Genomic DNA, 72,089 nt, shown 5'->3' with positions numbered 1-72,089 from the left:
CTGTAGCACTGACTGGTAGGCAGAAAGGATCTCTGAAGAATGAATAAGATTTAATGAGCCAATAGCACAAATGTAGTTATCTTAATCCATAATACGTTGTAACACCTGCACCATCACAAACACTTTTGTGTGGTTGGATGTCTTCTTATTAAATAAGCCATCTATCCAAACTGTGTGTGTTTGGGTTGCAATTCATTGCTCAAAATGGTCTCCGTGGGACTGTTCTTTGGGAGAGAATGCTCTCCTGCATCTTCTCCTGAAGCTTTGTTTCAAGGGGCCAGGCAAATGAGAAACTGATCTTGTTCTGCCAGATTACATCTCTATTGCTTTCAGTAAGCTCCTGAACCTTATTTTCAATTTCTTATCTGGGGGGAAGGATACACAAGAGCATCTGATGCTTAAGTTTGTCCTTTTTCCCTATGTCAATCACTACTTGCTCTGGAGTGCTAAGACTTCCTGGTGTAACCTCATAGGAAACTGACTGATTTCTAGCAAACAGTAATCTTCCACATTTACACATTTCCCAAGTTTGTAAGAATTCAAATGTCAGATAAATCTGAGGAGACACTGAATGTTTTTCCATTTGATAGTTGGTATTATATGAAAGGAACATGGGATTTCTGAATTAAAGGAAGAAAAGTCTGTTCTAGTTCAGGCAGGTTTTTTTCATCATTGTGAGTGTGAAGTAGAGAGAAGAAAGAGTTGGCTTTTACATTTGATATTGATGCAGTCACACCAGTGTTCCTTGCTTGCAGACTAAAGAGAACCGTAAAACTTTTAAAAATCAAAACCTTAATTTAAGTTTTAGCTAAATGAAAATTTTCATGTGTGCTTTTGAAGAATGAAAGGCAAGCTCTGAAGGCTTTTTCTCTCTGTAGCGCAACTATCAGTTCTTGCTGTCCAAAGTATTCTCTATCAGCACTTCAGTTAAGCCTCTGTGCTTCTCCCGGCACTAACATTTTTCATTAGATTTCCCAGCATTTGCCTGCACTGACTCACCTCTCTTGGTGATAACAACAGTTAAAGGGGCTAACTGGGACTAGCTGCTGGCATTTTAATCTTGCTCAGAGCAGGCAAGAGTGAAAATCCTGTCACTGCCTAGCCTTTTCTTATCCTCCCTGTGGTGAAGCTGTGCTGTTGGCTATAGTGCTATGGAAGTTTTGGGAAGCTACTCATGTTGTGAAAGTCTCTTGGCCCTATGACAAAGGAAGAGACCTTCATTTGACAGGTAAAAATGTTTACAAGAGAGCACAGGTGTATATATGAGGGAATAGGCAGACCCTGAAGTAGCCTGAACAGGGATAAAGGGGAGTTTCCTACTTATTCCAGCAAAGAATGTATATGCAAAGCCTGAACTTTGATATTTGTTTTGAGAGTTGAATAGATATTTAAATGAGATAATTTTGCCCTGTGGATTTACTGGAGCATAAGCTAACTGTTCGTCATCTTTCTTATTAAAAATAAACCCCAACAATTTCCATGGAGATAAAAAGAAAAAAAATCCACTTCAGAAGACTTGCATGACGATACTTTGCTGAGATTAGTGAAGACTAAAGCACACAATGTGATAAGAATAGAATTGCTGGAGTCTGCTCTCTTCTCAGTGGGTGCCCATTCTCTTCTTTCCCTCAATATGCATACCCCCCATAAATGTTAATGGCAGCTATTCACGGACAAGAAGAGTCCCAGAGACTCCAACATATGCAACTCTCATTCACTATAATAAGCAGAGAGGTTTGATTCTCTTGATGCCAGAGTAGGGTCTCTCTTAGAACTTGTGCAAATAAGCTGTGGGGAGGGACACCCAAATATATTTCTGCAGAGGAACTGAAGCTGCGAATTTACAGTTTCAGCAGCTCCATGGTAACATTTTTGCCTGTATACCCTTGTGCCATGGTAATTGTAAAGTAATCTGAGGTATTTCATCCTTCTGTGAAAGAAGAGAAAGTATAAAACACAATGCATTAATCATAAGTTTAAGAATGTGGAGAAAGGAGGTTGATGTACTGCAAATTTATACTTTATCTTGCCCTGCAAAAAACTCTTTGTGTGTCTGCAGACTGAGAAGAGACCCAAGCAGACTTAGGTAAGGAACTGAGATGGAAGGAGGGTTTGGTAAAGGGGATGATTATGTGATGGAGAGGCCCATTTTTCGAGGGTGTAAAGTTTCAGCAGCTCTTTGATACCAAAATGTGGTAACAGACTCTTTAGTGACTTGAAAATAAGTGTACTGGCAGCATGAAAGCATTAAGATAACTGATGTGGACGCTGTGATTGTAGGATCTTGAAGAACTGAGTTTTTCAATTTGTCTTGCAATGAGAGGTGAGCCAGAGGTTCACAGATGCTGTCTGGAAAGGATGCTGACAGATAGAAACCATGGTGATCATCGGACCCTGGGCAGTTGCCTGTAGCCCATCCCTTTGGCTGGCCCTGAATACTAACACACTTAAGCCGTTGTTGGAAATTAATGGGAATCAAATGCAGGGATCAGGTGAGGGGAGATCCCTCTGCCTGTGTGTGCAGAGTGCTCTGACACTGGATTTGGTGGAGAAGCTCGACACATTAAGCATAGCTCATGTTAGGAGAGAAGATGTCACAGTAGATATAGCAGCAATTTGAGCAGCAGGGCCCTGGGATATACTCCTAGCTCTGCCAGGGTTTTGCTCCATTACCTCAGGCAAGTTGCTGAAAACTGTCATTGATTTTGGGTCCTTGGGTTTTTGAATGCCCAGCTCAAATAATCTGGAGTCTGACTTTCAGAGGTGCTTTTCTACTGCAGTTTTTATTGACCATGACTTATACCTAGGGCTCGGCACATCTGGCACATAAGGCTTATCTGGCTCATCCAAGGTATTATGAGTCCTCTCTAAAAATTTTGTCATGATCTTACAAAGTCTAAGCTTGCAGTACGAAATTGATTGTGATTGTGTTGTCTACCAAACACAGGTGTCCCAACATGAAGCATAAATGACACTAAGTCTTTGCATTGAAGATGCTATATGTGTAAAGTATTAATTTTTTCTTTACAGTCTAAGTATAAATTTGTTGTTTACAGTCTTTAGGTAATTTTTTCTTTGAGAAAGACAATCTACTTAGGAACAGAATTTCATCTGGTAAGTGTCTTGATGGTGTCCTGTTACAGTCATAAATAACATTGCAAATAGCACTGGGAGGAGAAAAGGATAGGAAACCAAATATCATTAATAATAGCTGCAATATTCTCAGTGTTAACAAATTATCAGCTGTATAAATTTTTAATTAATAGGAGCGTGAACAGGGATTTGACTGTCAACGGGCATCAGTATTGATGTGTGCGAGTGAAGCACGGCAAGGCAAAGATCGAGGGAGGGAGGATAACTGAAACCATGCAGCAGTTTGGTAACTGAAACAGGTCAGCATTTTCTGAACAAAATTCTGAGCCCATTACAACTTCAGGTGTAGCCCTCTATAATGATAAGAAAAATGAATCTTGGTGAGTTCAAGTGAACCTTTTCATAGCAAAAGTGAAGTCATTTTGTTTGAGATTTTACTGCATTATTGCTGAACTATTAATTGCAACAGCAAATAGGTATGTAAGAAGTTGGATGGGAATATGGAGAAAGAATAGACTGCTATCAGTCACCTCAGGCCAGAGATCCAGCAAGTGGGTAGGTTACTGAAGTCTAAAGTTTTTCTTTCTGCTCCTTTCACTAATTTTTAGTAGTTTCTAACAAACTACTTGAAAAACCCCCCAAGCTGGTTGATTCAGTTGAAGCCTTGCAAAATAATTGAGAGTATTATATAGTTTATATGAAATCCAAATATTTTAACCTTACAAAAATTTCAATTTTCGTCTCCTGCCCAACTTGTCAGTTTCAAAGTTTTTCTATAACTTTTAAAGTGGCTCTGATTTTAAAGCTTAGATCTGTTCTCTGAATTATAGCGTGAAGCATTTTCCCCTCTTTTTTTTTTTTTTTCCATTCTTATGCTGGGAATGCACAGAAACAACTTTTGTCTTTGAGTATCCTAAGAAAAAAATTGCTGTGTGTTATGTTTTCTTTTTTCTTTATTTTCATAAAAAAGGATTGGATGTAGGAATAGGGAGGACAAAACATTTTATGTATCTCAAATCCCTGCTTCCCTCTTTTTTTTCAGATTGGAAACTTCAGAAGGCATTTTTGTTTTCTTTCTGGAGCGCATTCTTGCCTTTATTAGTAGTAGCTAGTAGTAGAAAGATTTATTTTCTAAGTGTATGGATGATATAAATGCACCAGTTATAGATTAAAAATATTAATACTAGAGTAACTTTCCAGTTTAGTAGATTATACCAGTTTTTCTGTTCTATCATTAATAATCTAAAGATTAAAGCTTTTTTTCACTTTTCATTTGAGGAGATCAAAATGCTTTAAAGACATTAGCTAATTCTCCTGCTAATCCTGGGAGATTGGACAGTGTTATGATAATCCTTTTACAGATGAATAAATTGAGATAAGAGGGATGCTAAGTGACTTTTCAAAGTCACAGATGTAATCAGTGGCAGAGTTGGATATATAACCTTGAGGTCCTGATTACTGTTTCTCTCTTACAGACTATATATTTACTTTTTTCTTTCCGCATTGCTAACAATACATAGTGAAAAACTATTACCATCAGTTATGTTTATAATAATAATGCTTTTATTTATTCAGTGCCTCCCTGCCAAGACAGTCAGGGTGCTGCTCCAAAGACAATTAAAATGCAATTACTGTAATATATAAACAACAATAATTAAAACATCATAAAATAAACAATATCAAAAGCAATCAAAACCACTAAGTAGCCAAAGATAGTGCAATTAATAATGGATCTGAGTGACTAATTTGTAAAAAATTGCATATTTAGTGATTCTTTTTGTTTTGTGAAAAGTTTTTTTTTATTGCAAGATTATAACTTTCCAGCTGCAGTTTTATATCCAGCCCTTGAATGGAAGGTTTGTTTGTTGGTTTAGTTTTGTTTGTTTGTTTTGTTTGTTTTGTTTGTTTGTTTTAATATACAGCTATTTGCAGTTTTATGATGATGCTAAATGATAACTGGTCAGCTAAATTACATGAATCACATGAATCACAACAACTGAATAACTATTACTGTTCACTGAATGGATTATCTGTACATAAATGTCTGGACTTCAAGCTGGTAGTAATGACAAAGCACAGAGGTACAGGTGCAATTTAGACCTCTTTGGAGTGGCCTATTCACCTTGACCTAGGAAATTCAAAATGCATTTAAATTGAAAAACTAGTTGCTTGTTTTTCATGTTGACCTCAGTACAGTTTATCTTACACTCTACCACTCTATTTGCAGCAGCTTTTAGTGCATGTGAGTTTGATGACATTACTCAATTTTAGGCTTGACCAACCCTTTCCCATGTCTGTCATTTAGAAGCAGTCACTGAACATTGCAATGATTTCTGTTTATTGTCTTTTAGTAAGAGGCCAAATTTTGCAGCATTGAAATGGCTTTGGAGATGGTAATTTAGAGAAATGAGCTTGCTAGAAATTTTTTGTTTAGACCATGCTAAAACAGTGTTAGGAGACTCAAAGACTCCAAGCTTTGAAATTCACCAGGGATATGTAGCCTTTGTGTCAGGCATTACATATACCATCTTTTTGGCAGAACATTAAAATCTGTCCTTGCTACAAAGGAATGATGGCTGGGGATAATTAGGAAGGCCTGGGCACGTGGGAGGAAGACAAAACTGCGTGGGTTGGGAGGTTAGGATGCAGATCTGGTGGGGCTGAGATAAAAAGGTGAGACAGAAGGGAGGACAGATCTGACTGAGAGAATGAAGGAAACAGGTGAGTTACAAGACCAAGACAAGGAGGGTGGAACTGGGAGGCCTCATGGAGAGCATGGTGATGAAGAATGGTAAATAGGCTGGGAACAGGGAGGCTGGATATGGCACAGGAAGAGCACAAGGCTCTGGGTCTAGGCATCAGAGGGGACATGAGGCTGTACATCCAGTGACATGAAGATTTGGTGGGCAAGCAGATTAAAGTGGGGGTGAGAACCCAGTTGAGTACATGATTGGCTTAGGAGCCAAGGGCAAGAGGCAAGATCAGGCTTCCATGAATTGGTTTAATGAGAAAAGAAACCAAGCTTATGAGTAGTAGTTGATGAGTCTGAGCTGCATTGGCACACTCCCTTTCTGAGCCAGATAGCTTATGAACCCATTTGAGCAGATATCTTGATCCCTGAATGTCACTGCTCTGCTCTGGAACCATCTGCCAGAACGGGGTATTGCATCCTGCTTCAGCATCTGCCTGCAAGGAGGACAGCAATCTACTAATGCAAGCAGCCGCTCCATTAGCTGAGTGGCAAAATCTGTGTGCTGGCAGTAAAGCTTTCAACTCTGCTGATGACCTGCATGTGTTTTAGAAAGATACAAAATAATGAAATTTTTGTCTATGTATGTTTTATTTTCTTTTATCTTATTTATTTTTAGATAAATTTGGGAATTTGAATACACAAAGTGATACTTTTTTTTTTTAACCAAACCCATGTTCTTCAAACATTAAGAAATATCAGGACTTAAACCTTTTATATGTGGGATAAGCATTAGTATCAGTCCTATGTTTACAAAATGAACATCGTAATACCATGTGAATTTAGGTGTCCTTTGTGCGATTCACCATAAAGTCATGCTCCTATTTCATCTCTTCCTAGTACCTTTTTTCACTTCTGTATCCCCTTGCATTCTGCACCAACTCTGTGTCAGATTTGTATCCTCTCTCCCTTCTCCCCCATCTTCTGATTGGACAGCTTTATTCCTCATGCTGCTTGGGTGCCAGCAGTAGGGGCACCAACAGCACAGGAAAGAAAATCCTGTGTGTTTTTATCACTCATGTCTGAATCAAAGCAGTCATTACAGAGGAAAACCATACCTATGACCCTTGGCTTGAACACACTCCCTTGTTCTCTGTTAGTAGTACAGGCAATGCTTCCTAAAGCACAGGAGCTGTGAAAATCTCCAGCATATCCTGTGAAGACTCTTTGGGGAATTCAGCTGCTAAAATCAAAGCAGCCTATCGTAGATATGCACAAACAGCAATTATTCAAAGGCTTTTAACTTGGCTACATTTGGACTAATTTTCACACAGGGCAAAAGATACAACTGTGATTCATTCCTTTCTCTTTCGAGACAAATTTCTGGTCTTTGCCTAATGCTCAGTTTCAGGAGAGAATTCCAAAGAAAGAATTGTCATGAAGAGGATAATGTATTTTCTTATTAGCTTTTTTTCTTGGAAATGACTGAAAAGCATTGCCTGAAATCTTCCAGGAAAAGATATAAATAACTGCACAGCAAAAATTTCTGCCGAACAAGTTAAAGTGGGTAAAGTTAGGAAGCAGCTTAGTAGAGGGGCTCATAAGAGGGTGTGCAACTAGGAAATATTAATGAGTATAATAAATAGTACCAGCTTGATCACCTGTTAGAGAAGTGCAGACATATCTCTATGGATCAGTGAAGCACAATGCACAGATCTGAACCAAGCTGGTAATTTCACCTAGTGCTATGTGAATGAATCACCTCTGGTCCTGGGTTCAGTGCTGTGTGCACATCAATGGTTTCAACTACAAGCAGTACCAGCCCAGTTGTAATATGATGTAATGAAAACTCAGAGATTTAAGTAAAGTCAGATGGGACACATGTGGCAGAGCTGAGAAACGAACACAGTTTTCCTGAGTTCATTAATTGTGGAAGCTAAATCGGCTTCTTCCAGAGCAGGGACTAGAACAGTGTACTTGACATCATAGCAGATGAGCTTTCTTCTTAGAGTCAATTCTTGCCCAGCTGATGTGAACTCTTAACCTTCTTGGTACATATATCTGCTCTTCTTCAGTGAGGCGTCACAAAAGGGTTCTAACTGGGTGGAGGCAATAAAAGGTACCTCATGGATCTTGAACTGCCTTCACATACCTCTCAGCCCACCCAGAAGCTCTTTCAGGCAGTCCACAGGGAAATGCTAGCAAAGACTTGATGCCAAATACTCTGGCTTACTTGCCTCCCAGGACACAGTACAAAGGCAAAGTCTGCAAGCTCATGCTGTAGGAACCCCAGGCTCTTCCTTTAGTGTTACCTTAATCTAATTTTCCTTTGTATTTAATAAAAATCTATGGGTCTTGGGGCTTTTATTTCCTTTCAAGAAGCAACAGAGAAAAGATCTCCTATTTGATCCTGCTGATGTTCACTTTCCGACACCTACCATCAGCACGGCTTGGACATGTCCCTTTTATTTGCCATTCTCTTTCAAGTGTCTAGGCGACTTTGATATATTTCTGTCTCTGTCTGTAATGGCAACAGGATAGAGTGTTATTCTCAACCTGGACTTGTCATGATGAGCCTTTTATTTCATTAAAGTCACATTCCTTTTCAGGAACTGTAGCCTGAATTGGAGTTATTTTGCTCGGAGTAAGGATGAGTGTACCAAGGACAGCAGTATAAGGTACAAATATCTATAAATGTAGCTTTGATTGGATTTTACCCAACCCCTTTAAAATTCATATATGATAATCGAAATAGTGAGTGGGTAGGGAGCATTGCTTCCTCTTCAGTTTATTGCCCTCCTGTAAAATCTCAAAATAAGGATTGTAACCAGCAGAATTCCAGCATTTATATTTCATGAGAGAAATGTCCTTGTGTAAATATTGGTTTCTTTAATGCATACAATTCCACCTCTCTTTAAAAAACTCTCAACTCAAAAAGCATCTGACAGCATTACATGTCTCTTTCTGGAGGCAGCAATGAAAATGTGCTGATAATTTGAGCCCTAGGAAGAAGTCTGTTCCCCTGTGAATTTCACCACAGTCACACTGCTCTGCCATTGTATTAGATCACTACTGCAGTACAAGAATAACAACTCTCTCTTCATTTTAATAGCACCTCTCTCAGATCACGTCTTACTGTCAAATAATCACCCATTCCCAAATGGCTGGAAATTAATGATGGCTCAACCCATCAGTGCTAGGCTTATGCCAGTTACACAGTCCAGATCCTGAGGAGCCTTTTAGCAGGGAGTGGTTTTGGATAAACTCCTACAGGCTGGCTTGGTTACTCTGAGCCACTCTTTCTCTCTCCTTCCCATGGTCACTGGCCACCCATGGTTGAAAGGATTCTTCCAGTTTACATCAGTCTTTGGAATTAGAGCTAGAGATTGCAAAATGTATGAAATAGCATTTATGTAGCATCAATCATGAGAGGCTAGATTTTTGTTTCTTGCCCTGGAAACCCCTCAATCCTTTCCTCTCTTTCTCCAGATCTTCTAAAATACATAGAAAAGTTTCCTATCCCAGGCAGTGCCTCTGAAAAAGCATTAGAAACAGCTACCCAGATATTGCTCCTTATAGTACTGAGGGATTTTGACAACCTGGAGAGTAACATGTGAATGTTTTAATTTTTTCTCCCTCTAGTAAGAAATATGGATGGTTGAGGACAGACACCAGGACCATCTGTTACTTAGGGAAAATTGAGGCCTGCGTAAATTTCTGTACCTCAGCTCAGTTCCGAATTTTTTGACAAAAATGATGATGAGGAAAGTCTCATGACTGTTTTCTGTATGGTCCCACTCATCACTTCCCACAAGTAAAGCTTTAGCATCCAGACTCCTGTTCCTCTCCTTCTGTTAGTTCAGTCTTGGGACATGAACTTAGTTAACATCAGACTGAAAAAGCACTCAGATTATTGAATAATTTACTGTTTTTATTATTATTTACACTGAATATTCAGTGAAGTATTCCCACTCTCCTCTCATGTTTTAGTTGCATCTTGGTAAAAACTTTTCTATAAATATGGTTTTAGGCTTGTACAAGTGGTAGCATGGTGAACACAGACTGCGGTAAAGAAGTGGTATTGTGGTACAGTACTTTTTATTTGATACACTGCACTACAAAACTACAAGTTCAGTCTGATCTTTACATGTTTCTGGAATTAAATCCTGAACCATAGTTTTTGCATTGTAATTATATTGCATGCAGTTTTTGGCATAGTTTGTGTGAGATGTGAATATATGGACTATATATTTAGTGTAATTTCATCACTTATTTATCTATTTATCCTATGATGCTAATGAATTGTATGATGGCTGAATGTCTTTTTTCCAGCTTGGGAAAGATATAACATATGGTCAGCTCACAAGACTTTGGAAATGACTCTTTGGCACCTGTCACAAAGCAATCTCAGATCTGTGTAAATGGTTCCTTCTACTCTGGAGATTAAGTACCAGATGCTGTCCTTTGCAAATAAAACCCAAGTAACAAGTTAGCTGAACACACTGACTGCTGTGAGTGCAAGGGAACCTGAACTCTACTATGCCTCTGACTATCAGAAATTCATTGTGTGGACTATACTCAGATGAAGAAAACACCTGAGAAAGTCTTTTCCGGACTGATTTTCTAAAGTGCGGTTTTGTCTATATTCAAACAATATCTGTACTTAAAGCATTCTTTGCAAAAATGTGTAACCCCTTTGGTTCAAAATAATGGAATTTCTCCCTTGTATTTTTCAATTTAAGAAAGGTGGTTTCAATTTAAGAAAGTTTTTAACATCTTAATCTGTGTTTTCTCCAAACCCTGTAGAGTATATGTCTGATACTTTTTTTTTTTCAAGTATAAGAAGATAAAGGCCAAAATTCTGAGAACTTTAACTATGCCTGGTAACAAGCCAAATTATTTGGCTTCCTACAGTAATATTCATACTTTAGACACCCAAGTCCATGCACTGTTGTTCTAGTGGGACCTGTACTAAGAAGTTATGCTTTGACTTGGGAACTGTTATTGTAGAAGGAACATTGTACAACTGGACTTCAGTCATATGCTGTGGAAATGTGTTGCATGCTGACCTGTGTTAGTAGGGAAACTCATGCTTTCTTGGCTGCCCTGTGAACTTGCACCTCGGGCCTTCTGTCATCCTGTCATTCTACCAAACAGAAATATTCTTTAGGTTCAGTACTTCAAGATTTCCATGGTAGGTCTATCATGTAAGTGAGTCAGTTTTGGATTCTTTAAATGATTTCTAATTTTAATCCTTTTTTTCTTTTCCCTACTTATACTCATTTGTTCTGTCTGTGCTTTTGAGAGCAGTTTAAAGTGAGGAAGGTCCTACCAGGTGGGAAGATACATCCAACCCCTGCTGCCTTGTGCATTGTCAGTCATTTTTTTCTGTCTTGAGCATCAGCAAAAGACTGCCCTAGTCCTGTGGAGAAAACTTAGTGAAGGGTTAATGTGTTTGCTCAGTCAGAGAAACAGGACTGGTGAAAACAATATTCTCTGGAAGATACTAGCTGAGAACTGTGTGGTTGAGGATGAAAACATTAGAAAAATTAGTGAAATTAATAACAATATAAATGTGGGAAAATTTTACAGGGAAAAAAAAAGAAGAGAGGTGTTGTGGAAAGGGTGATTGTGAGGAGGATCTTGGAAGGAAGGAGGAATGGGGCAAGTGCAGAGTTGAGTCTCAGGACTGTCTTTGTGTCCTGTTGCTTGACGTACTCACGAGCTGTGCTTTATAACCACAGTCAGCACATCTTTCCTTACAGTGCCTTATTTTCCCCTTTGGTAATGGAGGGACAGAGGCTATTCCTCTTTTTTTCTGCAGGGCAGTGAAGCAGTTCAGCTGGAGGATGTTATGTGTCATGTATAATCACTAATATATTATTACTAGACAAGGAGACAGGTCAAACAAAAAAAAAAAAAAGCTTGGCCTGCTCACTAGCATCCTTAAAAAGTGTCATTTGAGCTACACAGAACCTGGCAGCTGTGCCAGAAAATAACCTGCACACTGGTTCCCATGTGGATTGCGCTAGAGAGAATGGCCAAACACATCACACAGGAGGAAGGTGGGCCAAGTACTTTTAATGGGCCGAGATGTTCCTTGCCTCAGGCCATCCAAGACTGGAAGAGGTACTCCCACCACAGCCTCTGACTGCTGCAGCAGCAGAAGCTTTCAGGGTTCGTAAGAGCTCCATACCAGCCACTGAAGAATTTGCCCCAGGGTGTTTTTGAGCTGCTGCCCCACTGTCCCCTTAAGTTCTGGTTGTGGAGCAGTGAGTCCAGAGCAGTAATACTGAGGCAGGTTGTGCAATACAGCCTCCAGTAAGACCATGACTACCCAGTTGCCCAAGTATCTTACAGCAGGAGAAATGCAATTTCCAGGGACCAGGATTGTGAAAAGGTGATCGTGTAGGTTTTTCCTCTGTTCATTAGTATTATCATAAGTATTTTGTCTAACTACTGCTTTGCCAAGGTGGTAAGTTTGATGCCCTGACTTCCCTGAGGCTCATAACAGACTCTCAGCCTTTGCTCACCCAGCAGTATAATGTCACGTTTTCTACCTCAAACCAGAGGAAGGAGGGAAGGTTTCAAAGGCTGGATGTAAATTGTGCCAACAGTGCAGTATACATAACCTTTTACACTGTGGTTTTGTACAATTCTAGGTAATAGTTACTTGCACATGTCAGTGTGTCAACAAAGGGGAAGGAATGATCACAGACCAGCCTTTTAGTGGCAGCCAGTCAGTGATTACTAGCTGGGCTGCAGCACTGCAGGTGTGTGGGAAAGTGCCTTGGCAGGAAACACATGAAGTGCAGCATTGTATTCTTCTGTGCAAAAAGATGTGTAAATTGATACCAATGTGTCTGTGCACCTTGTCAGTCAAGCAGAGCAAACTGGAGCATGAGGGCATAAAATCTGTGCATTTTATGTTCCAGCAAAACCCAACACAAACTATAATTTTCTCCTTGTCATTGTGCCCTGCAGGCAGCAAATATACTTTGCTTAAGTATCTGGATTTATCTATCTGTCACATTATTTTCTTGTAGACACAGTTCATGCAGGGCATTCTTTTCCAAAGTTCCTACCTACTGGTAGGCAAAGCACGCTGAATAAACTGGAATTTGATAATTAGCTGACTGGATGATGCAGTGCCCAGCTATTTTGCTTCCTATCATCAAGAGATGGAACATCCTGATTCTATCATCAGAGTTATACTGTGCACATTGCAATACATGGGGCTCCATACAGCTTTGACTTGCTTGACCCATCTTCCCCAGCCCATTCCTAAGGCAGAAGTGTGATTCAGCTGCTCAGTAGCACTGCCAAGAGCAGTGTGCCAAACACTGGTCCAATACCAAAATTTTAGTTTTCCGTTTGTAGCTCAGATCAACCCTGTCTTCTTGAGATCTATCTGTTTCTAATAGGACTAATTGCATTGTGTTTAGACATATTTGAGTTTGCTTTGGAACCAGATCTTATAGACCAATAACGGGCCTTTCAAGGTAACAGAGAACTCAGGTTTGCTCAGCTCATGCAGCTAAATCAGTTGACTGTCTCAGCATTGCCAAGGAACTCCTTCACTCCTTCTTGCATTTCTTTCCTTTCCTCCTTCCCCTGGGGTCCTATGTCCTCCCTGTGCTGGGTTTTCTTCTGCCTCAATTCCCTAGTAACTTCCCTGGTAAGTTGAAAAGTATTCCTTCCTCTTTCTCTTCCTCTTCCTTCCCTACACGTTTTTTTAATTTTTTTTTTAATTGGCCTAAGTTTGTTTAGCGTGCTCTCTCAGCATGAGGAGCAGGATCATGCTGAATCAGCTGGGAGCAGAGGGTGAAGAGGAAGAGCCTGGATCTTCCCAGCTGTTATATCAACACAAGGATTGTGGCTGCAGTCCCCAAGCAGGCTGGCCAGGATCACCAGGGAGGTGCTCAGGCAAGAAACACACAGTGAAACCTCTACTGCAGTGACTCCAACTCCTCACTGTACCCCAACCCAGTTCAGTTCCCAGCTCAGGCTTTCATTAAAAACAAAACAACCTTGGAATAGATTTTGGCTGCAGTGCAGATAGCCTGCAGCATGGATTTAGATTTGCTAACTTCAGTTGTTTGGAAATTAGGGATCTAATCTGAACATCCCATTTAGGCATGCTCTGCAAGTCAGAGGACTGTGTGAGACAGCTCATTAGTAGACAAACATTGATGTCCAAAGTAAATAGGAAGAATCCCCCACTGGAGTTACTTATCTCTCTCTGTTGACTATAGAGTGATCCTAGGTTAGTTTCCTGAGCAGCCAAAATTAGACGGGATTAATCTTACCCTTAGAGATGCAAAATTTCATCAGTATCAAAGAATTCTGCATCTTACATTTGGCTGTAAAACTTGTCCTTAATACATGCATTGTTACTGCCTCCATGAGCTGGAAATGCATGAACATATTTATGGCCACTTCCATGCAGAGTTGTGTCCCCAGAATGTGATTACAGTAGCAAACAGAAGGCAAGAAAAAAATCCTCCTCCTGTTTACCTCGTGGAGCTATAAATTATTTTAAAATGCTATGGGATTGGGTTTTGTTGTTGTATTTGATACAATTTGACTAGGTTGTAAATGATACAGTTCTATACTGAAAAATACAAGTTGTTTAATTTACCCTAGGCTCCTAAATATATTCTTTGTTACTGGGACCTAAAATTATTATCTTTAAAACATTGTTAGTCCCAAACCCCCCATATTATTATTTTTCCTAACTCATTTTTTAAAAAAAATTTATTTATGTAGAAAGCAAAAATAGCTATGGTTCCCTCACTCATACAAGCTTATATTAAACTTCAGAAATGAGAGGCTATTATAGATCTTGATTGCTTTTCAGAACTAAAGAAGTGTATAAAATGTTGGTTATTTTTTCCCTCAGGACTCTAATTGATTATACAAATGTTAATGAAAACAGAAGAATAAGGAGAGTATATTTAAGTACTGAGACTTCCTATCCTTTTTCTTTCTGATTTTGAAACAGTCGTCAGAGAGTGAATGAATATTTCTTATCACTCTTGCATGCTTTTTTTTCCTAGTACCTGTAAGATTAACATTTCTCTGTATTGTAGTGACATACTAAAGTGTGAGACTTCCTAATGTATATCTCTGTGTGGCTGGAGTATAAAATTGACATGGGGATGAGGTGGGATGAAGAAAAGGAGAACGTGATGACATTTTAGCTTCTTTGAAGAATCTGAGCCAGTTTCTGAATTTAGTACTGGGCTCTGGGGTGGGGGTGTAGAGAGTTTAAGAAGGCACAAATCCTTTGTTACAGTTTAGATTAGAAAAAAAATATGATTGTATCAAAGATTTTTAAGCACAGTGAATGGAACACTTCAGTTTAATATTACCCTTATTAGACTTTAAATATTACCCTTATTAAGACTTACTTTAATATTTAATATTTATTATTTTAATACTTTTTACTACATTAGTTTATTATTTATCCATTTATTATATTATTAAATGTATTATTTAATTATTTAATGCTATTAAATCTATATTATTTAAATTTAAGGTCTCTTACCGGCAAACAGTGAAGTTTTAAGGTTAAAATCAACTACCTTTTAAGGACTTTAGTGGAATGTAATTAATAGCCTGCTGAAGGTATGCTGCTTTGTGATGATAACTGTTTCATCGAGAAGTGAGGACAGATCTAGCTGCCTTTAATCTGTGTAACTCCTCTTAGTGCCAACTCTAATGATCTTCAGAGGAAGGGCAAAAGAGAATGATAGACAGTGTGTCTTCATGTTAACTCTCTCCATTGCAAATCTAGCCGCGTTTACAATGAGGCTACTTCTCAAATGTGATACTATTCCCTTGTTCTCCCCAAATGTATTACTCTTTTTTGCATCTCTGAGGGCAGAGGGATTTGCCTTGGGGCCTTTGTTTGCATAACACATTCCCTGTGTGTTTATTAACATACTGTTAAACTATGTTCTCAGCATGAGCAGGCATCCTCTCAGGCCATTGCCTGGGTCTGGGGCTGCTCGAAGGAGAGATAATCACTGGAACTGAGCTGACTCCTCACGGGGAATGTGACTCCACTCACAGCAAGAGAGCAAATAGGAAATGACTTGGGGTGAGTTTCACTAAGCCGGAAAAATGAATTAGACACACTCCTCAACAGAATCTGAAAACATTACATACAGTGTAAAGAGAAAAGGTTAGAGCAAGAGGTTGCTTACCATTCGCACTTTGGAATTGAAATGCGTTTATGGGAACATTGTACCTCCTTATGAAGTGAGATTTGTCTTTCAATTGTGTTACCCAGGAAAGAATCCATTCATTGAGCAATCCCTCCATTCTTTATATACAGTTCAAGTTTTGAGAAGTAGGTCAGGTCAGAGGTAAATCTCAACACTTCCCTGTGAAAAACGAAAAAGAAATAAATTTGGAAGTCAAATTGTGGAAATTGCTATGACCTTTGGGATACCATCCTTTATAATACGCAGTAAAAATATTGGGCTGCTCAGGCTTACATCGAGTTTACAGGAACATAAATTGCCACAATTGAGCTGCAAGCTTTATGTTCTTAAATCACATCATTATTCTTTGGGATATTGGAAGGGAAGGTAGAAAATAGCAGATTTCCATCCATCTCAAGAAATAATAACAGTCTTACTGATTGCCTTCAGTATTTTGTTGCAATATATTAGGTCATTTTTAACCCCCTTATTTTAAAGAAAATCTCTTTTAGAAAACATCTGCTATTCAGGATAAATCATGACACTGACAATTTATCTGTCTGATAAGGTGAACATAGTACACCTTTATTTTTGTCTCAGTTGTAACACACAAAGGCAGAGACAGTGGCGGCAAAGCTAGTGAAGCCCATAGAGCTATGGAATTATGTCAGTTTAAACCAATTGAGGGTCTGATCAAAACACCTCCATGTCATAAAACCAAAACTGGCATTTGGTTTAAAATAAAAGTGAGGAAAACTTTAATAAGGTGAAAAGAAAAACAGATGCAGGAGTCAAACAAAAGGAAGAATAAAAATTGTAGTAATGTTACAAAGGTCCTATAGACCTTTTAAGAACCTTGCCATCTTAACACAGTTACTGATTTAAAATAGACCAACCAACCCCAGGATCACGTGAAGGTCGTTGCCAATTAATTTTAATGCTGTGATACTGCAGATGAATGATTATGAACATTTTTAATTTTTGGAAGAGAGAGGGAAGAGTGAAAGAAAAAGGAAACTTTGTACTATATGTGCTGATAAAAATCTTGAGACTGCGCCTGCTAGGTTACCACTAAACTATATTGAAAGTACCAAAAACAAATACTGCTAGAAATTCCTCATGTGTAAGGTCTCTGCACCCCTTGGGCATTGGATTTAAATAAGGACTAAGTGGTACCAGCTGGCTTTCATGCCCAAGTGCTTGTGGGGATTCAATCTTTAATGAGCCAGAGAGCACAAAGGCTCCTCCTGAGAAGTGCAGGCTTGGGTTTGTGCTCCTTGCTGTGAGTAAAGTTGTTTTCTTCACCCTATTCAGTGAGATGCGTTTTCTAATTCAATAAGAGAAAGGAAGTGCAAGATGCTAATAAATAATGTCTCACAGATAGCAGAAGATAATCCAAACAATAGAAACTGTAGAAGGAAAGCATATGTTCCCTCGGGGAGAATTTATTGAAAGCTGAGGTGTAACAATAAGAAGCTACATTCACAAATCTCTAAAGGCAGCTTTGCACTGCTTCAGCAGTGCAGAGCAGCTTAAATCCAGCTTAAATTTCCAGTGAAGTATGCATTTGTGTAACTGACTCCTCTGGCTTCATAAGGCTTTCATAAGGTATATGACGAGGGGAGAGCTGTGGCCCAGGTGACCTGTTCCCTCATGATTCGTTCAGGTGGTTTTGAAGCCTCCTCTTCAGTTACCTCAAGCCCAGTTCAGATGCAGCCCAGTGGTACAGATCGAAGTTTGTTGTTGTTGTTGTCTGTGTTTTCTTGATGAGAAAAAGGAGAAAAGTGAAACTCCGAATAATTCAACCATGTATAAAAACCAGGTTATGATACGAATCAAGTTGGTTTCTGGTACTGATTTTGCTTTGACTATGTGTCTTTTCCTGAATAATCATCTCTAAAATGTTGCTCAAAGTACACATGAGTCAGACTATCTGCACAAATAAAGTTTGTGCCTGATAAAATCTTGAAGGTGTAGCGTTTGCCCTCACTTCATATGAAGAATTTGTGCCCTGTGCTACTCCAGCAGCTAAATAGTATGTTTTTGTGTGTGGCATTGCTGTGACATGACCATGGTAACACATAACAAGTTGTGACACTGTCTATGGATATAAGAGAAGGTCAGTAGAGATTAGAACTCTGATCAGACACGTTAGAACCAGCAGAATATTTAGGTTCTTTGAAGTCAGGTAATGCATTGCCTTGCCTTTAGATGTTGAGTGCCTACAACACCAGAAATCTTTTAGTCGTATATAACCTGTAAAAGGTACATGGTAAGTAAGGCCCTTCTAATGGGATCAAAAACCTCCTGTGTATATGCAGAAGTAACCTGCTTACAGGTAGCAACAAGAAGCACATGGACCAGTACTGTGTCAGAAATCTTTGACAGGCTCTTGTAGTTCAGAAGCTTACTGTCTGGAGCTTCTTCTCCTCTGCTTGTCCTCTCTCCTTTCTTAGCTTAAGAAGTGTGGCTTTTGCTTCTCACAGTATTGCTAGAAAAGGACAAAAAAAGAGAGAGGAATTGGTGGTGGTGAAGAGTTCTCTTCCTAATTCTTAAGTTCAGTGTTTACAGGTAGCAAGAGAGAGATTTAACTTCTTTGCTGGAGAGGATTCAAAGCCTCATCTTTCAGGAGACTGACTTAGCTACAAAAATCAAATTGACTTTGCAGAACTATCTATTTCTCCAATGTTTCATCGTTGTGGAGAGAGGGAAAGAAGGAGTATGATACTAGCTAATTGGTTAGGTGTGGGCTGCAATTTCTCTCTGCTATGGGTAATAAAGTATACAGAAGCATTTTTATGAGTAAGAACTGGGCTCCACATCTCCCTGCTCCTGGTTGAGCCACTGGATTATGTGTGAGGGGACCAGAGGAGAGGAAGAAAGACAATGCTCAGGATACCAACTGAAGGTTTAAAACGTCTCTTAACTCACTCGTCCATAAGGCTAAGTGATTAGTTTACCATACAGAAGCTTCTGGTGAAGTAGAGGCTTGAACCCAGTTCTCCAAGGTCTAGGTTGACAGTTTAACTACTACTTCTGGGCTTCTTATTCGAGTGTATTCACTCTTCCCCTTGTCAGTTGTTGATCAAAGTTACAAATGTAGGGTTTCCCTAGGCAGTAGATGGACTGCATGCGTTAGAGCTTTGTACTCCACTATGTTTCTTTACAGTAATAAAATCTCAGACAAGGAATCACCAATTTCTCTTTTTGCAAACTAACTCAGACTGATAACACAAAAATGAGACTCTTTCAAGTCTGTGGTATGACCAAACTAGATAAGTTCAACTTTGGATATGTTTACAGTCAGATATCTTTGCTAAAGACAAATCCTAGCAAGAGGAGGGTATGTAGGTGTGTACTTCTACCCCAGCTTCCACATAGATATCTCTTAGAAGCAGGCAAGTTGCCTTGCACAGGTTCAGTAAGGGGTAGCATCTTTTCGTTTGTATCATTAACAGTAATCATCCACAGAGTTTGAAACACGAGAGCTGTATTTCTATAGAAAGAATACCTGTAGACAAAGTGAGGTGAAAAAAAGAATGAAGTAATATTTTTACGACACACATTTAGTTTGGGAGTCTGCATGCTAGAAGAAACTGAAAAATTGTTATAAAGGAAAAAATCTCTTTAATTTCTGTTCATTTCCATTTGAAAGGTCTAGTGAGATGTTTTTGTGGGAGTTTTTTTGTGGTTTGGTTTTTTTTTGTTGTTGTTGTTGTTTGTTTGTTTTGAATGAAGCTGAAATGAACAGCGTTCATTACTTGCTTTGCAATAGCTATATCTGCATTGTGCCTTGCTTGCTTCCCTGTGTATTGGTGTTACTTACTTGAATTTGCAGAGCTGGCAAAAACTGTTATATTTTCAGAACTGTAGCTAAAGAGAGAGGAAGAGGTAGGGGGAGGAAGAGAGGGAAAGAGTTGTTTTGTTTATTTTTTGGTTAAACTTCTGATGTCACACTGAATAATTTAAAACTTCAGTTTCAGTATGAGAAGTAGCTGCAAAAAGCCCCATTTTGTGTGTTATCACAATAATTTCTATATTGACTCTATGTACTACTCAAGCAAAATCAATGTGTACATACAATTTAAAATATTGATTAACCTTGTAACTATATCCTGGCATCTGAGGTTCAGACTGATGGATTATTTTTTCTCTATTACCCTCACAGTAATGGTTCTGTAGATTAGCAGTTGATTCAAATATACCAAATCCAGAACTATCTACAGCTGTAAGTGACTAACAGAAATTGAACTCTGTAATGTTTGTGACTATTTACACTGTCTTAGCTTGATTGCCTCTGTAGCACTACTGGGTATTTTTTTTTAAAAAATTAAATAGTAGGGCATTGCAACATGCAAATCGGAAGACAGAAATGACCTCACTGAGAGTCAGTTAGCAGATAAATGCTGAAATAATTTGGGAGAAGAAATTGTAGGGTGTTGTAATTTTTTTTTCTTTTGAAGCCATTTGCAATTAGGCTATTTACAGATTAATTTGCATATGAAGTTCAGGCACCCAAAGGCCAGCTGCCAAAATGGCCCTTCTAATTCATGAATTCAGAATATTTCCTCTGTCCAGTTCCTGTGTTTCTGAAGGAAGCTGCATCTTGTCTATAGCAGTATCTCTTTAATACTGTCAGAAATTATTTCTAAAAATGTAACGTGATTTTTAGTTTGAGGTATGGTCCTCTCTAAGACTTTATTCATCATTGTTTATTCTGAAGAACAGTTGATAGAGCACTTTGCTACTACATTAACTCTTTCTTTAAGGAATTATGCCTGCCTGACAAGACCTCTGTTCTGGCATGTGAAGGAACACAAGACAATGTGCTCACTTATATTTTTAATTCTCTTAATCATATGTTGTTTCAAAAAAAACCCAGCCCTTGCATAACCAAAGGAGAACCAGAAGAGTTATCTTCAGTTAATAGGCTACATACAGAAATCAGGAAACAAAAAAGTAATCAAAAACCCCATTCTGTGATTAGTGTGATGAATAGCTAATCAATTAACAATAGGTATGTGTGAATATAATACATTAATATTAAATGATACCTGATTTGAACGTCACTATCTAATTGTAAAAAATTATTTTCTTAGTTTTCAGGCTTACCTCTAAACTGGGAGCTTCAGCATTAAACACAGAACTCATCCTGTCAGTTATGTTCTCCTGACATTGACCGGACCGGGAGAGTTTGAATTCTCAAGTCCCAGTACATCTAACATTCATATTGATCATGTGCAAGTGTTTGCTCAGCGTAGAGTTTTCTGAAGTGTTCTTGAGGAGGAGAGCTCAAGTGTGCTTACGTCAAGGTCCCCTCTAGGTAAACTGGGAAGGTCTGTCAGAGACAAGGCTGAGAGAAAAACAGCCTGGGCAGCAATTGTCCCTGAGCAGGTTCTTCTAATGCGTCAGTCTCTCAATATTTCAGTATAGATATAGCCTTTGACTCCCAAAAGCCACTAGTCCTCATTGCATTCCTGTACAAGTCCACAGTGCATTCCTGAGGTGTGATTTTTCTATTTTCCTCCTCCCCCCCATTCTGTTTGAGGGGAACAGTTCAGGCAGTCTCTGTAAACTGTGTTTTTCTAACTCCTTGCTTCCATACTGCAAAATTATTAATGCTCCTTGTTATGCTTTCTCTAGACAACTGGCATTGTCTAACAATGTCTGGAGAACAGCTGTTCTTTATCCTAAACACTTGTTCCTGTCTGTTCTCAAAACAACTTCATATCTGTTTGACAGCTTGCCATTTATTTTTCAGATAGTGGAAATGTCATCTTTTCTAGCAACCTGGTTTACCTGCTCATGGTTTTGGCACTCTTCATTGGCATGGCTTTTGCATATTTGAGAATTTCCATGATGTACCTTTACAGTAAGGTCCTCTACATTGGCAGCACTGTCTTGCCACAGTGCAGAAGCCCAAATAGATTTACCTCTATGCTGCCTGTTGATCTGTTCCACTTGCTGTAGCACCCCCACAACTATTTGCCACCAACCAAGAGTCAGTATAGAGATGGTGTTGGCCACTTTTCTCATTCAGCAATATCTGGAGCCAACTGGATGGCTTTTATTTCTGCAAACTGTCTTGATCCGCCTTTTCCTTTAGCAGTTTTTGAGATATGTTATATGGGACTCCACAGAGCAGTTTCCCACTTCTGATGCTTTTCCAAAATATGATGGGACACATCAGTAAACAGAGCATATTGATTCCCATTTTTTGTCAATTTATTATACAGTTGGGTCTTTTGTGGCATGAGTCAGCTCTTTGGTGTGGTATCCAAAATATCTGCATTCTGCTCAGTCTGTGTGACCTCTTTCTGGATTTTTGGGTGGTTGGGGTTTCCAAGTCAAACCCATCACATGATCAGTGCTAACAACTTACCCCATGTAGTATTGGTTGCACTGGAAAAGCAAAAAGCAGACATTATTGTGTCCTGAAATTTCGTGTGCATCAGTAAAGGGAGCAGGTAAGGGAACAAGAAAACCAGTGCCGAGAACAAGAATATCGACACTGTGGCCAGCAACAGCAAGTAGTAACTTGACAAGCAATGGCTAAGCAGATGTAACAACTGTGAATTCAGTCTAGCACATTCTGATAAAATATATAGTTATCTTGAGCCCCACATGGTGTACCTGAAAGGGACTGTTTTGAGTTGGCTCCCACTGATAGATTAAGTTCCCAAGCAGTGTCTTGTTCCCCCAGCTCCCCCGCACCGGGATGGGGGAGAGAACTGGATAGGCAGAAAAAGCCCCTGATGGGTCAAGATAAAACCAGTTTAATAAGTGTGTGTGTGCATGTGTGCACATCTGTGTAAATAAAAATAAAAAAGTAATGTAAAATCAGTCACTCACCACCAACAGATCGATACCTAGGGGGTCTCCAAGCAATGGCAGCTTGGAAACACACCTGAGCATCACACTGTATGGTATAGAATATCCCATTAGACAAACTGAATCAGCTGTCCTGGCAGCATCCCATCCAAACCTTTTAACCACCCCTAACATAATTGCTGAGGATGACAGGGTGGGAAAAGAGAAGATCTTAATGCTGTGCAAGGCTTTTGAGTGATAGTTAAAGCACTAGTATATTATCAACACTGGTTTGGCCACAAGTCCAAAACACAGCACCATGCGGGCTGCTATGAGGAAGGTTAAGTCCATCCCAGCCAGACACAGTGCTGACTAGTAATGTCTTGTAGAATAACTGCTCTTTATTCTGATTGCTTGTTTACTCTTCTCAAAATACCACCACCTCATCTAACCACCTGTCTTTTGTTTTTCAAACTGTCAAAATGTTTATGGTAAAAATAAACTCCTGTAGAGGTGAACTTTTTTCCTTTTTAGCAAGAAGCTGAGAGAAGATCTGTGTGATACATGTGGAAAAAATTTAGATCAAACTATGTATTTATTGTATGACGTGGTTAGAAGTTCCAGCTGCAGACCATGACTGTTATGTGAGGAGCTATACAAATACGGGATCAAAACAAGGTTTCTGCCATGAGAAGAGTCACCATTTCCATACCAGAGGTGATGACAAAGCTGTCTGAATCCAAGCAAATAGTGAGACAATATCAGTGTGATAGGCAGATCTCACAGATATCATCATCACAGTTGCTGTTAGTAAGCATTCCTCCAAAAATAGGACAAATTTAGCTACAGAGAACAGGATTTTTTTCTCTGGATTTGTGCTGGAGCAGGGATGGAGTACTCAGCTTTGCTCAGTGGTCAAAAGATGGCTTGATTCTCAATATGCTTGAGGAGAGAGGAGAAGCTGTTCCTTTAGAAGACCTAAAAACATGATTCACTTTCTGTGTAGTACTGAGTGCACTTCAGCTTCCAAGCTGTAGTAGAAGTCTGAATTTCCCTTATTGTCAAATTCTATTTCGAGCTTAGCAAAACAAAACTCCTTCTTTACTGAGGATATGCAAATTACATATATCATCTACTTTGTCTTTAGACAATTTGCAAACTGGCATATGGGGTTTTAAGTCCCTGATGATCACTTTGGAGGCAAGTCTCCAAATACAACACTGGAATGGAAATCAAAACCTTTTGAGGAGGGGCTTGTTTTGTACTGATAACTGCTTACTTATTTTTCTGTAGAAGTATCTTTTGCCTTTAAATGGAAACATTTGAAATCCAAGAATGATTTTCAGAGGGAAAAGGCCTTTTGTTTTGTTATTTTTTTTAAACGCCATGTCAGCAGATCTAATGCCTCCAAAATAAATAATTGCAAGGTGCTTCTCTGCCTTGAATTCCTCTGATATTTTGACTCTTTTTTAATATATTTTTAAAACCGAGATAAAAATATAACCTCTCTGAACTTGACTGCAAATACTTATTGCCAGCTAAAAAAGAAAGAGATCAGAAAAACAAGTGGTTTTTGATGGGCATTAAAAGCTTGGTTGTTCTTTCTCTTGTGAAATATTATGACGTTCTCATAAAACCCCTTTTCCTTTTAATGCCGAAGCAATGCTCCTGTTAATAATGTAATGCTGATGGCACCAACCGCCTCTAGTCATGAGAGAAATGAGCTGGCCAAAGCAATATTCGACTTGAGGGATTTGTCCAAGCAAATGTACCCCTCACCCCTTGTACAAGTTTCGAGCTGGCTTCCCGCCAAGTCTCCAGGAAGGCCTAGAGTGAAACCACCACACCCCTCCACAACAGAAGCTGCTGAAGAGAAGAAATATGATGATACCTTAATATGATGAACAGCCACCATGTGTTTTTTGTTTGTTTGTTTGTTTGTTTTCCTTCTGTGGGTGAAATAAAATCATTTGATTTATAAAGTAGGATAGCACACCCTGAATAGTGTTATGTAGATGTAGGAAAGGCTACTTTAGTAAAAGTGACCTATTTATTAGAAGAGTTTTTGACATGCTGGGACTAGAAGTATATGTAGTAATAAATATGCGATAGATTAAAAAAACATACTATATTCATCTCATCCTTGTGTGTGGATCTAGACAGGAAGATGTTCTGAGATGCCTTTCCACCCTTTGTTTCTGTCCCCTTGTATTGGTGTGAGTCTTCCAGGCCACTTTTCACCATGTCAGAAGTAGCTGTTTGTCTTTTACGCTTCACATTGAAAATGTGTAACTTGCTTCTAAGTGCTACCTTAACCCCACAGTGAACTATGGAGATGAGCCAGCAATGGTGAATTGGAAAGAATGGAGTTTACAAAGGATCAGTTACTTCCCTTAGTCTACTGTTCACCTCTTACAGCTGAATTCAGGAATGAGGGTGCTGCTTAGCACTTGTACTTCACAAAATGCTACTAGAAGGTAAATAGACAGAAGGCTGTCTATGGCTGCTCATAGTTGCTGGGTTAAATTTCTGCTCTGCTAGCTGACCCCAGCACTCAATGCTGCCATGTATCATACCAGGTGTGTGGGAAAAGGGACCCTGTGCAACAAGAGTGGAAGCCAGCTCTGCGGGTGATCCAGCATCAATTACACAGGCTGTTATTCTGGGAACTGAGAAGTAGTACTTGAGGGTATTGGAGGAAAAACTTGACATGACCCACCAATGTGCCATATCAGAAAGCCAGTCAAAAGAAGCATGGCCAGCAGGTAGAGGGAGGGGATTCTACCCCTCTACTCTACTCTTGTGGAACCCCACCTGGAGTACTACATCCAATTCCAGGGCCCCCAACGTACAAAGAACATGGACCTGTTGGAGCAAGTCCAGAGGAGGGCCATAAAAAAAGCTGGAGAGGGACTTTTTACAAGAGTATATAGTGATAGGACAAGTGGGAATGGTTTAAACTGAAAAAAAGTAGGTTTAGGTTAGACATTAGGAAGAAATTCTGTGCTTTGAGGGCAGCGAGACACTGGGACAGGTTGTTCAGAGAAGTGGTGGGTACCCCATCCCTGGAGATGTTCAAAGCCAGGTGGGATGGAGCTTTGAGCAACCTGGCTAAGTGAAAGGTGACCCTGCCTCTGACATCATAGAACCATACAATGTTTGGGTTGGAAGGAACCTTGAAGGTCATCTAATTCCAACAATTCTGTGATTTGCTTGGCTACGGTGACAGCTGAAACCTAAGTAGGTATGGTGGACAGGAAGATCAGCCAAGAGTTTCATTTGTGGGGTGTGTTCAGGTTCAAGCAAGAAGTGCCTGAGCTGCTGTTTGAGCTTAGAGGTTGAAGAGTGTCCAAAGAGCTGGTATGAGTAGAAGACAGGAGAGGATACAAGTGCCAGTAGGAAATTTTCATAAGGGAAGGAAGCTTTACTGCATAATCTTGTTCTTTATTACAATGAGGGGAAATGAAAATCAGGGGAAGGTGCATTAATCAATTAGTGAAATGTGTGTTATGCACTGGTTGGGAAATGTGATGTTTTGTGTGTTAGTCTGCTTGTGCAGTGCTCAGCACAGGTGTCTTAAATCTACGTGTTGGTGGTGAAAGGACTTCTCAACTGTATTCATAAGGAACATCCATGGGTGAAAATAATACAGTGGTCTGTGGTTTTAATCAAAAATTTATGACAGTTGTGCTTTGCTGGTTATTTAGGGAAACAGATGTAGGCCCTGTGGCCACTTCATATTTCTTAATGCAGACCTAGCTAACATACAAACAGTGCTGAAAATTGTTGGCCTATTGAATTAATCTGCAGAAATCATCTTGCAGCTCTAATTCTCTGAGAGACATTTGAAAAATCTCAACAACCCATACTACGGCTGCTAGCTTTTCCCCTATAGTGTGCAGAGGGGAATTGAACCATCTTCATGGGAAAATCTGATTAGCAATGTGGTCACTTAATTAAGGAGTGAATGATCTTTTCTTTCTCTTTCTTTTATTTTAGTGGGGGGTTTTCGTTTGTTTGTTTTTGTTTGTTTGTTTGTTTTTTGTTTGTGTTTTTTAAAGAGGGATGACAGTACCTTCAGTCTCAATCTTCAGATAGTGTGAATTGGTCCACATCTGTCCATACAACTGAGCTGGTTAATTTTCACCAGCAGAGACTCTAACTTCCCAAGTGCAAGAGCTCTGGTGGGGGAGGGGAAGTACTGCCTGAATATTTGGGAGAATGGTTAAGACTTGGTCCCGGATCACTGGATTCAGAGAGAGTTTTGTCATTTGACTTCAATCAGATCAGGATCAGAAGCTCTGAACAAGGGCATCCTGCAAATGTAACTTCTGGTCTATCAGGGTAAGTAGGAAGAGTTCTTCTGCAACGTTGCATATTGATGTCAATAATATAATTAAAAAAAACCCAACAGAGATATTTGAAAGGAAGTTCAGACTCTTTGCTTAAAAAATGAGAAAAAGGGAAATATACATTTTTGTTTACTGGTGTTGAATGGTATCGGTTGCTGCAGTTGTGATAAATTCAGAAGCAAAAGCCTGAAATTATAGTTTGCTTATTAATGTTATATTTCTTTGGCACCTAGAGAAAGCTATTGCATGAGGTCCTGTACAAAAACATACTGTGAAATGTTTCTTTGCCCTGTACAGCTCTCAAATTAAAAAAAACCAGCCCCCCAACACCCCAAAACCCCACCACCTCAACCCCCTCCCAAACCCCCGAAGAAACAGAAGCAAAAACTAACAAACCCATCCAGTTTAGGAAAATAGAAATCTAAATCTTGGAATCTTTCTGCTTTTATAGTTGCTGTAATAGGATAAAGTTAAGATTTTACCCTTATATCAGTACTTGGTTCAAATACTTGGATTATTAAAGAGCTGCAGTCTTTATAAGAGCTGGGTGGTGTGGTGGGGACTGCCCAGTACATATGACCTCATCTTATTCTCTTTAGGGAGGAAGGAATGGAGGAATAGGGGATAGAAGGGACAAAGTCTCTATTCACTTCAAGGGACAGAAATGTTTACTCTTTCAAGTAAAGCCAAAACCTGTGTTTTGCCCACGAGTACTGCTTGTCCTCTTTGGGCTGCTCACGTTCTCCAGCTAGAAACTTGAAGTCATTTTGTGTGTGGTTCTCCACTTTACTTTTTAGACACATTTCATGGTTTCTGATTATTAGATGTAGAGCCTTTAGAATTAAAATGAATTACTCTGTATTGATCACTGTGGTTGTGACACTATATTAAGGTATGAATGTGTCCTCAAGAGTAAGGACTATTTGCCTATCTTGTGTTCTTAAAATGGTGTTGCCCTATAGGCTTTGTAGGAAGTAGGGTTTGAGCTTAAGACTATTGACTGTAGGTAGAATCACTTCAGAGATAATGGTTGTATTATTAGTGTAATAACAGAGGTAAAACTGGGTAAAGAAAATGAGTGGGGGCTTAATACTGCATTTAGTGAAGAGTAAGCAGAATCAAGCAGAGGCTTGACAATATCGGTGGATGATATTATTAAATTTGTAATGAAAAGTCTTAGAAAATATATTAGCTGACATGGCCAAGGACAGTCTCTGTAGAATTTGAAAGCAGAGGAGAGAGCTTGGTGATTCTTGGAACAGCCAACAGCAATGTAGAGATAGGGGACTGGGAAATGTTTTTTAAAATTAGAGAGGCCTGTAGGAAGGCCAGAAAATTGATCATGCAGGATTTTAATTACCAAGATATTGATTAAGATAATAAGTATGCACAAATTAAGAAAGGGTACATAGTGCAAGACTGCTTCCTTAAGCTGTTTCTGAGCTTGCACAGCCACACACTCTCTTGGAATCAGCCCTGGGGAACTGAGCCAACTCTGGTGGAGAGGATCTATGGAGCACCCTGATGTCAGACTGGGAAGGATAAGGAGTGCTTAAGGAAGGACAGAGGTTTGTTTCTTTGTTTTTTTTGAGGTTAGTAAAGGGCAGTTTTGAGGAAATGTGTCTAAGGAATTTCTTCTGATTATGAAAATCTCCATCTGTACAACTGAAAAATAACTGTCTTTTCCTTAGAGAGAATGTAATTAAAATGTGTCCTGGTAAAGTCTACATCGGCTAAAGGCTGATGGGGGTAAAGTCAGTATGAAATTAGCATGAAGTATTAAGCAGCTACTTTCTTAAGCTGTAGCATAATCAGTGCAGTAAGGAGCAGGATAGGGTGACACACAGAAATGAAAAAGACTATAAAGTTAAATTTCTGTCCAATTTATCAAAATATATTTTTTGCATGTCATTTCTCCTTTAGCCATTCCCTTTTCTAAATCACACTTTTAGAGCTACAAATGTTTTGTCTTTAACAGGACAGGTGAAGATGGTTATAACAGGATATGTTGAGGATATGTAATGGAGTATTATAGGTTGTGCTCCATAGGATTTATGGATATCTTTTTTTCATGAAAACCCTTTGTTTTCTTTTTTTCTGACTTTCACAATGGTCCAGAGTAGAGGTGTTGGAGGACTGAGGTGAATTATAGAGAAACAGTCTTAGTTTTACTGCCCACTAGCAATAATAACTAGCCAGGCTTGAAGCGAGGAAGCAAACCATGTCTTTTCAGCAGAAAAACTATCCTACCTCTTAAGGAGAATACAAAGAATTCCTACTCATAACAGGTCCTGGAGGAAAGAAGTTACATTCTCAGGCACAAGGGAATAGTCATCTTATTAGAGGCATTTTTTGGGGGGGAGAGAAAAAAATAAAATAATCACTTTTATTCCTCCCTATATTCATAGTGCAGTAAGGGCCAGAGATAGCAGCTACAAGAAAAATGAAGCAAATTAGAAAAAAAGCTAGGACAGAACTCTTCAGTAATGTTTTTATTATCTATTTTCCATAATGAAAGAATGGAAATAAGCTTTACTTAGAAAATCGTTTTCTTAAGTTGCTGGAATAATCAGATAATTTGCAGTAAAGCAAATGGCCTGCTTCAAATAAACCACAACTATTCAATATAACCAACATACAAGCCCATGTTTAGTAAGAAACAAAGTTAGAATTATTGATGTCTTGGTTCCAGTGTTTTTTTGTTTGTTCATTTTCAATAAATGCATTAGGCCTTCTAATCAGTCAAATGTGATGAATGGGAAAATGCAAGACAGGAACCACGTATTATATTTTAAAAATACTATTTAACTTAAAGTTGATTTTTAAGGAAAAGAAAATGGGGCTTTCTATGTAGCACCCATATTAAAGAAAGAACCCTAATATAAATTAAGTCTCTTTTTAAGGGATATGCTTTGGTTGTATTTGTCAAATAAGCTGGTCAATGTAAGAACAATCTACCAAATGGTGGCTGTTGGGTGAGGTGGAGATCAGGGAGGAAGGCTTCTCTCTCAAATGCTGTGGAAGATGTCATTTTAGTTCTGTCATCTGCTGAATGGACATACATTTCATAAAGTGCTCTCCTTATTATGTTCCCATATGGCTGCTCTTACTCTCCTACCAAAGCTATTTCAATTTATATAACATACTTTTTCCCCTCATTGGATTGCTGGTGAACCCTGAGAGTGTTACCTCCTGTGAGAATAGCTGGGTGCTCTGCGTAACCACATACTCAAACCCCTCCCCTTCATGTTTTACTCCTCTGCACAGGCATGTGGACAAAAAACCCTCATACTCCATGACACAACTTTCTGCATTAATCTGGTCCCATGCACCCTCTGTACAGAAGAGCAGTGAAGTGTGTTTCTACAAATCCATCCATTCCTCCTTCCAAAACCACAGGCTGGGTCACCACCTGCCTCCCACTAGCAGAAGTTAAAGAAAGTTGCAGAGGAGCAGGAAAGGATACCATACCATGATATCTTTCTCTGCTTTCCTTGGCTGGCAGTAGTGATGTGCACCCTGTTGTCCTGAGCTCTTCATTTGCCTGTTGCTTCCACAGCAACCTGACAAGCTCATGCTGTGGGTGAGTTAAAGCTGGCTAAACTGAGCATCCTTTCTCTTTGTTGCCCAGGTGATATAAAACAAAACCTTAAAGCATAAATGTTATTTCTTAGTGATCCTAATAGATACTTCTTCCTCTGTATGCCTTCTGATTATATAAGTGGCTACAGCTACCCTTCTATCTTTCCTAGCCTCCTTTCCCCACTCTTGCAAGTTCATGTGCTTCCCTAGCTTCCAGCTCCTGGTGAAGAACAGATACGCTGGGGCTACCCATCTGTAATGGGGCTACCTTCACTTACATCTCCAGTACAAGCTCCTCATTTCTTGAATCTGGGTTGCTACTGTTGAGGACTGTATTTAGTCTCTCAGCCCCATGGTGCCAGGTGAAGTTTTTTCAATCTCTTGCTTCAGAAAATTGTGAAGGAACAGGGGAAATCACTTTGAGTGAGTGGATAGATATTCAGGGCAGGAATGCTAAAATCAAGCAGAGAAAAATATTTAGTGGATATGGATCGTTTTTTTGCTATTTCAGCCTATCCCTGCCTGTCAGTTATTCCTGTGGCACAGAGAATATAAACCAAAATTAGTACTTTGAAGTTAGGGTAGGGCTGGCAATTTAAATCAGTTGAGAATCTGCTCTCTGTTTTCTGACCAACAAAATGTTAGCTTGGTGCAGACATGCTTACTGAGCCCCTCAGCTTTCAATGTGAAGTTCTTGTGGCAGATAATGGCTGGAAGTTTTTGCTGGTTTCTGTGAGGGAAAGGGAAGAGTTCTCCTGATCTTTTAAACTTAGCAGAAAATCACAGAAGCACCAAGGTTCAAAGTTATAAAACCTTTTTAATATCCAACAGCTATGTAATTTTGTCCTTATTAAAGACATTTGCCTAATTTTTATGTAAATAGCCACAGCCTGGTGGTCACTGTAATCCAACAGCATTACTGCTGGCAAACAAGGGATTAAGAAGAAAATGCTGTATTGAAATTAAAGCCGTAGGGCCTGATAGAGCTAGGTTACCATTAAATTCTATAGATACTGTATCCTTCTTGCCAGCTCCATTGCGCTTTAATCCAATGCTCAGGGTTTATTATAACTAAAAAGTACTTCTTTAATCCTTTTTTCACACACTGTAATGCAAACCTTGATGCTGATAATCCACCAAGGTTTGCACATTTGTTAGATCTCCACTTCGTTAAATTACCAACTTTTATTGGCAGCAGAGCAAGGTGGCAAAATGTCAGCATGGCTTTACAAAGCCAGCAGTTGCTCACTTTTAAAGATGAATATGATCTCTATGAATGCCTGTTTACTACATTTCAGCATCAACATGTAGAAAGTGATGGCGGGATGGGAGGAACTCCACAGCAGGCTTTCAAATTCCAGTGACATGTATTTTTCTCAATCGACATTCTATTGAACCAAGAAACCAGGGGATATGGGTTTACAAGGACATAGAGTCTGAACTCCATTGCTAGACATCTTGGGATTTGTTGAGTTTGCACTTTTTTAGTGATATCATATGGTCTTTGAGTGTTCATCAGTATTGTGGCATTTGATACTGCAAACACATGCCAAAAGAAACAAAAGTCCAATATGAAACAGTGGAATCAAAGCTGCATATGTTTTCTAGTGGTTGATAAAGTGTTTTCCCCCAGCCATCTAAATGTCTGATCTGCAGAGGATAATCTCTGGAATTTGTGATGATGTTCCTGGTCCCTAATCAGTGTTATATTTCATGTACGTTGTGCTGGGGCTTTCTTGGGTTGAGGAAAGGAACTACTCAGTGTAATATAATGTCAGTAGCAGGGCTGAGGATCCTTATATATATTAAGGTTCATCCCTGAGGGGCATTGGTGCAATTCTAGTTTGGATGTTGATCATTTAAATTCTTGATTCAAAGCTTTTGCCATTTTCTTTTTCTTTTCAATCCAAAATGCCCCATGGTTCAAACCCATTCCTTCAAATAGGCTCTTAGTCATGTCATCAGGACTTTTGGTTGTCCTTAGGGCAAATAACCACTACAATGAATTCTACTAAACCAAACTGCATGCTGGGAAGTACAAAAGAGAAACTTTATAAGGAGTCTGTTAAAACCAATATGGGATCTAACACCCCATGTTGGGACAAGATTTTTTTGTCCCTAGAATAGCTAAAGAAGTCTCATTTTTAACAGTGCTTGAGAAGTACAGGAGACAAGAATTTAGTCACACTTCACTTGGATTCCTCAGGAATGTCTTTGTTTAGTTTTAATACAACTGATTTCAGTTGTGATGAGGCAGAACACATACCTGAATGGAACAAAAGCAGTCTCAAGAGAAACCTGAAACGGGATTTACATTTTATGGGGTTTGACCTTATGGCTCCTAGGAGGAATGAATCATGCTTCTGTGAGAAATGACCTAACCTGATCTGTTGTTTGGCTGGAACTGCAGAACTGGAAAGGAATGCAGTAGATGCAGAACATAGGTTTTGCAAGTATAGTCTGTTTGTTTGGTTTTTTTTTAATTATACACACACGTGCACACACACACACATATATATATATATATATAAACCCTATCTATAGTTTTCTTTGAGCTTTGTTCTTGAACAATTTATTTCCATTTATCAGCACCCCAGTGCTGTTGCTTGGTGAGAGCTACTAGACTGACCTGTCATTTCCAAAGGCCGGGATATAAGTAAAGAGCAACATACAAGAGTTGAAGAAATGCACATAAAGCTGCTGTGTAAATTTGCATCAACTGTGCTGAGACATTTAAGTTCTGTAAACTGTATGTTGGCAAGATAAAGACCAGGAATGTGAACAATTATATTAGGTTTAAAAAGAAGTTTCTACTAGAAGGACAATTGGGTGAACAGATGTTCTCACTCTCAAAATGATTAGTTTTAATAGAGATGTATGATAAACTGTAGTTATCTAGTGACTTAGTCTATGTAAGGCATAACACATACATAAAATGCAGCTATAATAAAAGACAACACTGCAGGAATGGAGGGGTAGATTAAATGACTTAAATTATGTATATTCATCTTACCTTGAGAGGAGATATGAACTAGATGACTTTTTGAAGTCCAAACTATTTCTATGTAAGTCTATGAATTTCCATTATTTTCAGTGCTTTTTATGGGGAAGGATGGAAAAGTGCTTTAACTGCAAACTTCTCTTTTTGACTGTGCACATTATGTTACTTTTATTGAGGAACCTAATAATCACCCTGAAGATCAAATCTATTGTCTGTCATTGCTAGTACTTCTTGAAGTTCTGAACATAAATAATGCTAATGAGTTTACATGGGATATTATCTGCTAATAAATTCAGTAGTAGAGTGAGTATCACAACTGCATATACTGAAAATAACATAACTTGAAAAAAATAAGAGAGACACAGTGATACTCTTACCCAGTTTCGTGCGATCCAAATGCAACGGTCCTATTATGGCACATTGTTCTCGTCATACCTTATTAAATATGGAAGATATCTACTCAGAACTCTTAGATTATCTGTGTGATCCCCTCTGTTTCTTGAGTGGATCCCATGTGAAACCACTTGGGATTTTCCTGTATTCTGTTTTTTCTCTTTTTTTTCAAATAGAGAGGCTAGTTGACCAGAAAGTTATACAGTGGTGTAGTGCATATAATAAGAAGGGAAATTTTCTTAAGCAAATTTGATGTTTTAAATGACAGTGTAAAATGTATTGTTACTAGATTTGACATTGTCTTTCCAAGCAGTGTGTGCTTAGGTATGAATGGGACAGTGCTGTCCCATTCATATCAAAAAGGAAGTATTTTCTCTGCACCAAAAAAAGTCTGAAGGGCTTTACAGCTGAGACAGTGAATTTAGTATAGAGGATTCAGCTTTGCATGTTACAAATAAAATTACTGGTAGTTTTGCTAGTTGGGATAAAAATTTGTAAGGGAGGTTAGTATGTATGTTCCAAGGGCATAAGCCAAACAGTGACTGCCTGAAATGGGCCAGAAATTGGCCCACAGTGGGGGATAGCTCTGCCTAACTGTCCAGTGAAGGCCTTTTATCCTTTCTTTGGAATCAAGACCTGTTTACTCGCTGAGTTGGGATAGAAGTATGTGTTGACTGTTGATCTCATCTACTCTGGCAACTTCAGTGTGGGAGTCATATCTGGTAAAACAATGACAGTGTGTTTTCAGAATATGTCAGCTTATATGTTTTGACTGTGGGGGCTGAGAAGTACCTTGAGTGATTAATACAAGATTGGACTCAGAAGTGTAAAAATAGCCAGGGAGGGGAATAGCCCTAGCAAGCAGCAGTTTTTGGGTATGGAGTGGCAGGGCACAAACCAAAAATACACGGCAGGGGAGAGGGAGATCCAGAACTCTTAGCTCCTCTGTCTCATGTTTTCCTCCCCTCTCTGTATATTGGTATGGGGTCTAGCAGTAAATCTGACCCTGATTAAGGGGTATTTGTCTAATCACATGCTCCTGGGAATACAAAAGAGACAAAACTGGGGAACTTGGATCTGCTTCCTAATCTTATTCTAACCTGTAGGGAAGAGTAATCAGCTTTAGGTCAAAATCAGCAGCGGGGTACTTTTCCTTCCATCCTGGCTCAGTTCTAGTGGCTGATAACCAAAAGTGCAAAGAGGAGGGATCATATGTATGCTCCCTTATCTTGGGCTTTTTTTTTCTTATGGTCTGTGTTGCTTTGCAACTGCTCCCTTTTGGGTGCAGGCCCTGTCACAGGGGAAGGCATCTGAAGTCCTCAGCCCCCATCTGTTTCTTGCTGCTTGGCAGAAGGGATGGTCCTACTCTAAAGCAGCAATTCTTGTCCAGAGATAATTTTAGCTCCCACCCTTTTAAGAACTGCTTATTAAACTCTGTACAGCCTTTTCTGGTCTCTGTAGATTTGCATTTGTATAAAATAGTGTAAAGTAATATCAGATGAGGACAATACAGGCTGTATTCTTGGGACTCATGAATGGAAGGGACTCTAAAACAAATGGTATCATGGCAAAGAATAAAACAAAATAAATATGCGTCTGCTCTACTGTTATTTTTTTGTTGTTGTTTACGGGTTTGGAGTTTGCTGTGTGTTGTGAGTTTTTTTTGTTTGGTTGGTTGGTTTTTTTTACTGCTGTGAGAGACAAGGCACTGGGCTGGCTGGATTTTTGGTCTGACATGATACTGACCATCCTCAGTAATGTCCTTAATGTTCAAAAAATACTTGACAAAAAAAAATAGTGTTTGGTTCAGCAATAATATTTAATGGCTGTGGTAATCAACACTAAACAATTACTATTTTTTTTTTTGGTTGACAGATATCTAAAATCTCAGAGGCAATTTCACTTTATGTTTGTCACTGTGGGAGATGTTCCCCCTTTTCAGGGGTAAAAGGGAATACATGGGACCAGATTTCTCTTGTGCTGTTTTGACTAGGAAGAAAATTTTACACGTAAATCTAAGGTAAAGCTTTGACCACTGAAAAGAAATTATGGCTGTTTGCTGCTGTCCAGGATTAAATTGGTGGGTTTATTTGCATAAGTGAGGTTAAATACATGCACTACTGCCAGGGTCTGAATTTGTTCCACTTACATGTATGTATTTATGTCTCTTAAGTTGGATTTGTAGGGTGTTTATATCTATATGGTGTAAGTGCATATATACATTTCTACAATCACATATACACATCCTATATATGCATGTATGTGTAAAGTGATAATTTATCATTGCCAAGTATGTACAATGCTTAAAAACAAATCCATCAATACAGGTGTTTGACTCTTTTATCAGTCCTGCCACAGAACCTCTTTCCTGGATGGGAGAAATAATGAGGGAGAAAAAGGTGCTATTCATAGAAAATGGATCGCCAAAACAAAGTTTCATAAAATGAGGTTTTCCTCACTTTTCATTAAACTTCTGCCATTTTAAAATATACATATTTTTTTCCCCAGAAAAAGGTGTGTTTTTCTAAAAGTCCTTTCCAAGCTTCTTAAATGCTACTCTTTCTTATTCCACTCTTCAAAGAGCAGCAGCCACGCTATCCCTCTTTTCAACTTCAAACTGTGCTGCTCTGTCAGTCCAGCACAGCGAGAGTGCTTTGAACCTGAGAAGAGAATCTAGCTCCTTTTTTTGGAACCTTGAGAAGGACTTTTTGAGAGCGCTGCAATTAGCATTTCCTTTTCACCCAATGCACCTTTCTTGACTTTTGTGAAAGTAAACTAAATAATAATAAACATATATTTACACATGTGGTTCCCTTGGGTCCAGCAGAGATACCCTTTGTTCATACTTTACAGGGATTTTTGGGTCCTATTATTTGGACCTGTTGTCGTATCTGTGAAACTTTTCACAGGCTGCTGACTTTATGTGGGGCAAGTGTGAATTGACTTTGGTTTCCTCTCAGGGGTAACTTTATTCTACTAAGAGTAAAAAGATTTGGTAAATGTCAAAGGAAGGAGCCACAAGCCATATTAATCTTGCCCACTATACAACCTTGGTGGCTTTTATTCTTGGTGGCCCACCTTGGTTGCAGCAATGTGAACTCTGAATGCCAACAAGGTACCAGGCAATTTAAGCAAAGTTGAGCTCCACAGTTGCTTCCTGCTCTGTACTTGCACTTTGCCCCAGGTGATTTGACAGCAAGGGATCAATGGCTGTAGTCTGGATAAGGTCCTAAATGAGGCCTTAACGGGTGTAAGTGCTGGAGTGGAAAGCAGAGGAAATGTGCTGCTGCTTTTCCTCTGACTATAAATAGCCAGGTCATCAGTACAAACTTTGTGGATGTCTGGCACCAGCATTTTGAACTGATTTGTGGAACACCACTGAGCATTCTGAAAAGCATTCTTTTTTTCCTTTTTTGTTCTAGAAGTTTGCCCATGCCAGCTTCATGTGAAATGTGGGGCACACTGCAGGTAATGTCAAAGACACCATATTATTTTAATTTATCTGAAATACTTGGTGGTCCAGGTGTCAACCCACAGAGAAATCCTTGCACTGTCTTACCAGAAGGAGAACCCTGCAGGCTGCAGTGAATGGCTGTGGATTTTTTGGGGGGGAACCACTGCTGAGGTCACATGTGTGTCCTGTAGGAGACTTAGACCCCAAACCACTGGTACAGCAGAGGAAATGAGCTACTGCTTTTGGCGTGAGGACGTTGAAATCAGCCAGACTAAACAGGACAAGGGTGTACCATGTTATTGGGGTGCCCCTGTGACTTGTAAAAACACCTGTGGGAAAAAAAGGTACTTAAAAATGACCTCACCAAGGGAATGTCTATAAATATAAAAACCTTAAGAAACAGAGAATTCTAAAGTAAGCAGCATCTGCATTTTCCTTGAAACTGTATCTTTTTATCTGTGCCTCTCCTAGCAAGTAAATATTTCCTGGTCTATAAACACCTCCAGGTTTACAACACACTTCTTAGGCAGTAACTTGCTCAAATATCCTGTGGTAAGACAAAACCCTTCAAGTGTAAAGGATTTGTTAATGGAAATTGGTTCAATCAAGCTTCCCTTTCCACCATTGTCTCCCTCCCCACCAGCACGTGCACAGACTAAGCAGAGGCTTGCTACTTCTCTACAGTAATATGAATTTTGAGTTGTTGATAAATACAAGCAGGTTAACAACTAACATCAAAGGTTTACCAGATTTAAGTCAAAGGAAGATGGGATTTTCAAGGGCTTGAATAAACAAAAAGGGTGAGATTCTTAATTATCTTTCTAATACAAGACTCGGTAGGCTTAAATGAACAGAGGAGCAAACATCATTCTGTGCAGTAACCGCCACACTACTGGGTTTCTTGCTGTAAGTCAGTTAAAGGCTACATAAGGGGTGAAAGATAAGGCAAATAGGTATGTCTGTAAAGTGAGAGATCACTAAAAAAAGGTGACTGTTGTGTTTGATGTAGTAAGAGGCGGAGGAAAAACTAACTATAGCTTAATGGGTATAGCAGATTCTGAGACATATATGGCAATTATTAGTCATACTATTTGAATCTGAAAGGGCATCAGTTCAAAGGAGTGCTTAGAAAGGCTCAGGCTGGAAAAAGCAAGCTATTAAATCAGCTCTGCTCCTCCGAGTGCATGTGAGGTTTTTTCCCCCCTTTTCCTGAAAGTCTTAGGGTACTTTTTGAGATGAGTATGATGAAATTTCACAAGTGTTGCAAGAAGGATAAGATTTGTATGTATTACTATTGTAGAGATTTTTAGTTCTCTCTAAAAAAGCCAAATTTACCTGTTGTTAATATAGTCATATTGACAATAGGATGCATGTACCACCAGCTTCTATGAGATTAAGATAGTTTAAACAGAACCACACAAAATGTGTCAGATATTTATGAAGCGCATAATTTCTAATCTTCTGTCCACCGTTGTACTGTCTCTGAATAATACAAAGAGGAACCATATAAATTTAGAGATGAAGTAAAAAAAAAAGCCCAAACACTGAATTTAACCCATCATCACATATTGCTCATACTTGAGTTGAAAACACAAAAGGTGAAAATTGTAATTACATTTGTAATTATTCATGAGATGTAAAAGGCATAGATACCTTTAAAAAACCAAAAAACTATCCTGCTTCAGTTTGAGTTCTGAATTTTTCATCTAGTTTCTGTGACTGAGAGGGTAACTAGGAATTATTTTTATAATGAATCCTTCATACTTCTTTTGTTAAGAATACTCAAGGACATCTTTTATTTCTGTCAATAGAATAAGTGCATGTTTGGTGCTAGCTTAGTGTGCATACTCACAAATTTTAAAAAGTATTTAAAGCCACATACGATTCAAGACATGATGTTCTATTGAATAGTTACAGGTGAACAAGTGTAAGCAGCTAATATCGACTTTGTTATCACAGCCCATAAAGTAGCTATTGTGCTGTCTTGATTGCATGCTAGGTCGGTGGAATTCGGTGTAAATTGAATGTGAAGTGATATAAGTACTATATAAAATATTTACCAAGAAGCAAAAATCTCAAGTTTTTCCGCTTCTAACTGTTTCACATGTTATTAAGGTATTTCACTTACCTGCTTAGACCTGATTACAGTTGTACTTAGTTTGCTCTACAACTCTGCATTTCTTCTACCCACCCTCTTCCACGCCCTGCCTTTAATTTTTAGAGATTTGTTTTGGTCTTCATATTGTTGCCTGTTTTCCCAGTTTGTTGAACATGGTAAGGGTTCTCATACCGCTGTAAAGGAAATTACTTGATCTATTCAGTGAGTTGACATTATGTATTAGTTTATGTCACAGCTTTATCACTCTTATTTTTACTTAATGTTATCTTCTTTCACTGGTCTTAGTTGTTCTGAAAGGATACAATTTTATAATTTTTCTTGGGTGTAGGAGGGTGGTTGGGGGTAAAACAGAGAGAATATTCTGAGGGCTAAGTAGTTAACGTGGTAGCCTGGTACCATTTAAGTGTATGGGCTTGCGTCCTGGAATTTCTTCCAGATTTTATATTCATTTTGTCGAAGTGATGTAAACAGGGTTCCATAATTATGTCCATGTGAGAGAACAAAACCTCAGAGACAGATGTACACTGTGCAAAATGGAGCATGCAGCTGAATGTAACGAAGCATACCATCTTCTGAGATATAGCATAGAGGGCTAGATGTTGGCCAGCTCACACTCTGTACTGCCATACTGCATGTTATTATGAAATCAATTTTTCCTTAGCTTTGTTTTCATTTGTAAGGCAATATAATTTTTTGGTTTATTATCTTCACAGATTCTACCTTATAGCAACAGTTTACTATGAGATGTGTTACATAGGTTTCTGAACAGTTTTGGAATTTTGGAGGTAATAAAATATTTTTTTTTCTTGATTCCCTATTTTACATCTTAATAATATGGGTGACTCCACAATTCATTGATCTCAGACTGCAGTATTATTTCCAGTTGGGATGTTGAAATGCTCAATGTTTCACCTGGAGAGCAGCTGTAGGGCTCATGAGAGTTGCAAGAACGTGCTGTGTATTTCTCATAGGTGGGTAGAGAACACCATCGAACACCACATCTTCTTGTCTTTTACCTTGCTGATTTTGCACTGACCACTACTAAAGCTTTGTATGCAACAAAGGTAAAGTGTGAGGTGTTGTTTGCTTTATCTACCATCCCAACAGTCTGCTTTAGCAGGCTGTTCTCACTCCTTTGCCATTATATAATTGTTGCTATGGTGAATTTGGAAAATGTTGGCTATTAACTTGATGCTGAATGAGGCACACTCTCACCTCATTGAATGGAGATTTATCCGCATAACTCTCAAGAATGTGGAGGTATAGACTCATTTCTCACACAGGAAGCTCTGTAGTTTGCAACAGCCTTTGAAATAGCTGTTGAGAGATCCTGTGTCACTGTCATGCCAAACAAATGGAAGGGTTTTTACTTAATGAGGAGAATAATTCAGAGACCTACCTCTCTCCTGGAAAAGGAGTGAAAAATACCTCATTCTGTATTTTCCTGTTCGTTAGGGTTTCATAAAATTACTAATGAGAAATGAACTGAAATTACAAATTAAGCAGGTAAAGTGGCTACAATTTGGTTTCCATATGAGCTTACTCCTTTGCAATTTCTGTTGCCAAATCAGTAAAACACCCCCATTAGCCTTTTTTCCCCACTTCTTGTGTACCAGTGTGGCAAGTACTGAGAGTTTCATGTCAGTCATGTGCTAATGAGGGCAGCATGCAAGCAGTGAGCAAATGTGAGGACTCTTTCACAATTTATGAAGAAAAACACATGTGCTCCTCCATTATGTAGAAGAGCAATTTAGTTATTTCTGTGTCTCTCTCCTTCACTTACTGCTGATCATAGGACTCTGGGTATGTAGAGGAGGAGACAATCAGACAGATGGAAGAGTATGAATGCTATGCCACTACCTGAGAGAAAGAAATCATGAAGGTATGAAGTAGCCCAGTATTATATTTTCTTTGAAGCCCTACCTAAAAGGGGCAAAATATTACTAGGACTGTGGAGCCCAGTTGTAATAGAAAGGGGGTCTTTGGACTCTCTTGGGAATCTAGGCTAGGCAGAGAGGACAGATTTTGTCCATGAAATTTTTGAAGTTTGTGTGATGGTGGAAACTGCATTCAGTAGCTCTGTCTCAGAACTCAGACAAGGTCCTCTACTGGGTATCTTAGTGCATATCTCCATGGAGAGACAAAGCCAGCTTCTCATTTTGCAAGAGAAGGGATGACCTATCCCGAAAGAGAGAGAGAGATATTATCTGTTGCAGTGGTTATAGTGTCTGTTATAAACTGCATATTTCAAATGAGAACAGTGATAAACTGTGTTTAATAATAATGACCCATAATATTTGAAAGGAAGCCACCAAGAAACAAAGAAGAGAAGATGGTGTGTGTCTGCACAAGTCAAGTGTGCAAAGAGTGAGTCTTAATTAACTCTGGCAACATGACTGTTGCACAAGTTAACAGGAGGTGTAAGGAGCATCTGCCTGCCTTGTTCTAACTGACACAATGGATATCTTACATTGCAAAAGAGACGGTGCAGATGCTTTAAGTTACAGAGCAGATGTCACCCTTCAGGAGAAGAGAAACTTCAGACATGGCTTTTCTTATAATTGAAAAGCATTGTCAGCTTGGCAGCTTCTTGTATGTTTAAATGACAGATATTCATACTAGTTGAAAATGAACCCTGCTCAGCAGACATTGGCAATGTTTTGTTATTTCCCCATTTCTCATTTCTAAAAGGCTAGTAGATCATTTCTGTTCATTAGACTTGATAGGAATTAAGCATGGAAAATCAATTTCCTCAGCCTCTTTTCATCTTGGGGCTGTCCCAGGTATTCTGCCTTGAAACTTCTTAGTCAGCCATGGTATGTGAACGTGGTACTGAAAGGTGAAAGTAAAAAATCAAACTTTATCCAAGGAATGCAAGCATCATCTTTTACCCATTTCCCTTTTTCTCTTGCTAGCATCTTACTCTTTTTAGTTGTGCCTGTCCAGCATTTGGGATTATTCACAGAAATCTAGGCAAAATGAATGTTAGAGTAGCCCTGAAAACATAAGCTATTCAAACTGTGCTTCTCTATAGGAGAATATACACTATAGAGGAACATGCACAGTTAAAATCACTTGTCTTTCAAGGGCAAATAAGCTGAAATATTTCCTTTTTTTTTTTTTTTTTTTTGGTATCACCAAGAAAGACATACTTTCTCGCACTCTATCTCTGCATTTACTTACCTATCACATCATCAAGTAGATTGCTTTTCCCATTATGCATGGGTTTATGAATAATGCTTTAGAGCTACGGTCTGCTCAAAAAGGAATCAGTGCAAAGCATTATCTTGCTAGTATGTACGAAATACACCTTTATGCCAGTGTGAGAATTTGTTTCAGTTTTGAGTCCCATGGCAGGGTCCTACAGCATGGCTCTCTGGTGAATGATGCTGCATGGAAATGCAAAACGAGACAAAATGTTTTTGTCAGATGAAGCTGAATTGTTGTGAGTTTCAATTAACAGCATTTTTTCTCTGTCCTGGAATGTGTAGATCTGAATTTCATGAAGATGAATTTGAATTTTTACAGCACTTGAAAAGCTGAATTTTATCACCTGCTGTCTAAACATTTAGGTTAAAAAAATACTGATTTGCTGTCTGTGTTGTTGCTTAACAGCAAACAGTATAGCAAAGGGATGAGGTGGGTCTCAATTACTTCAGGATCATTGTGTAAATTTAGTAAAAAGCATTGCAAAGTTAATAGTATCATTTTAGTGGTGTAATTTAATTACATTAATTATATTTAAAGCCTTTACTCCAAATTCCAAAGACTCTAAAGCCAGAACACTGTCTTCTTGCATGCCTGTGTGTGTCCAGAAGATATCAAACTTGCAAATATTGATGACATCATCTTAACAAAGCATCTATTAAGGTGTCTTTTTTTCAGGGCTCCTCCTCCTTGGATTCTAGAGAAAGATGCCTTTTTCACCCTGCTATTTAGCAAGTTTTGGACTAAATTGCACAAGATGTTGTACCCATGTTCTATTCTAATAAATTACATGAAATATGAAGAAATCGTAGATAGAAAAATGTATTTTATTTTGGTTTTGAGAAAACAGTTGCAGTGAAAAATATGTGCCCTATGGAAAGGTAGTTTTAAAAGCTAGACAGTGTTTGTCTCTAGTATCTGGCTGCATTGAAGGGGTCATGCTGTTGTCTAAAGGTCTAGCTGCATCATTACCAACAAATGGAAGAATGGAGCTGGATGTAGGTAAGTGCAGGTGAAGTTCCTGAAGGGTAGGCCCCAAAAGAAGACAGCCTAAGCATCATCAAGTCTGGAAGATAAGGCATTAGGTTTGCATTTCATGTGGTTATTTCTAGAAAACAATTTTCATAATAAAGTTGGCATCAGGAAAGCTATTTTTTTGTCTCAGTGTTTTGCTGAGGACAGGAAGAGGATACCAATATTTCTACAAGTTATGGAAATATGAATGTGTGTATTGCCAACTTCAAGCTTCAAAAAGCACAAGCCAAGCATCATAAAATCCTGACACTACTTCAAGTATTTTTAAAAAATTCACACATATTCTGTTCTTAACGCTTCCTTTCTAATGAAAGTTTTCACTTGACTGTGAAATCTAGGGCTTTAGGAAAGATGGAAAGATACCAGGACAAATCACAAGTATTCTGTTGGGAACCAGTAGTGTTGTCTGTAATAACACAGCAGTGACTGCAGCTAAACAAGTTATCTTGCTTAGTTACCTAGTAAGTTAGGTTAGTTTTCCTTTATTTTGGTTTTAACTATTCAGTTAGGTCAGAAGCTAACATAAGGGAAGGTACTATTTCTTAAAAATCTGAAAACTGTGTAGTATTACAAGGCAAAAATGTAGAAAGAGAAAGGATTAGGAATAGAAATCCTATTTCCAGCAATTGGAAGAGAAAAGCGCATTTTGTCTGGAAAAATGTCTGAGATAACACTGGTTTGATTTTTGACATTTAGAAATCACAGACTCTGCTTGGCACCAATCCTGAATTTCCACCTGCAGAACTCAATCAAATGACTCTGCAAAGTGCAGTAACTGTTTAATTTCTAAGTCGTGTTGAACAATGTTGAGATTGCTTTGAACTCCAGCCTTTGGAAACATTTGTGACAGAAAGAGTGACAAAAAAAATAATTCTTAGTATATGAAAGTATCCTGCTGCTTACCCAGTTTTGCAGGAGTTTTTGTTAAAGCCTAGGCAGATTATTTGGAAGAACATTGGCTAAAGATGTTGGTTTGTATATATATTTGTTTGCTTTAACTAATTTGGTGTCATAGTTTCCTTGAGTAATAATTGTTCATAGGTATAATCCCAGTTTTCTGAGATACAGTGGCAAGAAAAGCATTTCCTAGACAAAAACCCTTGCAGTCCAAAGACTGGTATTCAGGCATTCCTAGATGAAATATAAACTTTCACTGGGGAACTTACGTGTTACCTTTGTTTATCATACATATTATCTGTTTTTATAAATAGTGTACAGGAATTCAAAAGGATTCTTCAGCTGTAACAAATTTTATACTTGTGGTAACTTGTATGTAGCCATTAGACTAAATCAACTTTTTGAAAACTGTGATATGGTCAGGATAGTGGGGAGAAGGTAAAATCCTGTTTTCAGAACGGTTCATAGGAGTTTTACTTTTGGCTGTAGAAAAATCAAGATTTTTCTCAAGACTTTCTGAAAGATCTCAATATCACTTCTATATCCACCCACATCCAATTAGTTCATAATTGTTAAAAATGTGTCACAGAATCACAGAATCTTTAAGTTTGGAAAAGACCTCTGAGGTCTTCGAGCCCAGCCTTTGGCTGAATGCCATCTTGTCAGGTAAACTATAGGACTAAGTGCAACATCCAGTTGTTTCTTGAGCGCTTCCAGGGATGGTGACTCCACCAGTTCCCTGGGCACTCCATTCAAATGCATAACCACCCTTTGAGTGAAGAAATTCTTCCTGATGTCCAACTTAAACATGCACTGGCGCAGCTTGAGGTCATTCTTCTTGTCCTGTCACTAGTTTCCTGGAAGAAAAAGCTCCTCATCTTGCTCCAAACACCTTTCAGGGAGTTGTAGAGAGTGATAAGGTCTCCCCTGAGCCTCCTTTTCTCCAGGCTAAACAGCCCCAGCTCCCTCAGCTGCTTCTCATCAGACTTGTGCTCCAGACCCTTCACCAGCTCTGTTGCCCTTCTCTGGACATGCTCCAGCACCTCAATGTCCTTCTTATAGTGAGAGGCCCAAAACTGAACACAGGATTCAAAGTGCAGCCTCACTAATGCCGAATACAGGGGGATGATCACTGCCCTGGTTCTGCAGGCCACACTATTTTTGATACAAACCAGGATACCATTGGCATTCTTGACCACCTGAGCTCATGTTCAGCTGGCTGTGGACCAGCACCCCCAGGTCGTTTTCTGCCAGGCAACTTTCCAGCCACTCTTCCCCAAGCCTGTAGTGCTGCATGAGGTGGTTGTAACCCCAGTGCGGGACCTGACTCTTCAAGTTATTGAATCTCATACCACTGGCCTTGGCCCATCGATTCAATATGTCCAGATTCCTCTGCAGAGCCTTGCTACCCTCCAGCAGGTCAACACTCCCAGCCAACTCAGTGTCATCTGTGAAATGATTGAGGATGCACTCGATCCCCTCATCCAGATCATTGATAAAGATATTAAACAGGACTGGCCCCAGTACTGAGCCCTGGAGAATCCCACTGGTGAGCAGGCACCAGATGGATGTAACTCCATTCATTACCACTCTCTGGTCCCAACTATCCAGCCGGTTTTTAACCCAGCAGAGTACACCTGTCTAAGCCATGGGCTGCCAACTTCTCCAGCAGAATGCTGTGGGAAACTGTGTCAAAGGTTTTACTAAAGTTCAGGTAGACTTCATCCACTATGTGTGTCAGCTGGTCATAAAAGGAGATTGGGTTAGCCAAACAGGACCTTCCTTCCAAAACCCGTGTTGGCTGAACCCAATATCCTTGTTGTCCTATATGTGCCCTGTGATCACGGCCAAGATGATCTGTTCCATAACCCTTCCTGGCACTAAGGTCAGGCTGACAGACCTGGATCCTCCTTCCAACCCTTCCTGTATATAGGTGTCACATTTACCAAGCTCCAGTCATCCTGGTTAACAGGGACTGATGACAAATGATGGAGACTGGCTTGACAAGCTCTTTCGCCAGCTCCATCAGTACCCTTGGGTGAATCCTATCCACTCCCAGAGACTTGTGAGTGTCTAAGTGGCTCATCAGGACACTAAATACTTACTCATGGATTACAGTGTGTCTATTCTGCTCCCTGTCCCTGTGTACCTGCTCGGGAGGCTGGTTGCCCTGAGGATAACTGGTCTTTCTGTTGAAGACTGAGGTAAAGAAGGCATAATGTACCTCAGCCTTTTCCTCATCCTTGGTGACAATTTTCTCCCCCAGGTCCAATAAAGGATGGAGATTTTTCCTGGCCCTCCTTTTGTTGTTAATGTGTTTATAAGAACATTTTTTATTATCTTTCACAGCAGTGCTCAGATTGAGTTCTAGCTGAGCTTTCACCTTTCTAATTTCCTCTCTGTATGACCTAACAACCTCCTTGTACTCTTCCTGAGCAGGCTACCCCTTCTTCCAAAGTTCATAAACTCTCTTTTTTAGCCTAAGTTCCAGTGAAAGCTCTGTGTTCAGCCATATCTGTCTTTTTCCACACAGGCCCGTCTTTTGGCACACAGGGACAGCTTCCTCCTACCTCTGACTTTCTTCTTAATGTATGTCCAGCCTTCCTGGACGTCTTTGTTTTTAAGGACTGTTTCTCAAGGGACTCTCTGAACTGGTGTCCCGAATAGGCCAAAATCTATCCTCTGGAAGTTGAAGGTAGAGGATTTTTGATTCTCTTCGTCACTTCACTAAGAATCAAAAACTCATTATTTCACCTTCTCTGTGCCCAGGATGGCCTCTGACCACCACATCTCTGACCAGCCCTTCTCTGTTTGTAAACAGCAGGTCTAGTGGGCCACCCCCTGGTGGCCTCGCTCACCAGCTATGTTGGGAAGTTATCTTTCACATGCTCCAGGAACCTCCTAGACTGCCTGCTCTCCACTGTGTTGTTTCCAGCAGACATCTGCAAGCTAAAGTCTCCCGCAAGAGCAAGGGCTAGCAATAATGAAACATCAACCAGCCGCTTACATATATACTTCATCTGCCTCTTCATGCTGGTTAGGTGGTCTGTAACAGACACCCACCAGGATATTGCCTTGTGGCCTTCCCCCTGATCCTTATTCATAGGCACTCAACCTTATCATCGCTATCCTTGATCTTTCTGAAGAGCTTATAGCCATCCCTTGCAGCATCCAGTCATGCGAATCATCCCACCACGTTTCTGGGACTATGTCATAACTTTCATGCTGCGTCATGGCTTCCATCTCCTCCTGTTTGTTACCCATACTGCATGCATTGGTATAGAGTTGTGTCGTTTGCCTTTTTTCTGATTTTTGCAGAGAAATAATTTGTAGCTCAAAATATGGAATTTGGGAAAGGTAGGTTTGGCACAGTCATGTGAATCATGTGACTAATTGCAAGTTATCCTGCAGACTGAAGTTTAACTGGAGACTCCTACTGATCTCATATAGAGAAGGATAAGGCCTGTATTTTCCAGTACTTAATGATGCTATTAAACTTGCCTTTCAAAGGTAGCTGCACAAGGAATTTACATGTGGTTTTATGGCCTGTAGGTGCTGTTATTTCATAGGTCTATATCCTCTCGTTACCCTATATAGCCTGTAGATAGATACAATACCCATTATTATGGCCTTCAACAGCAGCCTGGGCTGCAGGGACTGTATAGTAATAAAGTTTAACACCTTAAGAGCCAGAGAAAGGTAAGTAGGAGAATAAAGACCCAGAACTTCATAAGAACAGATTTCAACTTGACTTATGGAGCTGTTAGGAAGGATCCTAGAACTGTCTGTTTTGGAAGCCAAAGGACTTTGGAAGTATTGGAAGACTTTGAGGTAGCTTTCCAAATATGTTGTGAAAACAAGTAAGGCTCCTACAGGCATGATAGTAGCATCCAGAAGTACAAGGAAGATGCTGCTGAATGGCTTTGACCAGTTAAGTCAAAAACGGCACAGAAAAGGGTGACATGTCTGATACCTTCCTTGCATTGGTCTAAACAGCTAAAGTTAGCCCCAGGTCCCTGTGAAAGGAAGCCGTGGCAAAGCAAATGGCAAGCCACTAACAGTACAGTAGGGTCAAATTACAAACCTTCTGTAAAAACTGGACACAAAGTCTGTAAGATGTGACAGAATAAGTGACTGGAAAAAAACAAGACAGATTTACAAAGGGTAAGGTGTGTCCCATTGTCTTGTATTATGAAACAACTAGGTCAATAAAAGATGGTAGTATTTTGAACAGCATCTACCATAATTTTAGCAAGTCATTTGTCATGGTGTCCCACAACACCTTTGTTAACAGCTTGGGAAGACGTATTTCAGATAAGTGCCACAAGCTGCATGGAGAACCGGTTAGGCTGCTTAGCTCAAAGTTGTTGTTGGCTAGTAGCTCAAAGTCGAATATGCAACTGGTCTTGTGTGGAGTTCCTCAGGGACTGACCCTGGGTTTGATACTACTCAATCTTTATAAACAATCTGGATGAAAGGTTCAAATGCATTTGTGCCAAGCTTGCTGATGATACAAGACTGGGAAGAGAAGTAGAATGTGAGAAGGAAAAGCCACGATACTGAGAAATATCAGCAGGCTGAAAGGTTGGCTCAACAAGGTTTTAAAAAAGACAAATGTGAAGTTCTGCTCCTGCTCTGGAAAAATCCCAAACAGTAATACAGACAAAGGTCTGACTGGTTGGACTCTAATGCACCCGAGAAGGACCTGTGAGTCTCAGTAGTCAGCAAGCTGGACATGACCCAACAATGCAGCTTTCTGTCAGTGAAAGCAAACAGGCTAGTGGGTTGCAGTACACTCAGGAGATTAAGATATGTGATTTTTTCATGCTACTTGGTGCTGAATATGCCACAGCTGGAATACTGTGTGCGATGGATGAAAAGACAGAATGGGAGAGATATGTGGCCTGGAAAAGCATTAATGGAGTCTGAATGGACTTTTTACTCACTGAATGATCCACCCAGCAGACTGGCAGTTTTTCCCCAGTTTGCTGTTGTGTGCTTATGAACCCTTGTACACCCCAGTTTATTGTAAAAATTTATAGATCCTGCTGTACCTCCATATTGTCCCTATTTCTCCCTCAGGCTTCCCCTTTGAAAGCTGTTTATCTCTTCTTCTCCCCTGTTTTCCCATGCCTCTGTTACTGATAAGCTGTAGCTATCACAGTGCAGAGAGAGCTACCATTAGTCAATCCCCTCTGATATTCGAGAGTTCCACCCATCTCTCCCCTGTCCCCCTACCACATCTTTCCCTAAGCTGTCAATCTCTTGCTTAGCGTCCACCCCTTAAACCGCGGTTTTTTAAACCCTTGTTTCCCTTGAATAAACGGGCATTGCATCACGAGACCTCAACTGTGTCCGAACCCTAACCGCAGTGCCTGGTCCCAATTTCCCCTATCCCTGCGGACCGAGGCAACTGTGTCCATTTTTGATCCTCCAGTTCAGGAGACATTGAAAAACTAAAGAGGATTTGGTGGAGGTAACACCAAGGTAATTAGAGCATTAGAGAACTTGATATATGAAGGAAGCATGAAGAAGTTTGGTTTATTCATTCTAGAGAAGTGAAGGCTTTGTCTAGCACCACTCAGTTTTCCAATCTCTAAAAGGTAATTATAGATAAAATGGAAGAACTCTCATAACTCTGTGGTGACAGGATAAAGGCGACAGGTATGAACAGTGTCAGGGCACCTCTGTCTGACTATGGGGAGATAGAGAACCATGAGAACCCATACGTTGCATAGAAAAATGGTAGGATTATGTTCACTGGAAATATTAGATACTCTAATGGACAGGTACCTGTACAAGCTGATATAAGACCCTGATTTCAACAGAAGGTTGGATTAGATAAATTTAAACCATATATGAGAAGTTTTGACATCACTCAAACCGACTGAGTTGTGCATACACACATACGCAAGCAAGAGCTGAATTTACTCTTGAGACTTTGGGATTAGAGTCAAAGTAAAAGCATAATATGGATGTATTATTGTGCAAGCTATGCAAGACTGATATTAAGGCTTCTGAAAAGCTGGCTCAGGCCATTTATAAGCTGGGCTGGCAAAGTTATCTGCTTTATAACAGCCAGCTTAACAGCTACTATTTTTTTACTATTTTTTTATCATTAATGATACTTAGAACTGTAATAAGAAGTAATAAAGAATCACTCCTATCCAGCATTCTACAGGATATTGAAGACTGGGGGATTAGATCTTGTTGGATTCCCTTGATGTCATTGTCTGAAAGACCCATGTTGCCACTATTGGAAGAGAAGAAACTGGTGAGAGATAAAAGCCATGGTGTTGATACCCACTAATGAAATGGCTTTAGTGATCCAGTATAGAAGAGACTTTGAGGGACACAAAAGTCGTCTTTTCCCAAAGAGATGACTGGATCCATGGCTGTCAGAGATGGCTATGACCTAAAAGTGTGGTTCCTTTTTTTCTGACATTATGACAGGCACAATTTCTTACAGTGACTTTGTCTTGTTCTTTGGGCACTCAGAAGCAGTGAAAATAAGCCTTATTACATAGCTGGTTTTGTATAGGAAGGAAGCCCTCTATTCTAAGTAGTTTGCAGTACTGCATAATCTGTGATGAAAGCAAACATGGGTGGAAATTGTTTCACGCAGTCTAATAATTCAGTAATTGTGTCACTGGAGTGTGGTGGTGGTGTTTTTTTGTTTCTTTTTTTTTTTTTTAAACCTACAGTTGAAGCATTTATCTTTACACAAGTGTAAAGAGCATATATCTTAAAATATGGTATCAATATGTCCTGACCCAGATGAAAGCTTCTTAAGTGAGTTTTTTACTCAATCCTGTTACTGCACATTAGCTGCGAACAGGATTATTCTTTCGTCTGCCATTCAAACTGTTCAGAGGAAAAAGAAAAGGAAAAAGAAAAAAAAAGGAGAGGGAAGACAACAGATTCTGAATTTTTTCTATCTGACAAAGGACCAACAGGATGGTGACCCAAACTTCCCACATCACTAAGAACTAGAGCTGCTTCTGATAGGTATTACAGAGCAGCCAGCAGACGTACTAGAAAACAGCAAAAACATATTTTGGGTATATTTTCTACCTTTAGTGAGAATTGAAATACTCATTAGGATGTGATTTCAGCATTATATATGAAAACATCTCCTAGAAGAACACTATCACAGAAGTCTCTTGCCTCGATCCTGCCCTCTCGGGCTTGCGTGAGAGGGCTTCTTAACTCTCCTTGTGATTACCTAGGCTGCTCCAATAAGGGAGAATTCAGTGCTGATGCATAGCAGTGGATCAATAGCTCTGTAGAGTAGAGACAGACCTCTCTTTATCCCTGAAATGTCTTTAGTGCTGGCCCTGTCAGGCTAGATTTCCCTCTGATGTGTCAGTTTGCCTTGGTGGTCATTCTAAGATTTGCTTCCTGAAGGGTGAAGGCAGAGCTTAGTCATCTTTAATTTTGGTCTCTGTGTGGGGCCCAGGACCTGTAGTGAGTGAGAATTAGAGCCTCTTGAGGCAATGGCTTTTGTACTGGTGTAATAATAATTGAAGGTTCAGCACTGCTTTACATCTGAGACTCCAAGTTAGGATGAGAGATGAACTTTTGAGGACACACCATATCCACTGTACCATGACTCAACTTGCTACACTGTCAGCAGTAAGGCGAAAGACTGTGGCTTGGCCTCCTTTTCTCTTTTTAGTGGTTGTATCTCATTTTATCTCACGGAAAGACTTTCACACAGACCCAGTGTCAGGGCTCCACACTAAGGCCACCATTAGACCACTGAAATGACACAATTCCAGCCTGGTACAAAGCCACCCTCTCCTGCCTTGCAATAATGTCAAGTGCATTTCCACTCTGGAACCAGAGTTTGTTAATTTCTACTCAGGTCTTCACAACATGGTCTTGTTTATCAGTCTCCTCTTCCCATATAACCAGGCTGAAGACCTGTGGGTACACAAGCTGTACTTTTCGGTTCAGTGATTAAATGCAAATGATTGAGTCCCAATCCCTCTGTATATCTTTGTCATTCACTGTAGCTGTAAAACTCTCTGAAGTTATTTCATAGCACCTACTTTGTCTTCAAATGGACAGGAGTCCAGCACATAGCAGAAAGAAGTAAAGCTCCTAGCCATAAAATTCTGTTTATCAAGTATATTTGACACTCATAGGATTTAACTTCTGACAGAAAGAACAGTGAATTTTCTTCAGCAGACAATGGGGTTTCCCCATCACATTTTTCTCAGTGCAGAGAGTTTGCTTGATTTCTCTATTGTCTCCAGCACTGATCTCTTTCATCCTGATATGCAAGATGGAAGTATGCATCCTGATTTGTTCTGCTGAAGTAGCAGGGGAATTCAGCATCCTCATTCTGATATATATTATGCCTGACTTCTGCTTGGGTGTGCGGAAAAGGACATTGCACAAGGGCCCTCTTCCCACCAGGATACTCCATAAGACGCTTGGTGTAATTGCAGCTCTTGCATTTCTCTGAGAACAAAGGCTTTAACTTCTTCCACAAATATTCTGTGGAAAGATAAATTTAAGGCAGATTTCCTCAATGCACCAGCTAAAGAAATCATTTAGCTGTGGAAAGAGCCTTGAAGAGCTCTCCTGAAGATACAAGTCTCTTCCTATCATACCCCTATTCTGCATGATTTTACCTTTGAATCTCTGAGTGAATTGAAACAACTCTTCATTATTCTATCTCAGGCCAGAATTTCATGGGCTGCATTAATGTGAAGAGTTATCTATGTAATTCTTGTTGTGGATGGTGTGACACAGTTTATTTGTGAGAGAGAAGTAGTAATAAGTTCATAGATAACAGAGATTTAACAAGGTTTGATAGTAAATGTGACAGATGTTAACAAGATTCAGTTATGGACAAGGTCCATTTGCTTATTTACTGCATAAATACAAGATCAGGCAAAATTATCATGACTGAGTCATGAGGTTCAGAAAGGACCCCCTCGGGTTAGAAATTCCTTCTCAGAGGGGAATTTGTATGCGTCTGGATCCAGACTTAGTCCCAACTTGGTCAATGGTTTATGTCTAAAAGATTATACGTGCATAATCAATCATTTGTATTAGTTAGCTAAGATTTCCAAGTTTAGCATGTTATTAATCACTGAGAATCTGTTGAAGCAAGGAATCTCTCAGCCTCAAGGAGTAGCCTTGAGAGGCATCTGTACTCGGGGGGGATCCTTCTGTTTAGCAGGAGAGCTAAACAGGTCCTGTCTGCTACTTGTGGAGTAAGAAATTGACTCATAGACATATTTGCATATTGACTACAGAAATTAGTTTCTTCCAAGTTTGACTTGAGTCGGTTTGATCAGCATTATGGTTAAGGAAAGTAAAGGTGTGTGTTATTAACAAGATTCAGCGACAAGGTACATTTGCTTTTTTGGTGCCTAGAGGACAAGGTGGGGGCAGTTGCTGTTGCTTAGATTAGCCCTTGGCTAATTGTGTTGCTCTCTCCCCTGAATCCACTATGAGTCAGATGCAGTCATCACAGCCAGACACGTTCATTGCCATTGCCACTAGTGGTAATGAGTTGAACAGAGTTATGAGGAATACAGATTGGGTTGGGAGGGCAGGATGGAGCACACCATCACAATTCTGAATGATTCTGGCAATATATGAAGTACTGAAAAAAGATCATTCAGCTTGGTGTTTCTTCAAAACTGTGATGTCCTACACAGAATGAACAATAATATCAATCTCTTTCCCCCTCATTTATTTTGCAGTATGGAAAATGCATTTGCCCTAAAAGAATACAATTTTTTTCTTCTGAAAATTTAGAACGAAAACCTGGCTTAAATTTTGAAAGTTTTCAGACTTTTAAGTTGAAATTTCTATCTCAAATAAAATTCTGGGACTTTATATCCTCAGTGAATCTTGTTCCTATGAAAATACGTGTTGAAAGACTTATAGACTGTTTTAGAAATGATGTTTCCAAATAACTGATTGTAGAATTCTGTGTCATCCCAGTAAGAATAGAATATTATCTATCATATCAGCAAAAAAACCAAACAGTTCTGCACCAAAGGAATATGAATGACTGGAATATAATACATAATAATTTATAAGTAGTATCTGCCAGGGAATTGGAATCCCCGACATCCTGGTATTTAGATTTTCTTTTATTCCTATAACCACTCTCTAATCATTCACAGGCAAAATTTCAAATCACTGCATGAGCACTTAGTGGTAATCTTACAGCCAAATTCTCTTCCAGCAGTTTGGAAGCTTTTCATAACAGGTCAGACAAATCTTGTCCAACAGGATCAGATCTAGTAGAAAAGGTAGAAAAAACATTGTCTTTCACTTTCAGCAAGAAAATTATAGGGTGGGGAATCAGACTGCAGAGGTGAGCTGGGAAGTTATGTAAAAGATTGGACATCAAGATCCTAACTCAATATAATTAATGTGATTTGGGTCTGATTTGGAAAATGCTGAGTACCTGCAGAGCTGTTGAATTTTAGCTGGCATTTTGCTCCTAGCTTTTGAAAACAGGAGAAAGCCTGCTAGGTCATACAAATAGAAAGCAAGGCACCTAAGTTCAATTTGTAAGGTCATGCTCTTGGGAGTACTCACTGGCAGATCCTGGTATAAAAACCTATTTTTATGCCAATAATCAATAAGTAAGCCTATGTTTTGCATAACCTATTGCCAGAGCATTAAGTCTATAGGTGAAAAGAGAAGACAAAATGAAAAAACCTTATATGAGACTTTACTTAAAGTATACTTCTGTTTCTCCAGATTAAAAAGAAAAAAAACAAACCAGAAGCAAACAAGCAAACAAACACCCCCCAAAAATAAGACAACCAAAAACTCCAGAGCTCTTTCATGGCATTTATGTCACAGGCACCATGACTCAGCATAAAGTGATGATATGTTGTCTGACATCCTTCTTTTATTAACATGTTCTTCTGTAGTGTAAACCATCAACTAGTTTTTTTTTTTTTTCAAAAATATATCAAATTATTTTAGCCCTGGCTCAATATGAAATGGTGCAGTTATCATTGAGACAAAGGAAAAAGCTTTAGCAAAAATGTGTTGGGAATTTGCAAAATGATAGAAAACATGTAAGTTCTGAGGAAATATGGGAACCTGTCAGAACATACACGGTTTTCACTGTTTATATTCCTGTCCTTACATTTTCTAAATTTGTGCTTAAGAAACTAGGATATCGCTGTTTCATAATGTTCCAGTACAAATAAGGGTGAGGGATGAAATTCAAATCTTACCTCTGAAATTCCTTGCTTTTCTGCATTTATGTTGGGCTTTTAACTTTATTATGAAGTCATTACAGTTTATCATGTCAATAGGTATATAGGGAGTGTTAACCACAGACCACTGACAGAATAAACCATGCATTCATAGTAACTGTCACACTAAAAAATTCTATGAAAAATTGAGCACATGCATGAAGTGCTTCCTTCTTTAAACAGCAATTCCTGCTTCCTCAACCTTCTATACCCAAAGGTACGTGTACATACTAGGCTGAATAAATTCAAACTACCTTATAACCATGCTGGAAAGAGAGAACCATATAAAACAGTTACAAACAGCTGGTTCCAAAGTGTTTCTCTCTCAGATTATTTTGACAGATGAAAGTCATCAAAATAGGATGAAATTAGTGAAAAGCTATGTCTATACTAGCAAGTGAATCTGCAGAGCTAAACCCTGTGGCCACCCTTTAGGTGTTTGTGGAGAAGTTCCTTCATACCAGCTCTGAAAATGTATATTCTGGCTTGATTTCATCCAAAAGGGTGAAATCAATTCTGAAACTGTCCTGCAATGCAAACTCAAATGAGGTAAATAGAGAAGGATTGAAAGTCTGACTTCAAATGTACACCCTGGGCCACACATAATCAATGGTGTAGACTTACCCAGACTGCAGGTTTTTGGATCTTTCTGATCCAAAGACCTGCATTCAAAGCAGTAATCCAATGTAGTAACTTATCTTAAAAATTAAGACTCCTTAGAATGACACTGACAGAAGTTAAAGTTGGCATGAATATGACATAGCCTTCTGGGACAGACTTGCAAGACAGATGAGTTAGGTTAATACATCTAATCTGATGTCATAGTTGGTAAATGTTTGACATGGCTTTGCTGCAATGTGCTGGTACATTCCCTGGCATGATCAAAGTCTTGTCCAGTGAAAAGTGCTTTCCCAGGAAATTGCCATACTTTAAACAAACAGTTATTGTGGTGTCTTACAAAGTGAAATGGAAGAAATTGCCACACATTCAGCACAAAATTATTATGGCATCTTGCAAAATGTAATGGAAATGAAGCTAAATAACTGGTCTGTAAAACTACTTCTGAAATATTCAGTTTCTTATAGAGACTGAAATGTTTTCTACGAAAGATGAGAACTGCCGTATTGTGTAGAGCAATTTGTACGTCTCCTAAAGTATTTATAAAATACACTTCAGAAGACTAGTTACTATTATAGTAAAAAATATTTTATTTTCCTTTTATATATATATATATATATGTATATGTAGTACCTCCCTATTAAGTCAGACTTATGCTTGGACCATTATGTTTTATATCTTTTCTATTGCTCTAGAGCCTCAGGTGGTGTAACATGCTGTGGACATATTGAATTCATTGGAGTGCCTTCTACTGAAACATACTGTCTATCTTGCTTTTAAACTCACTTTCTACTTTGTTTGCTGCCTTGAAGAATTTAGGAATTATGGGATTATAGGTTAGTTCAGACTGAGTGAATGCTCTGAAGGTCCAGCTTCCTGCTATGTCAGTATTAATTTTTATAGCATGGTTTAAAAACAAAGGTGGAAGTGTGACACTTTTTCTGTGAAACTACCTAGCTCTATCACAGTGTTTTAGAGAACTTCTAGGAATTAATATTGTCCCTCTGCTGAAGAAAACCTTGCTCTTCCAGTGTGGGATTTTAAGAAAATCAATCTACTTACTTTATCAAAGATAAGGTTGACAGGTGACTGTGTCATGATCTGAAAATATCTATGTGAAGAAAACTATGGTTCTTTAATCTTAGCAGAAAAAGGTGTAACAAAATCAAGTGTCCAGAAGCTGAAATCAGATAAATTCAGATTTCAGAAAGGTAAATTTTAATCATTGATATATTTTATCATTATAGCAACTTATTAAATGATACTTTGAATAATAAATATCAAATGAAGTTTGTAGATCAAAAATTAATATCTTTTGAAGACTGTATGCTCTAATTCAGAAGCTATGGACTGATGTACGGATTTCTGCACTAAAAGTGTCAATGGCCTGTGCTAAGAAATCAGTGTGGATAATCAAAAGAGTCTTGTTTGCATCAGTGTTTTGTTTGCTCTTATTTGTGGCTTTTCTGTTTAAATTCCATGTCGTTCCTCAGCTGCAAGCTAGTTTTAGGATCCTGACAATCATTTTAGAACAATTGCAAACTCAGCTGAAATTGTGGGCATGATTAGCAAGGATAAAAGGATCACCAGAGATATAAAAGATACTTTGCTAGTTACTGTGATCTTTAGCAGAGTAGAAGAGCCCTGAACAGTCTTGATGATGACGACCATGTTTTCAGTGGTAGGCTGGGTAATTTCCTTGCTTTTCTACCATTGGAGCTGGCAATGTACACCTGGATTAGCAGCTGTAGGAGAAAACAGTTATTTGACTCAACCAAGTACATGAGACTGAATTTTCACAGAGGCTGTAACAGTGCAAAACAGCTTTTTGGATTCATATGGGCTTAGAGAGACGTGGGCTTCCTTAGCCCTCTTGACTTTTTGCATTGCAAGTGGGAGATAGAAGGCTGCTGAGGAGAGAGTTAGGCTCATGATACATCTTGGGGCATTTTGGAAATTGTGGGAGTACTCAGAGCTCTGCACAGTCACATTTTCTGCTTTGTGAAATAAAAGCTGCCAGCGCTGGTGTGGCAATAACTTATTCAAAAATCTCTGATGAAAGAATCAAAACTTTGGTAAATTCTATGAATCTGTAAATGAGCCTGGGTCAGTTTCATGTATCTACCCATCTCAGACTGTAAAGGTGCAGGTCTTGACATGCCTAGGTTTGCAAACCAGACTATTTTCAAAGTCCATGGCGTGAAGGAGTGTGTGAGTAAGAACGCAGTCTGATGACCCGGGCCTGTGATGCCATGGTTACTAATAGTATGAAGAAAGATACCTTTGAGTCATAAGCCTTCACAAGGGTCTGATATTGACATATACCATAGGTTTTGTCTCACCATTATTTCTTATATGGTGGGCTGCTGTCAAAGCAATGGAGCTGTAGGGGAAAATAATGGATTTTTCAGTTTTGTACCAGTCCTCATTCCCTGTCAAAACAGAAGATCCCAGCTCTGGATTATCTGACAAAGTGAAAAAATGTAAAATTCTTATTTTAGGGTAATGGAAATAAGATTAAATTAGAGAAAGTCTATGACTGCATTCACAAGTGACATGGCCCAGTAGAATGAATCTTGAGAGTGAAACCTTTCTCATCCTTCTCATGTCTGCAGTGAGGTTCCTTTATGTCTTTGTTGGAATGTATTAATTTTGCTCTTAAAGTGCATCTTTTGACTTAATTTCTTCCAAAAGGAATTGTTTCTGTTTGGTTTCATCACATACTTTTTAAAACCACATATACATATTTGAAAAAAATATTAAAAGGATGAAATTGGGAATTAGTCTGGTTCCCTCTTGTGCCTTAGCAATGTAAACTGTAAGAAAGGTAAGATGAGCCAGCAGAAGTTATTTCACTGAAATAGATAGTATTGCTGATGTATTAAATTACTGCTCCATGTGAGCCTGGATGGGAGCATCTGGCTGTGGCAGACTGTCAGGCAAGAGGTAGAGTTTTTTTTTTTGTGGCAATATCTGCCAAGTGCCTGTGCTCAGTTCTGATCTGAGCAGGGGTCACTCCTGTAATTTTAGGGACTGGGTTGGAAATGGGATTAGTGCAATGATTTGGAATGCCATGTGCTGCTCATGCCACAGCAAGCCGTCAAACTAGATTTTGTGCTGTCATCAACAGCTGTCATGAATGTTTCCTTAAATCTGTGTTTGGAAGGGCATTGATGTAGCCTTAGAATCATGATTATGCTTAAAATTTGTCAAGCCAACACAGATCAGATTGAGTAGTAGCGGAAGGGGTGTTAGAACTAGGTTTAACTCCATTATCGTAAAAATTATTTTTATTTTATGTCTGTGCAGAAACGCTATAGTTCAGTGGTTTTAGTGTCTCTTTAATAAAACAAAATGAAGATAGAAGTTATGTCTTTGGAGGGACTAAAGGAAGGGAACAAATAAATGGTATTTTTCTCATGTGGCCTATAATGACTTGTGCCTGTCATTGCTATTCCCTGTTTATCTGACCTATTAATGGAGGGCAAAATTCCAAAGAAATGTTTAATTAACATTTGTAATTAGTATTACAAAAGACCCTGTTTTATAAAACAGGCAGCCCAGAGAGGAGGGCCAGGAAAAGACAAGCTCTTCACCCTGTAATTATTGCAGCTCTCCGTAGTGCTCTCATTCATCTCATTAACATCACAGTAGGATGGTGCCACTGCAGGCTACCGGCAGGTGTCTAACTGCCTTCCTCCTGGGGAGACTTCTACAAAAGAGGTCCTGATCTGCAAATAAGTTTGAAAGCTTGCCAGTGGAGTACCTCACTCAAGCTTCGAAGTCTCCTGCTTCCAAAATACCCTAAAGACTTTCATTTCAATAAACAGTGATGTTCTGGGGATGTGCTTGCTCTTTAACTGTGGAAGGGAGAGGAAGAGAGAGGGGAGAAATTGAGGTTTGTCTAGCAAAATATGTTACTTCATTAATATGTCCCATTAAAAAAATAAAAATAAGCTATCTAGAAAGGAATTGTGGGTAGATAAATAAAAGGAAAACCTGAGTCATCGCTTGAAAAACACTGAAATGCAATCAACCCATAAAAAAGGCATCTGTCAATTTTCTGTGTGTGAATAAAACTTTTCTTCTGGAATGCCTTTCTTCTTCAAATTAAGTTAAAAACACTATCATATCAAGCAGTCTAATTCAGAAAATGGTAGTATATATTTTATGGAAGAAAAAATGCATTTGTTTTTATTTCTTCACAAAACTTCTAAAAAATTGTATTACACATTGCTGTGACATTCAGGTTTTTCTTAAATCCCCAACTCATGTATTTACACAAGACTCTTGCCTTTAAATGAAAAGTAATTAGTGAGTTTCTAGCCATAAAAGCATAGAAGAAATACCAAGATAACATGAAGTAAGGGGAAAAAAAAACTATATACTTTTTCTTTTATGTTAAAGATAATACATGATTTAAAGCGATCTCATAGTTTTTGAAGATACATTTTATTTTACTTTTTGGGTATGGCGTAACCGAGCTTTTTTTTATTAAAGCTTTAAGCGATGAGGCAATAAACGTTTACAATATGTGGCATGAATGGAGTCAGCAAGTACTCAATGTTTGAAATCGTCCTAAATCAGGTGCACATCCCACTGATTTTACTGGAATTGCTCTTGTAACAGAGTTTGTCAGCTTTGGAGTATTGTTTTCAATGATGATTAGAGGACCATTATAAATATGGATAAGAGCTAAATTAAACCTACCTCTACTAAAGAGTTTGTATGCAAAAGGGTACTGAAGGTGATGTTTTGAACAGCAGTGCAAGAGCCAGAAAACGTTCACTTGAATCTTGCTGGCTAGATTGCCTGTAGTGAATCATCAAAATCAGATGACCTGTGGTTTTTAAGAACACATTGTTCACTTTGGTGAAAGAAATCAATGCTGCGTTTATTTATTGCTGATAGAGCAGATATCACTGCATTTTTAAGAGCTCTAATCATGGCCAAGTAGATTTTTGCAGAAGTCTGTTAAAATATTGAATAGAAAGGTGGTCTCTACCTGGGAAGCAGCTAGGACAGGAGGCAGTTGACAGATAGAGATGGAAAACAAGGAAGAATTAGTGAACATAGGCTTGCAAAAAAAAATTATATATGAGTCAGTGTTATATTTTAGGAGCATTTTTAAGACATCTATGAAATAAAATACCAGGATAGTTTTGCAGATATTTACTGATACTTGTTTTCAAAGTAAAATAGTGAGATGATGAAAATTCGCATAATGGATTGATTGGAGTCACTTGTCAACTTTCTGGCAGTGAATAAGAGATGAGTACGATAACTAGCATAGTAGAGACTGTTATATTCTAATGTACATTTAAGAAGACAAAATTTAGTACTCGGGCTATTATTATGAACTTTTAAAAGCTGCTTGATGAAGTCCAAAGATTTACTATTTGGAGTCTGGATTTCCATCCCTTTAGTAGAGGAGCTTGAGCTCAGGAGAGAACACTGGCAAAATAGGCATATCCATGAAATTCTGCCACAGACTGCAAATAATTAAAAGGCTTGATTTGCTGCTGAGACACACACTGAGCATACAGCTCCTAAACTCACTGTTTGACCTCTGTCCTTTTACAGAGCTACCTCCAGGGAACCGCTCTCCCAGTGTGAAAAATCTGTTACATGGATTACATAGTTGAAGTCCAATGTTTGCTTTTGAGCAAGAATAGAAAAACTGAGGTGAAGTGTCTTGCATTTGTGTGAAAGAAACTTAAGATTTGTCTAAAAGTCCTTAAAATTCCCTCATTCTTATTGAGTATAGGCCAATATACTTTAAAAGTATGGATCAAACATACTATATAATTTGTGCTAGTTCTGTGTTTTGTTTGGTTGGTGGGGTTTTTTTGTGTGGGTTTTTTTTTTTTTTTAATTAATGTGGGCAATACTTCTTGCTTACCTGAAAGGCTATTATAAAGTTTAATTTGAGTGTGGAGCACTTTGAGGCTTATTTCTTATGAAAGGAGCTAAATATCATCACAGTCTCCATTTGTACTAATTTTGTTTATTTTTAAAGACATCACAGACTTTTCCTCAAATGGCTCTTAGCCTTTTATTCTAGCTTGGCTCAAAAGTTTATCTTCTAATGGCCCCAGCAAATGCAGGAGCCCTTTCAGATGTACATACTCTTAGATTTGTTTTTCTACCTTTCTCCCAGGTATTAGATATATACGGCTTGAATTCTCCCAGGCACTGGCAAAGGATGATGAGAGGAAAAAGAGAAAAATTAAAAGAAAATGCTACGGTTCTCTACTTTAAAATCCTAGGCAAAGGAGGAAGAAACTCATATTCATGTAACTGAAGACTATGTGGCAATGTTTTAACTTTTAACAAGGTGCATTGAAAGACTTTTGAATAGAGGAGAATTTTAAAGAGGGGATACAAGATTTTTCCTGATTTTTGTCTGTATGCCAACTATACTTATTTCAACACTCTTGATTGTGCTAAGATTTGTTGTTGTTGTTTTTTTCTGTGCGTGTGGATTAATTGCTTCTCCTAATATGAATCAAATGTGAGCTGTTTTTCTCATTGGTGTTTTGTTTGAGTTTGTTTGGGTTTTTTGTTTGGTGGTTTGGGTTTTTGTTTGTTTTTAATTTCTCATCAGTAATTTGGGTTTTTTCTTTCTCTAGGTCACCGAGGATGCAGTGAAGTGCCCAGATCACTGGACCCAGTGTTGTAACAGCAAACCTTGTAATTGATCCTGGCAGAATGGAAGGATGAGCCCAGAAGATCAGAGCAAACACACAGAGTTCCTTGGCAACACCCTTGAGCTGAAAGCTGACCTGCAAACAGTGGAATGTGGTATATCTGTAACAGCTTTTTTACATCTTACATCTAGAAACGATCTAAACAAATGAGGAGAGAACAGAAGTGCAGAAATGTCTAAACAGAAAAAAACCCTAAAAAATCACAAAAAGCACTAACAATGATAGTAAAATATTAAATATAGGCTGGAACAGGCTTGCTTTTTTGGCCTTTTCAAATTACTTTCCTTTGGCTTATGTGAAAGTTTATTTTACCTTAATATGTATAATTTTCAGACACGACAACAATATAATTAGTCTTGAACTCCAGACAAATACTTAGCTCAGTGTAAAAACTAAAAACATCCCCCTTCCCTTACCCCAGCTTCCCAAAATCCACAATAGCAATCAGGCACTTCATATAAGAAATCCGTATGGTTCGTGCACCAGCTCCTTAACTCTGAAGTCTAGAGCTAAAATCCTTTCTTATGACCCCGATAAAAATGAATTTGGTGATCTATTGCATGTTGTAAAAGCACAATATTATATTCAGTTTCTACTGGCTGAAAGCTCCACCAGGGAAAGGCTTTTTTCTTTCTATTTTCTATCTGAGAGGAGTCCTTGAACCAAATAGAGATAGTGTATAAATAAGTATAACCCACTGACCCTCTGTCCCACACTGTGCCCTATATTTTTGAGCTTTGCTGTGCTGAAGGAAGGAATTACATTCCCAGTGGTATAAGCAGGAAAATTGCTGCCTTTTATCTTTTTTTTTCTTTTTTCTCTTTTGTCCTTCATCTGGTAGCATGGCATTGGCTTTCAAAGGCTTCTCCTTCATGTTACCTTTGTGTAATCTCATGCATAGTCTAATTATTGACTATCCCCAGTTGTAATTTGGCCAGCAGCTGAGCTGTCTGTACTGCAGTGCAGCTGGATCTGCAGCACAGGTAGGTGTACCTGAACAAGATGTCAAGTGGCTAATACAGATTTCAGCAGGAACATACAGTCATAAAAGCAGAAATTTTACCTCAGTCTTTGTAAATCAGAGTGATTATTTCAGCAACCAAACTTGATATCTATACAATTGTGCTGTTGCCAAATTGCTATTTGATGCTAACTTAAGTTTACCCAACAAAATGCAAGAAGACTTCTAGCTCCCAAAGGGGGGACACTGTAAAGAAAGATGTACCCTGATTTTGTATTATCTGGTGATGAGGGACTTCAAAGGTGAAAATTTACTTTAGTTTGGTGAGTGGTGCTCTATGCCCAAACTCAGTGATCTCTTCTCCTCACCTGCCTTAAGGGCTGGCAGTTTATAAATTCCAGCCTGGGCAAGCTGTACTTTTGCTGAGCATATCTCTGGGATCTTAATTTGATATATTATGTTTGCCAGTTGCAGGTTTTTATTCCCTGTATTTTTCAGACACTTGAAAAATAGAGAGTGAAAAGCACCGAATTGAACCTATTGCCAAATGATAGTTACTCTCAGTTTGGATCAGTGCCCCAGTTTACAGTTGTCATGATCTTCATGGGGAAGGCTGTGAAAATAGACTCACCTTATAGCACACCTGGAAGGCCAAGAAACTCTGTCTTTGCCAAGCTATAGATTAGTCAGGATAGCTAAGTTATACAGCCAGGTAAATGGTAATGCTAGCTGTTGTCATAATTTATTTGGCTGACTGTGCCTGTTAAGGCAGTCCTTTAGGGACATTCCTTTGGAGCTGGCAACCTCTGTGTTCTAAAAATAATCAGTACTGGACAGAGTCAGTGACCAAGGGAAATAGCACTCTCAAGACATTAAAGTCTTGTAATTTCAAAATTTAACTTCTATGATTAGGACTAGACCATACAGTCAAAATCTACATGAGATGGATACTTGGCTGGTGATTTCTCTAGAAAGGTAGGATTTGCAAGTTGTATTTTTCTCCTCACTGCAGTCACTTATAATGCAGGGCTTTGCATTATAAAGCTGGTGATTCAACAGAAGCAATACAGAAAGTAGTTGCCAATCAGTCATTCCTTAAAGACATACCCTGTAGCGTATGCATGTTGGCCTTTTTAAGAGGTAAATGTCATTAACCTTTCTTTTTTTAGTTTAGATTCCAAGGGATTTTTTTATTGAAATTCAGTTCACACTTGCAATGTATTCTCCTTTTGGACTCTGGATCCTGTGCAATATGCAGACCACTCCATCTTCTTTTGCTCCTGGTTACTCACTGCTGTAGAGCCAGAACTTTCCAGCCAGCAGCTACTGCAGTGATTTTCCTCCAAGGGCTCTGATGGAAAAAGCCATCAGTGAGGATGATTCTTGCTGGAAAGGAGCATTTCAAGGAGAAATGCCCAGTAATCCTCCTGAGAGCAATGTCAGGAAAAACACCTTTGCCTACTGCTCCTGAAGTGGGAAATGTGTGGTTGGCTTTACACTGAGGCCAGGGTTTGAATGTAATTACAGTCCCTGTCTTTTCTACTTATTTTAATACCACAGAGAAAGCTACTATTTGGCCCTTGATCTAGGTGTGCTTTCTTCCCAGCAGTGAATTTTGTAACACTGGGCTTCTGTTTTAAATGGTGTGAAAAGGCTGGTTGGACATCTGTTTAACCCACTGTCTTCTGAGTCATCACATCCAGTTCAGTTAAAGTGAAAAAAAAGAAAAAAAATATCATAGTGACCTCAGATAAATCAGGGATTATGGGTATGGAGGATTTGATAGAAATTTGAACTGTATTTGTCTCTGTGAGCAGTTTGTAAAAAGTCTAGTGTGGAAAGGGAGAAGTATTATGCAAAAGACAACCAAAATTGCCAGTGTGTCTACCAATTTGAAGTGACTCTCCTACTTGAAATTTTATAGAAGTCAAATTTAATAGAAATCAATTTCAGTGTATTGATAATTGGGTACTCAGTCTTTCTTCTACTGAATTTAGTCCTAAAGCTTCCATAGCCATGAACTTGGACAGGACTGAGCTTGAGGAATAAAAATCACACTCCCAAACATACAGAAATGGCATGATATATGGCACATATGAAACTGAAATGAATCTGGTGGAATCTCAGTGAGATTATTTCCAACTTTTGTGCCAGGAACTATCCTTGGTACCTAATATTTGTAATTATTACTTTTCATACTTCTGTTTCCTGGTAGTAGTAAGCTCCCCATAGAAAACCCTAGCACCCATGACTTCATGACGTTGATAATTGTCATTTATCAGTCACAAGGGAAACCTTGGAGATTTTCTTGGCTCTGTCTCCTTCAGTGAGCAGGACAACCTCTGAGAGAGGCTCTTTTTGCAGTGTTTCACCCAAATTGCTTCTCTATGAGAACAGTGATTGGAATTCACTACCATAAAGAGGTTTTTTCCAATCTCTTGCTCCATCAAGGTTCACTTATGTCCTGACATTAAGTGTCAGAGAGAGACACCCCAGAAGGCACAGTAATCCACGTCTGACAAATAAAATCAGGCTTTCAAGCTCTTTGGATAACTCGATAAGCCCACCCTTCTTTTACGTATGGGTTATCACAGATATTGATTCCATAAATCAGAAGCAAAGTTTCATCCTACAGATGAATTACATTAATAGCTAGAGCATCTACTTCCCCTATCAAATCATGTGACCTTCCCCTGGAAAATCTTGCAAATTTGGACTGTGTAGGAGATATGAAGAAAGTGATGATAACTTTCTTAAGATTCACTACAATATCCTCTACCCCTAAGTTCTCTTGGTTCCTCAAATCCTGTTCCCTAAAAGAATCCTCTGTTTTGATTGTATCTATTTTTATGTCCCTTCTGCAATTTTTCTCTAGTCCCTTCTCTGCCTACTACACTTAAATACTTACATACATTGAGATAGAAGCAACTACCTCTGCGTCTTCAATTAGCTAACTATGGGCAATTCTTTAGATAACAGACTTGCTACTCCCACTCAAGATATTTTTTCTCAAGCATCACTGAACTTTTGATATCATCTGAAAGAGACCAGGTGTAGCTGCATGACATCAAAGAGGGATGACTCAAATGTACAAGGTCTGTGTAACCCATTGATCAGCTGCTACACTGTTACTACAGTTCAAGACCACGATGGCCTGATCTATTCCTTGGCCTCTCTGTCCTGCAGGACAGATGAAGTTGATGAAAATTTCTCATTTCTTTTGAAAAGATTTTTGTACCAGCAGCAAGAGAGAATGATAATTCTCCAAACCATGAGAGGTCATCGGTTTTGTAAGTTGTCTAAGCCAGTTTCTTGTCAAGGTGGCAGAGATTCTTCTGCTCTTGAACCTTGAATTGTTCTACAATGTTGATGTGACTTGCAATGTCTGGATTCTGAATAGATTCAATGAGATCACTTGTAAATACATACTGATCACTGATATTTGTATTAATAATAAATAATAATACTGAAATGATAATAACTGAGAGTGAACCTGACTTATCACTTGATTGATTTAACTTTTCTTTGAGAACATTAAGAATGGGAGTTAATTTCAATAATACGTATTATTCAGGGCATGTATTTTAAGCATCTGATGGCATCATCAATATACATATAGAGGGCTGTTGTGGAGATACGTTTGATATAGATGGACTTGGAGTGTGTAACAAGTAATGATTCTTTCCTTTATGAAGTTTTAATTAAGTTATTAAAAATTCATCCTTCAAAATATGAAAACACATTTTCTTATGCATCAATTTGTTTTAAATACAATGCTTATTTTAAATTTGTGTGAAAGATACTGTGGTTTGCTTTGTGGATCCTGCCAATCACTGTGTTGATATGGTGAACAGGAGAGTCATGTTTTCATTTTCAAGAGGCAATTAAATTTATGAAGACTTAGATACCACTTCCGGGGATTATTCAATGCTCTGCCTCTCACTCTGACATTGCTGTGTCTGAGCTCACATATTTCTTATAATAGTAAGGGTATACCAGCCCCCAGCAAAGGCGTAGACCGTGGGATTGCTCGTACTTGTACTTAATCCACTGAACTGCTAAACCCTGAAGAGGATGAGGCTGACCTGGACAAAGGAGCCCAAATCAATTAATGGGAAGAAACTTCTTTCACCCTGTTATTGAGTGTACAGTGTAAAGATGCAATATATGTTGTCTTTCCAGCAAGTTCAGACCCCTGGAGGGCTTTTAACATTATACTTAGAGCGTAAAGGGAAGATAAAATGGAGCTGATGCACACAATGCAAACCGTGGTTTCTCTCATTGCCACCTGGGGTTTTCCAGACAGGCAGCTAGTCACTGATGTTGAGCAAAGTCCCTGCATTAACAGAGCTTTGTTTCCTAGCGACTCATGGGAATGGTTTTGGTTGAGTGGTTTGATTTGCATGGCTTCACATTTGTTGAGTTTTGTTTTGAATTCTGGACTTCAGTTTATTTAAAGTCTCCAAAGTGATGTTCATTGAAGTTGCCAAGTTTCACTTGGTTTTGTGTTGAAAGTGATGGTATTCTGGCAATTATTCCAGATTAGTAAAAGGATTAAGGTCTCAGTATACTCATCAGCATTAGAGGCAGGCACTTCATACTGTTAAAAAGATGCAAACACTACTTTTCCCTCTGTCCAATAGCAGGAAGAATCTGTTTCTAGACATGATAGGTCCTCTGATATGAAGTGTTAATCTTGCAGCATTATTCAATGTGGAAAAGTTATTTCTGATAGTTTGTAGACCTTTCCAAAATGCATAAGCTTTTATCTTTCCTTCTGAGGTTTTTAAAATGGGACTTAGAGGATTAAGGGAACCCTGTATCTTTGTGAGCAATATATGACATGTAACACCAATAAAATTTCTCACCTTTCAAACGTTGCTATAAGAATGTGCCTGTGACATGTGTGGTCTTTCACTGCACAGAAATACACTCTTGCATGACATAAAGCTTTTACCTAAACCGCATGAAATAATTTGCCTAATGCGATTGTGGTTTTGCTACTCGTGGGTAACAGACCTATCTTAAATTCAAACTTGTGAAAGAATTACTCTTTCTCCATCTCTCAAGTGGAGCAGCTGAACAGCATGAACTTCTGCAGAGGTTCTTCCTAACTTAGCCATTTTCAGTGTAGATTTCTCCTGGAGAAGTTTTTTGCATGACCCTTGTTGAACAGGATGGAGCTGGAAAGTAAACTTTCTGAACAGTTAAAACAGAAACAGCTTTGAAGTGAGTATATTTATCTCCGCTCTTTCTCACTTCTCTGTTTCTACCAGGGTCAATTCTGACATTATTGTCCTTTGAGCATGGAAGGTGAAAGCCTTTAATAAAAAAAAAAATCATTACCTACAGATATATTGTATTTATCCTCTTAAGTGGGAAGCTCCCTTACAAAATTGCCTGTTGGTCTACTCTCTAGCACTGAACCAGATGTAATGTCCAATAATCTGTGAAAGCACTGGAGTTGGAAATGCTTGTTTTGTAAGCAAAAACTTCTCATGCTTTCTGTTGGTCCCACTATGTTGAGACCACAGGTTATAAGAAACAATGATTTAAAAAAAAAAACTGAAAGGAAAAAAAGGAAAAAAGTGTTTGTTCAGCTCAAATTCCATTAAATTCAATAATTTCCTGTAAAATACTATATTGGAACATTTTAGATTCCTGTAAAATGTGGTATTCATAATTTTTCTAGAGGAAAGAAACTGAAATTTCTTGTGTAAGACCTCATCTTTAAACACAGAAAGATGAGAGATTGACATCTTAGAAACAACACAGACAACAGATAAAATTTTTGTGTTGTAAGTAAATTATCATATGAGGGAAGTGCATTATGAATGCATTTCACTGCATTGGTAATCTCTGAAAGTGTTATTGGTTTGGTTAAGATCATCTCTATAACATACAAAATTAACGAGGATTTGTCAGCAGTCCAGCCGTTTGAAAACCATATTTATAGCACATACCCTTTTCATACTGTATCAGAATACGTGCTTCCTACTTTCAGGATCTGTTTTCCCTCGGAGACAGCGCAGTTTGCTATTCCAGGTCAGTTTCTGATGGCCTCTCTCAATTAAGCAGCATGTGTGTGGATATGTTCAGGGCTGCAGAAGTCTTATGGGAAATTTCTGTTTAATATAATTAAGGCTACTAAAAGCTGATTTCAAGTAGAGAATGTATTTCAGATTTGACTTTTTAAAAACACAAATTCGGAAGCGTTTTGGGTATTCACAATAAGCAGTCATTTTCTAGTGACCATTTATACTGAATGTTACTTGGAACACAGTATTATGAATATTTCAATGAGGTCTACAGTCAAATATCCTAAAACACATTTCATGACCCAGTATGCAAATCAGCTCTGGGATGTGAAAGGGCTGTCAGGGCTTAGTCTACATAGATCTAGACTGTTATAACAAAGGTTATTTATTAAACATTATCGACATTGGTTTTTTCACCACTTTCATAATTCAGGAGGGGATTTTATTTTCTTTAGGGAAACAGCTAAGAAGTAGGTCGGGAATCATGACTGTGAAGAGGCCACTCCAGGGAAGGGAAAGGTTAAGTTCAGTTCTAACAAGTAAAATGAAAAGGTTGGGAGGTGCTGTCATTTGTGAAAGAAGAACTTCTTCTGAGTTATTGTTATACATTAAAATATTTAATATATCTCAGTTGTTCATCAATGATAGTAAGGTTAACAAAGGGAATTCCTACCACTACATGATTTAGGGAGTTTAACTGGAGACTATTGGAGGAATTATAATTTATATTAAATAGACGAGTCTGGAAACTTATTCCATGGTTTAAAAATATTATGTAAAAGAATCAATATTACTAAAATTGTGTGATGCAAATTTGGTATCTGTGAAATCACAAAATCCACTTAGCATATCAAGTAATTTTGGTAATAACCACAATAAAAAAATGGATTCAGGTTACTGGACCATATTTTGTCCCGTTTCTACTTTGTGAAATTCCTGTGAAAAAAGAAATATATTAGGCTAAAATTGACCAAACCACACTGCAAACCTAAACAGAATTTAAATTATTAGGTTTCTCCAGACAAAAAATTATATTCCCAAGATATGTATGCAAACGTGCAGGTTTGTCACTTGAGAAGAGCACAGTTTGGGGCACTTTTTTCTTCCTTCCTCCCTTGAATATATCATTGAACTCTCACAGCAATGGGGAAATCCCCATTGACTTAAAATAATGCAGTGGATAAATTAACAACCATGAAAACACACACACACACACAGAGTGTTGTTTACTTAAGTCTTTAGCCAGCAAGTTCTGTGACAATCTGGGAGCTGTTGGTCCCTGTGACAGAGGACAAGGATCATGAGATACCACAGCTGCAGCATGTCGTCTCATACAATTGATGTGCATGGGATGATGATAGCTTGAAAAACCTCTCTTTTTACGAAGGAAAGAGGGACTAGTGAAGTTTGAGTGCTGCTTCCATCTTAAGGGCTGTCTCTGCTCTTCTGGGCCTCGAGCTGCGGCTGTATGCTACAGAGTGTAGGAGTCAGAATGTTTTCTCTGCAAAAGCTGGAGAACTGCAGAGGAACAGTTTGGTAGAATGAAGTAGTGTCATTTTAAATCTGTAGAAAATGGGTCCCTCTCTCTCTTTCTCTGAAATGCATTGCTTTGGTGTTGACCTCCGCTCAAAAGGAAGTGTGGTAAATCTATAATTAGGAGAAGTTCAAGT

At 38.8% G+C, this 72,089-nt stretch overlaps 2 long non-coding RNA genes across 3 annotated transcripts; one reads left to right on the top strand and one right to left on the bottom strand.

The window, feature by feature from the left end:
* The first annotated feature begins 25,995 nt into the window (after nt 1–25,995).
* LOC116793480 lies at nt 25,996–43,717 on the top strand. Its single transcript, XR_004359502.1, has 4 exons — nt 25,996–26,163; nt 37,554–37,599; nt 40,418–40,489; nt 43,590–43,717. It is a non-coding gene; the product is annotated as an uncharacterized LOC116793480 (long non-coding RNA).
* Nucleotides 43,718–52,961: 9,244 nt separating this feature from the next.
* LOC116796459 lies at nt 52,962–56,845 on the bottom strand. 2 transcript variants are annotated; one of them, XR_004360365.1, is made up of 3 exons: nt 56,717–56,845; nt 56,554–56,619; nt 52,962–53,348 (listed from the first exon to the last, which is right to left on the bottom strand). It is a non-coding gene; the product is annotated as an uncharacterized LOC116796459 (long non-coding RNA). The 2 variants fall into 2 exon arrangements; XR_004360363.1 differs by lacking the exon at nt 56,554–56,619.
* Between the last annotated feature and the right edge of the window lie 15,244 nt (nt 56,846–72,089).

The sequence above is a fragment of the Chiroxiphia lanceolata genome, chromosome 1 (genome assembly GCF_009829145.1).
Source record: "Chiroxiphia lanceolata isolate bChiLan1 chromosome 1, bChiLan1.pri, whole genome shotgun sequence".
In the NCBI taxonomy this organism is placed as follows: domain Eukaryota; kingdom Metazoa; phylum Chordata; class Aves; order Passeriformes; family Pipridae; genus Chiroxiphia; species Chiroxiphia lanceolata.
This window is presented reverse-complemented; position numbering and strand designations above follow the sequence as displayed.